This window comes from Triturus cristatus, chromosome 5_2 (assembly GCF_964204655.1).
Source record: "Triturus cristatus chromosome 5_2, aTriCri1.1, whole genome shotgun sequence".
NCBI classification, from domain to species: Eukaryota; Metazoa; Chordata; class Amphibia; order Caudata; family Salamandridae; genus Triturus; species Triturus cristatus.
The window spans coordinates 945,261,582-945,333,670 of record NC_140588.1 but is presented as its reverse complement, the minus strand read 5'-3'; positions in this window follow the sequence as shown (position 1 = coordinate 945,333,670).

Here is a 72,089-nt window from a genome sequence, read left to right as displayed (position 1 = left end):
GCACTGTGCCATGGCTACCAGGGGGCTGAGCCCACTTTTAACTTACTGTAACTCTGTTTTACCCTGAAAAGTTTGTGGTCTTATTGCTTGTCATGGACTCACATCCACCCCATTTACTAACCCACTTATATTATAGATACTTTTCTGTATGTGTGTGCCTAGAGATGTTTTACAAATACAACCAATCTGCTGATGTCCTAAATCACCTTTAGTGGGTAATCCTGGGAGGATATAAACTTAGGAAATGGTAGCACTTTGGGCTTAATTTACTTAATGATGTTTCCCAATTCATTAAAACATGTGGCCCTTGAGCTTGAGCCAAATCAGATCGATTCAGACATACAGGGTATTTACAACCTTTTCCCACTTTTTCAGATGTATGGGAGACAATTTCCACAGATATCATCATAAACCTTCCTGTTGATCTGGAATAAAGTACTGTTATGGTCATAGTATACAGCTTAATCACGATGCTGCATTTTATGCCCTGTTGCTGGATACATCTCCTACTTGTTAGAATTGTTTCTGATGGAGAATCACATTTCACTTCAAAGTTCTGTAAAGTTTGGTGTTTTGGTTTATGTGTCCAAACTCCATTGTCAATAAGTTCCCACCCACAGATGGACGTACAGACAAAGCATCTTAAGCACTTTGCAGTGTTGTTCTGTGGATAATTCAGAATCTTGGTTTCTGTTGCCTATTTCATGCAGTGTCCGTACAGTAATGAAAGTCATTATTACCTATATATGTAACTTGCGGCTCAGGTCTATACCTCCGGTTCAGTACTATTAACAACTGGTAAAACCAATGGCAGCGACCAGGGATATTCAAAGTATGGTCCGGGGGCCACATGCTCCCCCCACTGACCTTTAATTGTGGGCCCCTGACGTCGAGCAGCTCTGGGCTGCTGTTTAATTGACAAATCAGGAACACTCAGAAAGATGTGAAATGGGCATAAATGAAGATTTTCTGGTTCAACATTTTGCAATTATGCCACCACCAGCTGAGTATCTCTTTCCCTCTCATGTTTTACATCAGAAGTTAATGCTTTGACTTTAATTCTTGCTGCATGCGAATAGAGCATTGGTGGCAGACAAAAGTCACGTGACATGGTATGTTGTTCAACCCATGCATCTGTTTCACGTCCCCCTACTCCCACCTTTCATTACCCCGACTCTCACCCTGCTGGCATAAGTGCAGCTCTCGAGCATGCCACAGTCAGTAGCCCCCGGGAAACTTCTTGTGAGTTCCCATGCTATAGTCGGTGCTGCTGGAGCATCTGCCTAGGAAGCGACTGACTGTGCCTGAGGAACTAGGAACCTACGAGGGAACAAAAGCATGCATAATGTATTCACATTTATTGTGACAATGCAAAGTACAATTTATATTTAACATACAGGTTACATCATAAAGAGTGTGGTCTCTCAGCGAATAAGGACGAATATGATCAATGTAAAAGATTATTTCTACAAGTGGGAAAGGAATTGTATTTGGGAATTCAGTGAATTGTAAATGTCATGTTTTTTTTTTTAAATATTGGTATACACGGATCACTGCTTAAGCTCCAATACCTTGGTGTGAGTAATCTTTAGTGGAAGGGCTGTATTGTTTATTCTGTGTATTGACATTATTACTAGGGCATAGCCCCTCTTGAATGTCACCAGTCATCACAGAGGCTATGCAGTGATACTGACATGTGCACCTAGCTCACAAAGCAGTGATAGAAGAACCAAAACGTGGAGGCAGCGTCCTAATACCTTGATTCGAGGGTTGTAACCATTGCCTTGGGTCCCCTCCTTCCAGCCCCGTCTTGGTGCCAGCATTAATCAAATTGTCTCCTCCTTCTTTGACGTGCATAGACATTAGGAATTCGAAAAGTATATTTGCGGGACCTGACCAGGACATCTTTCGGAATTCATTCCTTAGGCACCAACTGCGGGTTGTTCATCGTCAGACTACAATTTGTTTTCGATTTGGCTTCAGCAGGAGCCGGGTTTCCGGGCCGCCAGCAGTGCAGCCTCAAAGCTCCTCTGACGGCAGTCAGCTCCGTCAATGAGATGGACTCAGAGATATGAGCGGTATCACCCTTGACGCCTGAATAACAAACGCGGATACACCATGGAACATTTCCCGGGGATTTGGCTCGGGGACAGGAAAACGAAAAATCTGAACATCAAGCATGAGAGTGGAGTAAGTATATAATCAAAAAGTTTGACTGTGCACTGCAAAACAAAAACACACATCACAATGGGGAAATTAAAATGCCCCTTATCTGAACATTTCAGAAATTTGATTTTTTTCATGAATACTGATTTCAGAAAAGGAATCAGAATGAAGGGAAGATGACTCGTCATCTTTATTGCTCGGGTTACCTACGAGTAAACTTTCTACTATTGTAGGATAATCAACAGCGCATATGCTGACGCGCTTAAAGGGCCGGATAAGGACCATGGAAATGCAAAATGACCAGGTTGCTGTGTCACATTTTAGGTTATCATCAATCTTTATTTCGATCAATTAAGATCATAAAAGACAATTTACAATAAAAGGCACTCTTCCCCATATTTTTAAAAGAAAAAAAAAGAATTTACAAAATCTTATTATAGTATGTGGGTTAGTAAAATTAATAAACAATCATTCTGGTACTTCCAAAATTAAAATTTTTAAATAATTGACTAAAACATAAAACAAGTCTTATAATACAGTTGGTGTTTCTAAGCAAGAAAGCTAACCTTGGAGTCCACAACCATGGGAGGCACAGAGGCTCAGAAACTGGGTTTGTCTGATATACACCGATTTGCAAAGGTGAGGATGGGGATGATAAGCAAGGTTCCACCTGATATTGGAATAACAACCCTATTCGGGCGAAAAAACCAGCCTACCCAATTCAGCATCATTTAATGATCTTATCGGCTTTGAGTTAGTTAAGCTAAAAAGAACTAAACAGCCTATATAATTTTTCTTTCTCGGACTGACCACATCTAACTCAAAAATTTGGCGACTGCTATCACACATCATACATTAGTGTCAGTCAGCAGTATTCTCATTGCAATAGCACTGCTCCTAACGCCCATATTCCTACATAATGGGTGCAGACATTTTTTCCGTGGTGCCTGATAAGCCGGGGCAAACAAATAAAACATGCGAGTAAGTTTCCTCGTACTCCAAACACAACTTACACATACTGTTGTTTCCACTATGCCATTTATGTGTAAATGCATTAACCGGTAATGAGCCTACTCGAAATTGAAAATAGATACGTCTATCCCTAGGTTTGGTGATAACATCCCAGTAGTGCTCATATTGTGGACAAGGCTTAAACTCCAAAAATGTGCCCGTCAGTGATGTTGACTCTGCTATTATTGTTTACCACCATAGATCAATAACACCTTTCCATCTCTTTTTTGGGGGGAATTGTTGGCTCTCAGGCTCGTCCCATAAATGTCGCAGGCCCATATTGACCAGTGTGGTTTTTACATTTTGCAACCACTTAATCTTACGTGATGTATATAAGTCCCATACATCTTTTAGAGCAGCTCTATACTACAATAACTCAGGAGTAGTCTATAGTCTTCGCCAGTAGGCGATTGGACGAAATCTAGCAACCTCATTCAGTCTACTAAGACCTAACTCGTGACAAACTGGCCTTAGTGGAGTGCTCTGTGGTAGGCCAATGACACTTCTCACAAACTTGTTCTGCACTAAAACTTATGGCTTTAAATCATTAAAACTCCATAATTCTGCTCTATATGTTACAGAGGCAATAACTTTCGTATTATAAATTTAGTAGTGGGTACATGGGTTGGGTATGAGAGGACTTAAACTCCTTCAACAGAACACGACCTAACTGACAATGCTTTAGGGCCATAATATCTATCTGGGGGTTCCAATTGAGTTTATTACCCAACGTGATCCCCAGGTAATTAAAAACGTCTGTTTGCTCCAAAAGTTCACCATTTAGGGACACCCAACCCTTAATTACTCTATGTTTATGGAGAACCATGAATTTATTTTTATCTGTGTTGATCACCAACCCACGATTATTACAGAACTCTGGGAGGCAGGCACAAAGTCAGAGAGGATGTAAACCTGCGACTCAGGACATCCGCCACCACATTTTTCAAACCCCGTGCTGAGCCAAAATGGCCTGGAGATGAAGCTCCACCCAACTTGCAAGAGAACAGGTCACAAGATTCAAAGACTGGGTGTGAGTACTGCCCGATGATTAATGTAGGCCACAGTCACATTGTTGGTAGATTTCACAAGAACATTGCAACCCATCAGAGAACCTTGGAATGATGCTGAGAAGGTCCACAATGGCAATGCTGCAGAAAAGAAGGTGAAAGAGACAAAGGGCCAGATGTATGACCGTTTTGCATGTGCAAAATTGGTCGCAAATTGATTTGCGCATGCAAAAATGGGCGTTTCCAATGTACAAAAAGCATTCACAATTTTCCAAAATAATTTGCGAGTAAATACCGACTCGCAACATTAGCGCATGCATTTTGCGTTATCAAAATTGCGAATCGTAATTAGCGACTCACAAAATTGCATGTACTGAGTAGTCGCTAATTGCAACAACGCGCAAAAAGGAATATTTGCGCATGCAATTTACCACTAAGCTGAAACAGGTGGTAATCAGGAACAATCTATAAAAAACTCACCCAGAATGCATCAAAACCTTTCCACAATGGCTGCCCTGTACGTGTTAGCAAGGATGAGGCAGATAACGTCTGCATTGCAGCGGAGGAGCAGACAGGAGAGGATAGTCAGAGTCAGGCTGACATTGTAGGATAAGACAGAAGAGGAGATTTATGAGCAGTACATGCTAAGTAGCAGGGTCATACTAAAGCTCATTGATGCCTTGAAGCCACAACTTGAGAATAAAACCATGCGCAGCACTGCAACACATGTGCAGGTTGTGCTCCCTCCACCTCTTGGCCATTGGTAGTTACCAGGATGTCATTGCAGTGGCTGGTGGTGTGTCTCAGAGTGCGCTTTAATGTTTTTTCCATAATTTCCTAGACTCCATGCTATACCACATACATCAACACATATACATGCCCCGAGAAAATGAGGAATTAGACCAGAAAAAAATGGATTTCTACAGATTAGCAAGGTTCCCACAGGTCATAGCGTGCATAGATGGGACACATGTGCCCATATGTCCACCATCCAGCATTGAATTCATTTTTCGTAACTGAAAAAGCGCACATTCCCTAAATATCAAAGTAGTGTGTGACTCTAAAAGCATCATCACAGATATTGTAGCCAAATACCTCAGAAGCACCCATGATGCATTGATTTTCAGGCACAGTGGTCTATATCAAAGGTTAGAAAGAGGTGACTTTGATGATGGATACCTCCTAGGTAATGTAATAACCTGTCCCCAGACAAACGTTTATTCACTTGCATGTCTATAAGCATTTAACATAATCATAATCATAATCCACATTTGTAAAGCGCGAACAATCACCCATAAGGGTCTCTAGGCGCTGGGGGCCGTAGGGAAGATTAAGCAAGCTATTGCCCAGAGTCACATGGTGCTGGGCTAATCTGCCACCGGCACCGGGGATCGAACCGTGATCCCCAGATTCCGGAGTCAGTCGCCCTGGCCGCCGCGCCACACCTCTTCCCTTCATCAACATCATATATCTCAGAACAGGTGACAAATAAATAAATATATATACACAGCGTATTCGTAAAACCTCCTTTGCTATCTTTAGTTAAAACAATGAGAATAATAGTCTTTTAGGCACGGCAAGTAGTCCTTCGATGGTGGACAGACTGAGTGAGCTACCCCAAGCTTTAAAAACAGCCTGGGTGTTTGCCACAGTTGACCTTTAGGGACTTATCCAACAATGCTGTACGGGTGAAGTAAATAAATTTGGCAAATTGGCCATATGCTTCACAGTATCCAATGTATAAAGATGCTGGACAGCCTCATTTGCTGTGCGCGTGCCCAGTTGGAGGAGAATGGGCTTAAGGTGGATTCGGCGAGCTAGCCGCAGAGCAGGGCAGCAAAGTAGAATATGAGCCAGAGACTCTCGTTTATAATTGCAAAGACGACACTCCGTAATGACCGGCCTTGCTTTCACCGTTGGGTACAGTTCTTTGAAGGGGAGTGTGTGTAGTCTGGCTGCAAGTATCCTATGTAAGGCTAGTCTCCCCACTGGCTGACTGAGATGTTGCTTGAGGCCCGATAGTGTGTGAGGGGAGCTTTGGGTCTCATAAAAGCTCTGGCTGCCAGGGCTTGAATGTCCAACATACGAGAGTGTGATCGTACTTGTGTTTTTTATTATTGTTTTGATGGTAGTATACTTAAATATGCTGTAGTCCCAGTTCTCTATGGCTAATTGCAAGAGTTCTTTAGCAGAGGCGAGACCGGTAGACCAGGGATTGCCAGGTTGTCGGAAGATTTAATTTATAGCAGCCTTCATCGAGTTCTCTGGTGCCGCCGTTGTTAGATAAAAGTATTTCGCCAAGGCCGCCAGATCTTCTAATGTTTGTCGGTTAAGATTGAATTTCAGGCGAATTAAGGTATTCCTGGTGCAGGCTGGTAGGTAAAATATCTTTTTGTAAGCTGTACAATGTATTTTTTCGAAGTCCTTTGCAAATTTACCTGGAAACGCCTGATGAGCGTAATTGAGAGAGGGTAGTAATTTCCCCCTCAGTACTCTTTGAATAGCCGTTGTTGATGGGCCATCCAAGAAGGCATAAAGTTGGCAAAGAGCGTAGATGACCATTTTTCCTTTCTGCTGCATTTTGTGTAGGTGGACCCTTGAGCGACCCGTTTCACAAATCCATGCCCAAAGATAGTTGTATGATTGTACACTGTTCAAAGTTATCGAACCCAACCTCCACTTTGCCACCTTTTTTTTGGGCGGGGGCAAAAGATCACAATCTTGGACTTGGTTGGGTTAGCAATCAGCTTGTTTTTGGTGTTGTACTCTGAAAGAGCTGTCAGCGCTTTTTGAAGGCCGATTTTGGTGTGATCCAAAAGCACCAGGTCATCAGTGTATTGCATCAGTGGGATCTTTGTGTGCCCGATCCTGGGGGTCGCTAAAGTGGCTCCATGCAGAGCGCTGCCCATATATGCCGTGTATAAGTTAAAGAGCATCGGGGCGAGGACGCAGCCCTGTTTTAACCCCCGGTCCGTGGCGATTTTTTCTGTGGTGAACTCACTTGATAGTTTAACTCTCACCCAGGTTCGCGAGTACAGAGATTTGATGGCTTGTAGCAATGACGGGCTAATGTTTCAACTTGCCAATTTCTGCCATAAGATGGTACGATCTACCCCATCGAAAGCTGCTGTATAATCAATGAAGTAGGCAAAAAGCGGCGGGTGTGCAAAGGACCACCACTTGCTGGGCTAGGTATGACAGGGCAATGATGTTATCAATGGTGGAGCCACCGGATTTGAACCTGGTCTGATAAAAGGGCAAGAGGCCTTTGCTGCTAACCCAATCTGCTAGTTCTGCCAAAAGGACGCTTGCATAGGCCTTGCCCTCGATGTCCAATAGGGCAATCATATGATAGTTCCTAGGGTCGTGCTTGGCCCTTTTTTATATATTGGATGCAGCAGCGACCCCCTCCAGGAGTCTGGAACGTCCTCCAAAAGTCTGCACTCAGAGTATAGCTGAGCCAAATTGTCTGCCCAAAAGTCAATGTCCTCCCTGAAGAGGGAGCCAGGCAAGCCATTAGGGCCGGGTGCTCCATTATGTCGTATCTTTTTTAAGATGGTACGAATAACTTGTTTACCTCCGGTGGTAGAGTCATCCAGTGATGCAGTAAGGTTTATTGCAACTTTGCCAAGTTGCTCCCCTTGTATTGTAGTTCTCTCTGAAGGAGCTACATTCGGCTCGTCAGTATAGAGGGTTTTCAAATGGGCTACCCAAGTGCCCGCATAAAGTGGGTTATCTCTATTAGTGGTCCCGTGAATTAGCTTGTTTAAATGTTGCCAGAATTCTTGAGACTTGTTTGGCGCCAGCAGCTCAAAGATCTTCAGCTATTTTGCCTCTGTAAGTGCGCGTTTTGCCTTCCAGACCTGTGGTGAGTGGCTCTTGGCTGATGATTTGAGTTCTTTTTTGGCAGACTTGGACCCGGTTCCCCGATAGGCCCTGCGCTTGGCATTTAATTGTTTAGTGCCTTCCTTGATGGCTGGGAGATATCCCAATTTGTGTGCAGGATTTGCGGTAGTTCTATATGTAATGCTCCCCCGAAGCAAAGAAGCTAGGTCATAAGCAAGTGACCCCCATTCCCCTATAAGGCCCCAGTTGTTAAGGCCAGTCTGCCAGCCTTTCCACGTTGCTTTCCATAAGTCAAACTTGTTTAATTGGGAGCAGGCCCCATTTGATTCTTCTAAGGAGTCTATACTGCTCTTCACCCTTGGTTGTTCCAATTCAGCAGAGAGCGTGGCGAATTTTCACTGTGATGGTTAGCTGCAGAGTTAGGGCAGCGTGGTCACTTTTACTCCGGGGTTGCACTGCGTAGATTGACATATGTGATTGTAATCTCTCGCTGAATAATATGTAGTCTATTGTGGTCTGGTTGTTGTAAGTGGGTGCAAAAAGTTCCCCTGGGTTGACCTTTATAGTTAGAGAGTGAGTTGTTGCCAAATTATATGCCCGCATGAGGGCATTGAATCTCCTGGTGCTCCTGTTGCGGTGACTTTCATGTACATTCAGCCCTATTTCATGCATGTTAAAGTCCCCTAGGATGATAGAGTCCATGGCTGCATACTGTAGAAGCAGAGTTTCAATATGGTTTATCAGCTGAATGACCTTGTCCTTCGTGCCCGGCCCATGGGGATTGTAGTAGACAATAATTAGAAGTATAGGTAATGGGCCGTCAGCCATGTTCAGGCCTTTCAGAATGCCGGCCAGGAAAATGTCCGAGGGGTTCTTTATCTCTGTAAAATGTATTTTCATAAGAGTGGTGGCGCTCTGCAGTATGCACCAGAGACAGTCTGTAAAATAGTGGCAACATGCGCCATGCTGCACAACATGGCCTGCAGGGGTGGAATGCCCATGGATGTGTCTGACACAGATTCTGAGGATGATGACCCGGGACCACCTGCCATACAACAAAGGGATGGTAGCGCTGCAGCAGAGGGGAGAAGGCGCAGGGACCAGATTGCCAACAACTGTTTTTGAAAGGTACGTACACACCAGCTAGACACTCAGCTGTGCAAAAGACAGTACAAATTGTGAAAAGTAGGACATGTCCATCAGTAATCGTAGGAATAAGCCGTAAAATAAAATACAAATTGGGCTTCGTCACCACAAATAATGATATCAAAAGGCACATGAAACCTTTTTGGTGAACACACGGGGCCCGATTCACAGAACTAACTTAAGACAAAATCCTAAACTTACTACAAATTTGGTATTCACAGAAGGCACTTACTCATTTTGGTATTCACAGAAGGCACTTACTCATTTTGGTATTCACAGAAGATAGGAGTCCTAACTTTAGGACTCCTAAATGCCTTCTTTGAATACCGATAGTCTTGAAATTAGGATTTTTCTCAGTTTAGTAGTAGTAAAGTTAGGACTCCTAACTTTAGGACTCCTAAATGCCTTCTGTGAATACCGAAAGTCTTAAAATTAGGATTTTTCTCAATTTAGTAGTAGTAAAGTTAGGACTCCTAACTTTAGGACTCCTAAATGCCTTCTGTGAATACCGAAAGCCTTAAAATTAAGATTATTCTCAGTTTAGTAGTAGTAAAGTTAGGAGTCCTACCTTTAGGACCCCTAAACTGCGAAAAATCCTAATCTTAAGACTTTCGGTATTCACAGAAGGCATTTAGGAGTCCTAAAGTTAGGACTCCTAACTTCTGTGAATACCGAAGTGAGTAAGTGTCTTCTGTGAACACCAAAATGAGTAAGTGCCTTCTGTGAATACGAAAATGGTAGTAAGTTTAGGATTTTGTCTTAAGTTAGTTCTGTGAATCGGGCCCAAAAAGTTCATTTCCTGCCCCTGCGTGTAGCCTGGCCAGAGCTGCCACTACCTGCTTCTGTGCATCACTGGTGTCTCCATGGCTGAAATACTGCTCCAGCTTGACACCTCACTGTCAGTGCCACCAATGCCAACATCCCCAATGATTTGATTGGTCTGCAGTGGATGACGGACCTTGGGACCGCCGCAGGGACTGTTGTTTTCTCCATGAGAGATGCACACAGGTGGAGAGAGGGCCTTGTGTTGTTGTGTCCTGCTGCACAGCAGAGGTGACTCTGTAGTTGTTGCAGCCACAGTAGATGCGACATCGGAAGACCTGTCCCTGACTTGTTTCCCCAAAGTCCTGCCCTTCATCCATCTGCTCTGGCTCTTGGCTATCCGGAGAGTCCTCATCAGTGAAGTCTGCTTCCAATGGTGTGTCTATGTGACCAAAGAGCTGATAGAACATAATAAACAATGTGTTTCACTGTTTTACAATGTTTATCATCTCAAGTCATTCCCTCATTACACTGATTTTGTCACAGACTACATCTCCCATGATGCAACACCAGTGTTGTTTGTTGTTTGTACATGGATGTTTGCTTGTGGTTGATTAGAATGCATGCACAGTGCAGGCGTTAGTGGGTATTCACACATCACATTCAAAGTTTTCATTTATCAGGATCTCTAGATGGCTGGGATGTATCAAGGCTCCCAAAGCCTGCTACAGCTGCCCTCTCCAGGGTAGCTTCCACCAATGCTTCAGCTGGTGTTGGCTCTGCTGAAGTGGATGGTACCCCTTCAGTCTTTTTAGCAGCTTCCAGCCATGCTGCCACCCTCTCCTTTGCCGTGGAGCGAAGATCATACCAGCGATTTTTAATATCACCTATGGAGCGGTGTGCTACCTCTAGGGCATTTACCCTTTGCTGCATACTGCACCACATCTTCCTCTTCTTATTCTCTGCCAAATGGTGTGAGGCTCTGTCGAATAGTTCATGGTGGTGGTTACAGCATTCCTCTATGATGATATCCAGCTCTTTCTCTGAGAACTTCAGCTTTCTAAGCTTCCTCCACCTCTGCTGCTTGCTTGCTTCCTTGTTGCTTCCTTGTTGCTCTCCTTGCTGCTCATGTTTTCTCTCTCAGCAGTGTCTAACAGTGATGCTTCACCTGCACATGTGCTTGATTATTGTTCTGGAGTTGCTTCTTTTTCTTTCAAATCGCTATTTGTGTGTGCCTTATTGGCCTTTTTCATGCACACTCGCAAAATAGCGCATGCAAAATCGCTGTTTCCACGGGACTTGCTATTTGCTTGACAAGAGCAACTCTCAAATAGCAATCATGTTGCCTGTTGTGTTGGTAGGTAGCGAATAGCAACTCGCTATTTGCAATTCGCAATTTGTCACAAATAGCGAGTCGCTATTTTCACAGGTTGTACATCTGGCCCAAAGAGAAGGTGACCGTGGCCCGACCAAGCCAAGTAAGAAATGCAACCCACAACAACTTACAGAGTCCATGAGGCCTCAAACGTGTCCCAACTCCAGCTGCTCCCATGACGCTCCAAAAGCACCCTCAAAGCCCAGCAGAATGGGAAGCTAGGAGACAACCCAATGGAGGTAAGAGCCAGGCAATTGCCTGAGCATACCCCATCATGTCCATCGACAGGAAACAAAACAGGAAGCGCTTTGTGCTGGCTATAGGATTATAACTCCTGGCAGGAGGGTGGGTCATGCATCATCATGCATTTCCTGTTTTGTTTCCTGTCAGTGGAATATACCTCATGAGTAGTTACTGGTCGATGACAATGGGTAGTAGAGGTAATGTCTGTATTAGCTCAACTTTTCTATATGCTTTACTGCAGGTATTGTTTGTGCAACATGAAATGTGGTGCATCAAGGATCAGACCTTGAGTTACTTCACTTCTCCTTACCCTGTGCCACCTTTATGGTGCTACTTCCATCTAATACAAGTACATTTTTGTGCTCAATATAACACAGCTCTAAAGTGTGTCCAAACTCCATTTCCTCACAGCATTTAATGATGCCCACAGTAAGGGCCAAATGACCGAATTACTGGTTGCAAAAAATGCTTGTTCTCAAATTGTGACTCTCCAATTGGTGGCCATCACAGGGATGGTGACCTGCTATGACCAGTGGACCATTAGGCATGTGCAACATTTGTGTAATTTACTTTCATGTGGTTATGTGAAATATCTGCCAAGTTATGTAAAATCAGACTTAATTAGAAAAAATACTAATTTGTGATATTTTGTGATATATTAGTGCAAAACACATTCCTGTGTTAATTTTTTATGCAATAATGCATTTTGCACCTAAAATAGTGCAAAAAACAAAAGCAGCTTCTCGTGTTCTGTGCGTTCAAACTCAAATTACTCAGAATCTGGAGTTTGCAATAAGTTTTTAACTTGAATATTCCTTACTTACTTGAAGTGCCCCAATTGTGTTATTTTGGGAAATATATGGAGCGTTCCTGAAAATGCCTGAAATTAGACAAATTACACTGGCATAATTTACATTTCACGCAGGCCTAAAGATCATCATGTCTGTGATTGTCTTCGACTAAAGTAATCATTTTATTTGCAGTCCCTTTTCCTTAAATAAAATGAAATAGAATAAAAAAAAAAGCTTACCTATTTTTTCAAGTTTGTTTGATAGTTTGCAGTGGCTACCTGAACAAATGCCTATCCTCCAACAAACTTTTTTAACATTCACAAAAAGGAAAGGCTCCTGAGGAGATCTGTTCCCTTCTGCGAATGGTTTACCACCCCAAATTTCAAGTCAGTAACTTTTCAATGGTTTGTGACCTGATTTCACTTGAAAATAATTATGTCTCATACCAATGCGGTAGGTAGAAGGGATACCTACAATACGCCTCTTCCTAATATAGAATAAATAGTGGGACAAAATGGGGTTTACTGACTCCTAAAATGGGATTTGCACATTAAAAAAAAAAATTGTGCAGTCACAAAGTCCAATTCATTGTATTTGTGACTGTAAAAATTCTTTAAACATGTAGCCGTAAATTATTTTCCAATCCGTCACCAAAATGTCTGTTAAAAGTTACATTATCTCTTTATGCCTTCAATATCATATATGTGTAATTTTATTAGAAGAATTGAATTACTTGATCCTGTGATCATAGTGTTTCTGAATACATAAGATTCAATGGACATCAAACCGGCCACCCTGCATCAATAATCAAGTTTTAAGCAATCCCCCAACTACCATTAAAAGGAATTCATTTTTTGTAGGACGCAAAACCCTCAAGACCAATAAAAGCATGTTTCATCATTTGTCCTGCCCTTAATCTATACGAAGTGAATACTTGAACTGAACTGAACAAAGTGGATACTTATCTGGATGGGCTCCTGATGGTAGGAGCTCTTCAAGGAGGTCTTTTCAGCAAAATCCTAGAAGAGGGATCCTACGATTAAAGAGTATAGCACATAATAATACCTGTTGGTCAACCAACTTCACTTTACTAACTTTGCCTCTGATGTCCTTAAAAAAATATGAAAATTGGTGTTCAGGAATTATAATTAGATCTAATATCTACTGGTGAATGTGTTTTGTCTAAAATAGAAAACACCTTATTTGGTCCAATGCCTTCTTCCAGACTTGTGAATTCCTAGTAACACTGTCCCTAACTTCTGAATGAAGCCAATGTAGTGTGAGGTGTAGGGTGTTTAAAACAATGAACTGGTGCAAAGTAATCAAAGTAGCTAGTCAAAAGTGTATACTCCTAGTTACAATGGACTGGTCAGAGATAATCATCTGCAAGAATCATAAGAATACAGCAGTCAATTTAAAAAGGCTAACCATAATACTAGTGATGATCATTCTGCTTGCAGGTAAGAATGCAATAAATGTATATCTGTTGACAATATGATAATATTCATAAATATATAGCCCACACTTCACTCCAGGATGCACCTCACAGACATCACTGTAAAATAATGAGCATCCAACAAAAAAACACTTTTGAGGTAATGAATGTTATCTTATCCTATAAAATCTCAGGGCCTGTATTATCATACTGGTGCACTTTCCATGTTTGCTACATGGCACAACGTAAAACAGGTGCACTGGGGAAAACTAGGAAGGTGCACCCAATTACAGTGAATGCGCTGCCCTTAGGGCAGTCGAGAAGTTGAGCTGCCCTTGGGGCAGCGCACTCAAGTGAAATATGGAGCAGCTGCTTTAAAGCAGTTCCCTGTTTCACTGTGCAGGCCGCAACCCACCAGCACTTTCAAGAGGGGAGAGAGAGCCTCTTGCTGGTGGATGCAGTGAGTGACTACACCCACTTGCAAGGGGATGTCTGGGGGTTACAAGAGACCTTATTCTCTTCCGGAGGGCTGCTTTAGTAGGCACACTAAAACTATGCCATTTTTTGTGGCACAGTTTCAGTTCGCCTCCTTAGGTATGTTTTTCCCTGCACCCATGTGGATGACAGGGCATGGGTGCAGAGTCAAAGTGATTTCCTCATTTGCATAGGGCCACGCCCCAATACAACTGAGGGAACAACCTCTAATGGTAGCACTGGTGCTACATGTGCACCATTGTTATCTTTATTACAGAAGGGGCACAAAGTGGGTACACATACCGATTGTGCTCCCGGGGCATTCGCTGTAATAGGACACCAGGAGTTGGCACCAATGAGGGACGGCTACTCTTCAGTCATCAGACAATAATGAAGAGAAAGAGGAGTGCTTTAATGCTGTGTATTATTACATGCCAATAAAATTTACACCAATACGTACTTCGTCAAGAGGTGGTACTCAACACTGCTCCTAACCAACTAACTTGCTGCCCTCTGAATGGTTATATACGTATGTTTAGAGGGTGTAGACATCTCCTTCATTACTGGGGAGTTTACAACATTATGCAACACAGTGTGTGTGAAATGGTGGGGATAACATCACATGTACCCAGTGATGTAATGCACATGTCTCCAAACATCACTTCTTTAACCAACCAACATTTGTGTGAGTAATTTTACAAGCTGTTATGCATGTTAACACAAAAACCTTTAAATGTCATTGAATGTTTGATGTGTAAAGGGATTGGTTTTGGGAAAAAATATTACAAACAGGCCACATATGTCGCGCTTTCCATGCCTCTTTTAAATATTTGCTACTGTGATGTTTCTTGTATAATAAATAGAGGTTTGCAAAAAAAATAATTTTCTCATTTGTGAAATAAACAAAACATTATGAAACGAGTGCATAACAAGTGGCCGTCCGTGTCATCTTAGATCGACTTCGGCAGTGGGCTTCAGACAATAAAGTTCTATCTGACCTACAGGCCGGGTTTCGCGAGGGTCTGGGCACTATAGAGCAAGCCCTCAATTTATCGCTATTAATTGGTAAATATGTAAACGCAAAGGGGGGGACACTTTATATGGCATACGTTGACCTTTCAGCGGCATTTGACTGTGTCAATCATACTAAGCTGTGGGATATACTAGGAGATATGGGTATTGATACCTCCCTTCTACTATTCTTGCGTGAATTATATTCAGACGCCACAGCTAGAGTCAGATTTGGTGTGGGGGGCGAGCTAACAAAGTCCTTTAGAGTGGAACGAGGGGTAAGGCAGGGTTGTCTCCTGGCACCTTTTTTATTCAATTTGTATACCAATGGCCTGGAAAAAGCCATGGTGTCGGGGTCCCAGGACCTCCCTACCATAAATAAGCGCCCAATACCGATTCTACTCTACGCGGACGACGCAGAAATCCTAGCTCGTACCCCTATGGAGTTGCAGCGTGCCCTTGCAAGATATCATACTTTCATGGCCAACCTTGGTCTAAAGATAAACATCAAAAAGACGTTTGTCATATCTGCAGGGTTAAGGGCGAAGAATATGAAACCCATGTACATTGAAACTCAGAAATTAGAGTGCACATCCACCTATCCCTACTTGGGCGTAGTTTTGACCACAAATCCTCCTGGAAGCCTGCTATCGAATCTAGGCAACTTATTTTTAAGAGGACAACAGCTGCTGTGGTCAATTTCGCAACCAAGTTAGGTAGACGTCCCACCGCTGAACTCCTTGAGATTTATAGAGCAAAATCCGTCTCTAGTGCAATATACGGGGCTGGGGTATGGGGTTTTTTCAAGGTTGAGCAACTACAAAGGGTGGAGAATAGTTTTTTAAGATTCCTCCTTACAGTCCCGCAGGGGACCTCGACCTATGCATGCCACTTGGAAACGGGTTTGACTTACATAACAGATCTGATAAAGATTCAACCACTTCTTTTGTGGCATCGCATATGGTCGACCAATGAAACAACACTCTGCCGGGAATTTATCAAGGATTGTATATCTCTTGACAAAGCCCGAAAGATCAGCTGGATAGCGTATGTAAGTACATTCTTTAGTGACCTTGGCATGTCACAATACTACTCCTCCCCTCCTTGAATTGCAATAATACAGAGGAAGCGCTTTAAAAAGGCATGCCTGGCTCACTTAGAATCTCTTCGACTATCCAGCGAGATCTCTAAACCCATTGTTCAACACTCCCTACAAATTCAAACATCGATGATGGTTCAGCCCTATTTAACTTTTAATTTCTCGGGCTATGAAAGTTTTCTGTTAACTAGGCTTAGATTAAATATTTTCCACCACTTGGTTACTTTCCCCAAGATGAATACCTGGGAAAAATGTCCTCAGCCTTGTCCTTGCGACGACAGTTCCCCCCAATCAACGATCCACATAATTCTATTTTGCAAATTTTACCAAGATATGAGAAAACAGTGGCTCGTTCCAATATTGAAAGTTATGGGTCTACGTAGATGTCGCCCAGCATTTCTCGCCCTTCTGTGTTTAGATGCTGAACCTTATGCTAAATCGATAGCAACTTTCTTGAAATTGGTTGTCAAGCGTAGGCAGAACTTGGAGTAAGAATTGGGTTCCATTTTTTTCGAGATGAACTTGAGGTTTTAGGATCTGCTACCCCTGTAATAGGCCTTTGATATTTCTTGTTTTTAAAAGTATACTATCCTCCTATTGTCGTAGCTTGCAAAATTGGAGTTTAGACTACTTCCCTATTGGAGGAAAATTTTAATCGGCTGCTTATTTTTATAATTGTATTATACTGTGCTTTTATGGATGTTTTCTCAACAACCGAATAAAGCTTGATTAAAGTAAAGAGTGCATAATAATTTAATTAAGAAGAAACTAACAAACCAATAATAACACAACATTCTATACCAACAGAACAAACCAGCACATGGCATGATCTATCAAAAAAATGACTTCTATAATATTAAGTGGTGTAGTTTTTTTTACTTGTTTCATTATATTTGTGCAGCATTTTTGTCTTGCTTTGTTTTTATTGTGTTGCATTGTGATGCTACTGTCATTAGTTTTTTGAAACACCAGATGCAACCCCATCTGTGGCTCACCCAGACAAGCCTCAGTCAGAACACCTGGAGGAATATGTGCAAGGAAATGTTGGAGCGTGGAGCTGTGCCAAAATTGGCAGCGCCGTGCTCCAACATTTCCAAAACAATGCAGCGCACACTTGTGTTTTCCCTAGGCTGGCACCAAAATGAGCTGCCTGGTACCAATGCAGGCACCCTTGCATCAAAGTGGAATGCCCTCAGCAACACCCATTGCATGCCCCTTTCATGCAGATACCTGCATGAAATGGTACCATATTTACAAAGCGGCGTTAATTCACAAAAACAAGAATTGAATTTTCAGTCTTATTTCACATTTTGCCCTTAATGGATACAAGGTTGTTGCTTTGGTAGATATCAATATGTGGGTTCCCTTATGAGCCATGACATAACTAATGATTTCCATGACGGACATTGGCGGCCATGCTCACGAACAATGCAGATCATTTGATTCATTCAAACTTTGCATCTGACAAGTTTGTCTCAGACCTAATATATACACAAGTTGCCTGTCTGATCAGATAGCTAGTTGGTTCCTTCTCTGTGTTGAGGCTCAGCTATAATACTTCTTCTACCTGTTCTAGAGCTGCATTGAAACAGAATGCCTGCGATTAACACAATTATTTTCCACAGATATTACACCAGAAACCTCTGACAAATGATGAGCTGTGAAATCTTCAGTTGCCTCTGCCTTAGACAATTTAGGCTCTCTCAGGACGACGGACGTTCATCGAATCAGCATAGTTTTAACCAATAAAATTAACTAAATGACTACAGAAGAGAACACTGTCTCACCCACAGAGGAAGTCTCTACATTAATGGAAACATAGTGACAGCACAGATACATTTTAGCAAAAAAACGGTTGCTCCAAGTGATGAAACTGGCATTGCAGACCTTTGCCATTTGGCATGTTGGAGTCACAATTTTTTGACATAAGGTGGGAGAAATGGAGAAGCGCTACCTCAATGTAACATGCACAAACACACAGATGAAGAAGCTTGAGATGTAGGCAGATCCTGGCATACCTGGACAGGCAGCAGATACAGATAGCATTACTGCAGGAGACACACCTGGCTCCGAGCGCGACTTCTACTTTTGCATGCAAATGGGCGGGTCTCCGCCAGTTCTCCTCTTACTCCTCCTATTCGCGAGGGACAGCAATACTAGTCAAAAAGCACTTTCGGTTTCAACAAGCAGGAGTCCTCACGGATACGCAAGGTAGATATGTTATCGTGTGGGGCAGATTAGGCACGGATTCCGTGACAATAGCAAACTGCTATGGTCCTAATACAGATAGTCCCGAGTTCTTCGCAGATCTCTGGAGTAAAATATTGACCATAGGCTCCACCCACATCATATGGGGAGGGGACTTTAATGTAGCACTATATCCACGCCAGGACCGGTCCAATGCGGCGATACACCATGATACAAAAGCTAGAGCGGTGTTACATGGTATTTTGGAGGAGGGTGGTCTCATAGACAGCTGGCGGCACCTACACCCGCAGGGAAGGGAGGGCACGCACTACACGTCCTATAGCGGAAACTGGGCGAGATTGGACTATTGTTTTCTGTCCAGGGGGCTTGGACCCGGCGTCCAACAGGTGACACACTTGGCTAGAACATTTTCAGACCATTGCCCGGTCAAGGTAGCGCTCACCCCACCAGGATATACTTGTCCAAGGCCCCGATGGAGATTGCAACCCACAGTATTGCTAGACACAGTGTTTCATGCAGAATTGCAGGAAGAAATCCATGATTTTTTTGCCAGGAATAAGGGGTCAGTGGACAGTGTCGAGGTGATATGGGAGGCCTTCAAGGTGACGGTCAGAGGGATTTGCATGTCAAAGAGTTTTGGGGTGTTGCGTGACATACAGCGTGCGCTCGGACGACTGGAAAGGGAATTGAAGGAATTGGAGAGAACAATGGAGCGGGGGGAGGAGAGGCAGGCGCATAGTGCATTCCGGAACAAGCTGACGGAATACGAAGCGGAGGCACAACGTGAGTTGAATTTCCGTGGGCGCTACTGGACAGCCCGTAAATATGGGGAGGGGGAACGCCCCGGGAAGGTACTAGCGGAGATAACGCGGCATTCTCGCTTCAACACCTACATACTAGAGGTACAAAGCCAAGAGGGAGTCACCCAAAGGGACACGTTAGATATTCTGGAGACATTCACTTCGCACTATAGTACACTATACACATCCCAAAGGCAAGGGGAACTCGGACTGGAGGAATTTTTAGGAGAGGTGGCACTCGGATGGTTAGGAGATGCACAGCGAGAATTCTTATGTCATCCATTTGAATTGGATGAAGTAAGGGAGGCTATCATGCAATTAGCTAATGGAAAGGCGCCGGGGTCGGATGGGCTACCGGCGGAGTTCTACAAAGCTTATATAGACATCATGGCACCGGTCCTAAAAGAGGTGTATGAGGAGTCCATGGAGAGGGGACTGTTGCCTCCTTCCATGAGAGAGGCGACGGTCACATCCCTGCTAAAACTGGGAAAGCCCCCTGATTCGTGTGACTCATACCGACCATTGTCGCTCATAAACTGCGATGCCAAGATACTGGCCAAAGTACTGGCTAATCGTTTGTCCCTGCTGATGGAGAAGCTTGTACTACCAGACCAGTCGGGGTTTGTCCCGGGCAGGTCGACCTCACACAATCTCAGGACGATCTTCTCATTAATGCAAACAGTAGATCCTGATTTACCCCTGGCCGCGGTCTTCCTTGACGCCACAAAGGCGTTCGATTCAGTGGAGTGGGATTACTTGTTTGGAGTTTTGTGGAGGATGGGATTTCTGCCCCTATACATGTCATGGCTTCAATTGCTGTACCATCAACCCACAGCCCGAATCTTGATAAATGGCCATCTGTCCCCCCGGGTCTCTATCTCCAGGGGCACTCGTCAGGGGTGCCCATTGTCGCCTTTGCTGTTCGTTCTTGCGGTTGAGCCTCTGGCAGCGCGGCTGAGGCAGGTTCATAATGATAAGGCTTTCCGCTGCTGTATGCGACAAATATTAATATCATTATATGCAGATGATATAACGTTATACATAAGGGACCCACAAACCAACATAAATCCCATACTACGGGAGTTCATACGTTTTGGACAGCTCTCTGGGGTGGGGATTAACTGGGGAAAATACCAGGTGTTTCTGCTCACACAAGCGGTGACCCCCTTCCCATTGGACTTCCCACTGGAATGGTGTCAGGAGGACTTGCGATATCTCGGAATCTGTATAACTAGAGATAAAGAAGAAACTATAAGGGCAAACTACGGTACAGCTGTGGAGCGCCTGAAGGGCAATATTACACGCTGGATGGTGCTGCCCTTGTCCATGGCGGGCCGAGTGTCGCTCATTAAGATGGTGGTACTCCCGCAGTTCCTGTACCTGTTCCTCAACATCCCCTATCATCCCGGGCGATTCTTTTTTGCCACACTGCGCTCGGAGCTAACGCGATTGATATGGGGAGGTAAGCAGCCACGGTTGAAATGGTCCATATTAACGAGACCATATGAACAGGGAGGATTTGATGTCCCTGACTTTGAGATTTACTTCCTCAGCGCCCAGGCGCACTATGCATATTATTGGGTGCATCCTCCACGGTACATGCCGCAAATAGCGGTAGAAGACTGGCTCGCTAATCCGATACCCCTTAACGGGATCATCTACGGCCCATTACGTGCCTTAACACCACAATTCACCACTGTCACGGGCACAGTCTCAGCCTGGCACCGGATTAAAACCCTACTGAATGTGCCTTTCATCTATTCTCCTGAGCTGCCACTTGTATATCATTCTAATCTGACGTTGTTGCAGGAAACGGGGTTCCGGGATCTATGTAGTAAAGCACGGATTAGAACATGGGGAGACCTCTTTCGTGAGGGAACCTTCCTTACGTTGGATCGATTTCTTCCAGCAGAGGATCGCACGTCACTAGATGTTTTCTTATATATGCGACTACGACAGGGAATGAGGTCACTCCTCCCGGAGTTCCCACAGGCGCCTGTGAGGCTGGAGCCATTGCATCAGATGCTACGGTCTAAGGATGGCAAACATCTGGTGTCCGGGTTATACACCGGGATATGAGCGCTGAGGGCGGGAACAGATGATCGGTCTAGATTGCGCTGGGAGAGGGACGTGAGAGAAGACATCACTGTTGAACAATGGAGATATTGCTGTATGCAGACGGAACAGATATCAGCTAGTAGCCGGTTCCGTATGATTCACTATAAATTCCTACACCAGCTATATTACACACCGGTCAAGAAGGCCCGCTTTCAATTGACAGACAATGATCATTGTGAGAGATGTGGGATGCCAGGGGCGGGATTCCTACACCTAGCATGGGAATGTGCGAAAATAGAAGAATATTGGGAACAAGTGTTTGTGGCGCTGGAAGAAATGACAGGCATTCAGCTAGTGCGACACCCCGTGGTAGCGCTTATGGGTTACACGGCGCAGATACCAAAACAGTGCAGGAAGTTCGTTGCTATATTGCTGTTACTGGCGAAGCGTAAGATTGCTTGCAGATGGGGCAGGGGCAGAGCCCCGAAATTCAAAGAATGGCTAGCTGACATAACGTATTGTCAAGAACAAAGTGCCATGTACGCCGAACTGCTGCCACGCACGTCTCAACCCCGAGACATATGGGGACCGCTGGCAGGATACCTGCTCTCACATAGCAATGAGGAAACAACAGCAGTGGAAGAGATAGCTGAGAAGGGAGTAGGGCAAGATGGTAGACATGTATAACTCAGTAAGACAGTGGGTGGATAGAGGGATTTGTCAAGGTGATGAGCGCCCATGGTATAATGGAGACTCTGGAAGGAATATAAGTGTCCTGATATATGTATTGCCCCTAACGGATGTATACAGAATGCTTAGAATAGGTTACCTGTCATTAGATGCCCTGGGTATAACGTGGTTGCACACAATGAACCTGTGCTGATAACCACAAGAATTGTATTGTATTTTGCATGTGCAGATTTATAACTGATGTAGTATGACCTCTGACTGCATAATGTTACGCCATTATGTATAAACTTCAAATCATAAATAAAGTTTAAAAAAAAAAAAGTGCGCAGAGACCATGAAGTGGTGCCAGTAATAATCAAGTTAATGGATCAGTCAGAAAGATGCATTAAGCAAACATAGCCTTTAATTCTCAAGATTATGGTTATCCCAAAATACCTTTACCTCTTCTTCAGTATACTCATACAGCTAACCAGAGCATTATTCTCCAAATTGAAATCAAAACTATTTCGATTAATTTGGGGAGTTACTCAGCCATGCTTGAGGTGGAATGTCCTAATGCTGCTCTATGATAAGGGGTGCCTTTCTCTACCTAGCTTGGGACTGTACTTTGCACAGCACAGGTTTATTTAGCCTTTTTGATTCCACCCAGTTTACCAGGTGCCTCATCTGGTCATTAAGGCAGATAAGGGTAATCAACGAACTGTATTTGCAATCCATCTGGAAAAGCCCATCACGTGTACAGAAATCCACCAAACAGGCCTAGTATGAGATGGGTCAGAAGGCTTGGCATGGCCGTAACTAATCCCCTGCACCCTGGATACTGGTAGTGTGGCTGTACACAGAAAGAGCAGATATTATCAAGTAATACACACAGATAAATATGTTTTAAATTTCCACAACAGATGCATTACTTGTATGTTATGCTGCAAAAATGCAACTCTAAACTTGAATCCCAGATGCAGCAGATGCCACAATCCTCATGCAAACCTTGCTTAAAACTGCCCATATGTCCAATGCTTCTGGACAGAGGTATCAGTTAAGTTACAATTTTGGAAGTTACACAGCATGATATTTCATTTACTTCAATCCAGGGGCTGTTTCATGTATACGTCACACTCTCCCTGTTTGCGTCACTGCGCACCTTTCAAAAGGTGCATCGGGCGCAGACGAGGACATTGTGCTGTATTACAAAGAATGCGCTGCCTCGAGGGCAGCCGCGAACGTGTGCGGCCCGCGGGACAGCGCATTTAAGTTAAATAGGGAGAGGCTGCTTCAAAGCCGCTCCGTGTTTCACTGTGCATGCAGAAAGCCACCTGCACTTTAAAGATGGATTAGAGATTCCCTTGCCCGCCGGTGCAGTCAACAACTGCGCCCACGTGTAGGGGGATGTCTGGGGCAGGGGTTCATGGGCCCCCCTTCTTCCCTCCAAAGGGCTGCCTTTGGGAGGCACACCAAAAGTGCACTACCTCTTGTTGGAGCACTTTTACTGCACCTCCTAAGTGCATGTTTGCCTCTGCACCCATGTTTCTAATACAAAAAGAACAATTGATGGATGGAATGCTGAACAATGTCAAACACTCACCCACACTACAGAGATCTGGGCCTAAATCCATCGTTTTTTTGCTCACCACGCCACCCCAATTTGTACCCACCATATGTAAATTAGCCTTGAGCCTGCTCCCCAGGGGAACAGTCCAGCCTGAAAGGCCAGGTCCTCCCTGGACCTGAAGCAAGCATCCTGAGACCGGTTTTGGGTATCACCTCTCATCAGCCAGGATAGCCTGAATCCAGTGGCATGGCAAACATAGGCCTAAATCCATGCCACTGGAGTCAAGCTAGCTACATGCCCTTTGCGACCTCGGGGCACAATGTATATAACACGACCCCGGGGATTGTTGGGATTTGTGCTAATTATACCGAAAAGGATTAGGAAACTTAATGTCATGATGCTGTTAAAGGCATAATGTAGAGTGGCAATGTAGTCTGGAGCGGCCTACACCTAAAACCAAAGATTTCTAAAGATTTTACTACATGCAATGAACAAGCAGAGAATTGCGCCACTCTACAACTGACCTCTGTGAGACCCAAAGACATCTGGTGTCCACTGAGGACTTGTTTGAACAATGCAGAAGTGAATGCTGTATGAGAGATGGACGTAGAATGCAATGATATGCAAATTATGTTTAATACAGGATACAATATAGTGGTTTGTTTGGCATTACTTGTTATTTGACTGTGTATTACAGGAGTTGAGATGTCTCACCAATGTATCTATGTTTTGCTTTATTGCAATGACAAACATATACACAAGTTGTTAATGCAAGAAATTAATGGATGCGCTTAAGGGGGTGGGGGAGTATGTTGTTAATCCTGTAACTATGTAATGATAAGTTATTTTGCTATTACATCTGCAAGATTGGTGATTGCTTGAGCATGACTTTAGAAGAAGGATCCAGAAGGAGGCTCCAGATTCCTTATCCTGGTGTCAGGAACTTGTGTTCATTTGTGGGTTGAAAATCTGCGGCTATATACAATCATCCTAGGCATTGTAAGCTAAGAAAAATCTGGGAGCCGGTCAGGCTGGGACTTCTGGGTCTCCCACCTGGTTACGATCTGGAAATATGAAAGAATAGGGTCATCTAGTATTTTAATTCATTCTTAAGTTTCTTTTATGATTAATAAACTGTGCTGTTCTATTTCACTTACGACGGTTTAACGCTACGATACTTGCGTTCCATTTGAAAAGATGCTCCCTGGATGAGTATTTTGCTACATTCTAATTGCTCTAAATCACACATCTTTCCAAAAAAAAAATCAATAAACAAAAAAAACAATGTCATGAGAAAAAAAAAAAAAAAAAAAAAAAAGAAGCTTGAGATGTATTATTAAGTCTAATAGCTGATAACGCTTAAGGATTTTTCATCAATCCAGATTCAAACATAAAGGCACGGCAACATGCTGGATTTAACATTTTAATTTTAAGAGAAACTTTGATATTTACATTTTCAATACTGCTTTCTAAGTTCAAAAGGATACTATGGATAAGTTCACAACTCCATTCCTAAAATCGATGACCCACTGTAAATTAACAACTTCGCAAATGAAGATGCCAACACATCATCCCACGCTCGGTCATCCCACATTACTAACATAATGCTTCATACAAAACTGTTAAAAGAGACATATGATTATACCAATCATACTGTTAAAGGCGTGTGCTGAAGCTGCGGCATAGGCAAAGGCTGCTGACATGGAAGCAAATCCCGCAAAATACAAGTAGAAAAATAGAAAATTAAAAGCAGGAGTGGTAACACACTGTTAATGATGTGTTCAAACTATTCCAAACAATGACATTTGGCCAGTGATTGGTCAAAAAGTCGAATATAACAAGCAACATTTTTCACAAGTATATGTAACGCAAAGGACATGCTTAATAAAAAAATAAAAAAAGACCAATGATTTTGAAAATAAAAAATCAAACAGGTTATATATGTTACATGGAAGGTGATCAAAGTATATCAAAAGAAATATCACTAATTCACACCATAAATGAGCAACTTTACATGATGACTGAAAGTAAACCGAAAAGAAACATGCTGAACAAAAGTAATTTATTGTACAGAAAATATACAAAAAAACATCTGCAACCACTCTGTTTTCAGCCTGTACATCACTGCTGCCTCCTGGAACAGGGAGCATCCAAGCACCTAGTAGGATAATAAGGTAATCCCTGTAGTGATTTCAAGAAAGAGACATGAAACTTCAAAGTAGCAAATGCTTATCGACAGGTACAACCTAACAGTATGCTCACAGGCATAGTGTCACACTGACTAAACCTTTAATGTGGGTTTAAATAAGAACATTCTATGAAACCTACCCAACGGCAAGCGATCAATATGGCAGTTCCACTCCTTGATCGTCAACCAAGCAATCAGGCTCACAATGGAGATGCTGCTAGACTTCATCTGTGAGCTTGCCTCTGGCCTCACATTCAAGTCCAAAATGCAACTGCTTTTTGATGGGGAGGGATTCATACCTTTGACCAGCACAGCTGCACGGAACACAAATGTGGGAGAGTGCAGCAGAAAATACCCTCTTGGAAGTAACTTGACACATAAACATTACCATGGGATTGGCACGTTAAGCTGATCTCTGTACCTTACCACAGGCCCCGTCTGAGTCACTGAGGAAGAATTATGGATTGCCTCTCTGGATTTCAAAGAGAGTCACCTCATTTCATCTTTGGAACCCATTGGGGACTTTTGGGCCTCTACACCTCTCTGCAGGGACTCGCCCACATTTTTCGGCTTTCAACCTATACTTTTTGCTGAATTAATTCTTGTTGGCCATAGGACTCATTGCACTTTACCACTGCTAACCAGTGCTAAAGTGCTTGTGCTTTCACCTCTAAACAAGATTTGATTGGCATATACTTAATTGGTTTATTTAATGTATTTGTATGTCACTTGTAGAGTGGTATACCATGCACCCAGGGTTGTATCTGGAAGGACTTATTTTCTGCCGGGAGCCTGCCTTGAAAGCTGAGAGGCCAACCCTGCTGTTGAGCCTTGCATCTTCACCTACACCTGGAATTTCCAAAAGTGACTTCAAGGGCTAGTTTTCTGGCTGCCTATTCAGAGCCACAGAGATATAAAAGACTTCCATCATCTTGACCCTCCGGTGTGGTGGTAAAGGTGCCCAGATGGGCGAAACCATAAACTGAAGCCTTAGACAAATGTTGCCCCAAAACTGTTCTGAGAACCACGAGGAGACCAGGACCAAGCTGCTCGCCTATCCGCTTGAGGTGCATCGATGGCTGGATTGATGTATGTGTGCAAGGTCATCCAACAACAACACTCCGTGCTGAAATTTACGTTCTTAGAACTTTTCCTTTAAGAGTTTTTCTGAGTCTGAATGTAAGTGCTGACTGGGCCCAATCTACTTGTTTTCAAATCAATCTATTTCATGGTCGGCCTTAACTTTTGACTTTGACCCGATCTCTTGGGAATAGAAGTCCATGGCTGGTGCTTTAATATTTTAGGCTCACGTTTTCAATAAAAATGGAAAAAAAACATTAGTCCAGTTCTATTTGGTCGAATTTATGTCATTTTCTGTGTCAAATAATTTATTAAAATGTACTCTACTTTTCTAAATTGGTTTGGGATTTTTCTTGTGTTATATTTTCACTTTATTACCCTCTGTGAGCTGCATAAATACTTAACACTTTGCCTCCGAGCTAAGCCTGTCTGCTTTTTTAGCCATTCTATCCAGGGATAAGCACATGTTAATTTAGTGATTTTTAGTTTTTCACCCTGCAAGGGATTGTGGCTGTTGCTTGACCAGGACTCTCTAGGACACCATAGTTGACCAACAAACCAATTTCTCACAGAAGACATATTGGAAGTATCGAGGTGAACAATACCAGTGCCCACACATTGTGAAAAGAGTTATTCTTGTACAATAATAAATATTCACTGAAAATGAAAAACCTTTTTTTTTATTTGTGAGCTGGTAGCCTTACTAAGCATTTAATAAAACCATCTCTTCTGTAAACTGTCAATATACACTGGCTCTTATTCAGTGAAACTGTAAGATGTAACCTGCTTGAGTGCATTATGTAACTTATTTTTAAAGTGCTCTGACACCCTTTGAGTCTTGTTTGTGCTATGAAACTTTAAAAATAAATTAATTAGTACAACGCTTAGAAATGGCATAAGGGTGTTAAAATGTTAAGAAAAGCTCACTAAAATGCTACGAATATTTCACTGATCATAATATGCCTATGTAGTCTTATTTTTATATTGTCTAGTGCATATTTTATGCACTAGAATGGATATTGTAAAGATAAACATTTTAATATACACATCCATGTTTCTTAGTGCCCCCTTCAAGGATTTTGTTCACAAACTAAAGACTATTTGGGTTGTCATTGTATCCCTGAAGCTCAAAGGGACTGATAGTAACATGAACACCACTACCTGAACAAGATTGCTCAAAAGATCTGTGTCAGGTCTGCAGTCCAACTGATTTTCCTAATTCAAATTTGGTGCATTAAACTAAAGCCTTACATCAGGGGTTTACAGAGCCTACCCCTACAGGGTGCACCTTTTAATTGTGAGGGTTATAAAAAGGTATGCAGTATATGGACACTGAACATAAGAAAATGACTCCATGTTGGGTACAGTCCAATGGAATAGGTGAATTGTGCTAATATAATTCAGTCATGCCCTATCTCAAGGACTTTGAGACTTTTGCAAGACGACCCATGGATCAAAAAATAAATCTCGATTAGAACTTATTGCTGCAGAAGCTAGTAAGAAGTGTCTACCTCAAGCTAAACTGAAAAGTCAAGAAGGTCGTGAGTTGATTATTGCTCATGCCCAAAAAGCTAAAGGAAGCTTGAAAATCAGGCACCTTATCCTGAACAATTTATTGTCTGTGACTCAAGGTAAAAATCAATGGTCAATGCTCAATCTGAAGACAAAGGGCCTGATTCTCAAAAGTAAATTTACTCTAATTTTACTCCAATAGTGTTATTACATGCATTTTCCAAATTGAACTATTTGAGGACTATGTTCCAACAGTATAACTTACACTCAGGGGCCGATTACAATGCGGTCAGAAAAGGCTCCGACCATCGGCCAGAACTTTTCCGACCGCATTGTAATATGCCTGTCAGATACATTTCCGACCGCCTCATTACAATGGAGGCAGTCGGAAAGGAATCCGAACGGTCATTTTGGCTGGCTTTTGATGTGGAATGTGGCCAGAAATCCCAAGGGCGGCTCTTTCCGACCTTGGGATTACGATTTCGGGTTTCAGCAGCCTTTCCGTGCTGGCATTTCCTATTCAGAAAGGCTGTCGGAACTCGAATTTGGGGTCCTCCAGCAGGGCCACCTTGGGTGCACAGCCTGTGGTTGGAGGACGAGGGGGCACCTATAGTGCTCCCCTATGGATCCCTGCACCCTGTTACAGACAACTTAAGGTGCCTGCCACAGAGTGCAGGGATGAACTGCACCTCCCATTTCACAACAGGTTTCGGTTGCATCCTAATGGGCCGGTCGGGACTGCCGACTAGGTGTCGGTAAGTCCCATGACCGAGACAGTGTCAGGCCCCTTAGCGTTTTTGAATAGCAAAAAGTAGTCAACTTACTCTAAAGTATAAATTACTTAAAAGCGTATTGCCTCTATGCCCCTCACTTTCGAGAAGATGTGTGAGGCACACTCCTGTTGTAATTTTACACTCTGATTTTGTGAATAGCTAAAAAGTAGTTAACTTATTCAAAAGTGTAACGTATTCAACAGTGTAAGTTAACTTCGTGAATCAGGCCTAAAATAGTATTAGAAACATATTGCATTTAAAAAGCTTTTCTAAAAACACCTAATTTTCACTAGAAAATGTTAATAAATCAGGCCAAGTTGGGACACACCCTTGAAGGAAGAACTGGATAGTTGGAAATTACAGACACAAATTCACAAAGCACAGCAATTCATTGACCAGCTTTTATTCAATTTCCTCATTAACTAATATAAAAAGTATTTAAATGTTAGACATTTCATTTAAAAAACAATACATTTAAATAAGGGGGATTCCAAATTCTAGCTTTTAAATTGACATGACTAACATTTGTAATGAAAGAAAGGGACAATAGGATGATATGCTTGGTAGCAGGGGAGGCTAAAGGCTTTAGAATCAGGAGGCAAAGGATAGAGAGAACATTGTTTTGGTTATAGTCATTCACAGCCTTACAATAAGTAATTGTAGGCTGGTGTCAGGAGCCGAAGTCCTTGATGGAAGTTGTGAGCAAAGCAAACACCAGGCCCCAGGGTCAGACATCTTGCCAGTACATTTCCATTCACTCTCAGGGACTGCATAGTCACAGTTGTGCTTTTTGAGCTGGCTGGGAAGATGGAGGACAGGGCATGATGAGAGTTGAAGTCTGTGCAAATACGCCTCCTCCCACATAGCGCAACCAGCCCACCTGGAACTATCCTTTCCTCACAGCGAGTGGAAAAGTACTGGCAAGATGGCCGACACTGGGGAATGGTGTGAGGAGCACAAAGCCTTGACTGGAGTTGGGGTCAAAACAAACAGCAGGCACCAATATCAGACATTGTGAATGTACACTATGATCATTGTCAAGACATCACTCTTCCTCAGGGCCTGGTTGGGCTGCCTAGGAGGAGGATTGTCTGCACTGACTACATCTACCATCAGGCCATGTCCTTCACACACCTTCCCACCAAGCTCAAACAGCAAACCTGGGACCATGCTCCCCCTGATGGTGAGTAGAAATGTACTGGCAAGATGGCGATCACTGGCGACTGGTGTGAGGAGCACAAGGCCTTGACGGGAGTTGTGTTCAAAGCAAACACCAGGCCCCAGTTTCAGCCATCTTACCAGTACATTTCCATTCACTCCCAGGGTCTGAATAGTCACAGGTGTGCTGTTTGGGCGGGCTGGGAAGGTGTGTGTAGGACAGGGCATGATGTGAGTTAAAGTCTGTTCAAATACCCCTACTCCCACCCAGCCCAACAAGCCCCCCAGGAACCATGGTTACCTGATAGTGAATGGCAATGTACTGACAAAATGGATGACACTGGGGACTGGTGTTCAGGACCACTAGGGCCTGCTGTGAGTTGTGGACAAATAGGCACCAGTCATCAATGTCAGACATCTTGCAAGTACATTCCCTCTCACTGTCAGGGAAGCTGAGTGACAGGTAGGATTCTGGTTCTGGGTGGGAAAGTGTGTGTGGCACAAGGCCTGAAGGTAGTTCGGGCTGGACTGTTCCCATCAGGCACAGGGTCAGACTGATTTGCATATGGCCATATCTGAACTGGGGTGGCGGAGTGAGCTAAAGAATGATGATGGATTAAACCCAGATCAGTTGACTGGGGGTGAGTGCTTGCAATGTTCAACACTCTGTCCATCATCCCCTTTGGTTTTGCTTTGTTCGCCCTAAGTTGGCAGGGTATGCCCAGATGTGGGTCCCTTGCTCACTTTGCCACTGGATTCAAGCTAGCCTGGCTGATGACGGCTGATTAGCCAGACACTGGTCCAAGGATGCTTGTTTCCAGTCCAGGGAAGACATGGCTTGGCAGTTCAGGCTTGACTGTTCCCATCAGGCACAGGGTCAGACTGATTTGCATATGGCCATGTCTGAACTGGGGTGGCGGAGTGAGCTAAAGAATGATGATGGCTTAAACCCAGATCAGTTCACTGGGGGTGAGTGCTTGCAATGTTCAACACTCCGTCCATCATCCCCTTTGGTTTTGCTTTGTTCGCCCTAAGTTGGCAGGGTATGCCCAGATGTGGGTCCCTTGCTCACTTTGCCACTGGATTCAAGCTAGCCTGGCTGATGACGGCTGATTAGCCAGAAACATGTCCCAGGATGCTTGTTTCCGGTCCAGGGAAGACATGGCTTGGCAGTTCGGGTTGGACTGTTCCCATCAGGCACAGGGTCAGACTGATTTGCATATAGCCATGTCTGAACTGGGGTGGCGGAGTGAGCTAAAGAATGATGATGATTAAACCCAGATCGTTTGACTGGGGGTGAGTGCTTGCAATGTTCAACACTCCGTCCATCATCCCCTTTGGTTTTGCTTTGTTTGCCCTAAGTTGGCAGGGTATGCCCAGATGTGGGTACCTTACTCACTTAGCCACTGGACTCAAGCTAGCCTGGCCGATGACAGCTGATTAGCCAGAAACCAGTCCCAGGATGCTTGTTTCCGGTCCATGGAAGACATGGCTTGGCAGTTCGGGCTGAACTGTTCCCATCAGGCACAGGGGCAGACTGATTTGCATATGGTCATGTCTGAACTGGGTTGGCGGAGTGAGCTAAAGAATGATGATGGATTAAACCCAGATCAGTTGACTGGGGGTGAGTGCTTGCAATGTTCAACACTCTGTCCATCATCCCCTTTGGTTTTGCTTTGAAGGTAGTTTTAGCCATTGCAAATACTCATCCTTACACCCAGGCCAGAGAAGTTCTCAGATGCTATGCTTACCTCACAGTGAGGGGAAGTGTACTGACAAGGTGGCTGACACTGCTGCATGGTGTTGAAATTGAAGCCAACTCCCATTAACACCCTGTACACAAAACACCATGCAACAGCGTCAGCCATCTTTTCAGTTCACTGTCAGGTAGCCATAGGCACAGATTACCTTGTTTTACTGGATGGGGCTAGGAGTGTTTGCTCTGACCACATCTCCGATCAGGCTCTGTCCTAAATAAACCTTCCTACACATCCCAACTACCTTACCGGAGACTTTGCTTTCCTTACAGAGAGTGGCAATAGGCTGCCAATATGGCTCACACAGCTGTATGGTGTCTGGAGCAGAAGGCACTGATGGCTGTTGCAGCTAAGTCAAACAACAGGCACCAGTGTCAGACAGCTTCAATGTAAAGTTCTACTCACTGGCAGGTAAGCATGGTTCATGGTGGACTATTTGGGCTGGGTGGGAGGAGGAGTGTTAGCCCCGACTACATTGTGCTACTCACAGCTATTCCCATGTGTATATTGAGATGAGAACAAAAAGCACCTCACTCACAACAATCAAAACAATATCTGAAGAAATACCAGACTGTGAGTGTGTAGGTAGCCACACCAATGTGACTGCTAAAGACATGCACTAAGCTTGGCATACAGGCCTAAAAAATAACTACATTGGGAGAGAAATAGCATGTGCGTCACTGTGAAAGTACAGAGGTGGAAAACACCAACGCACCTGTATCATTCACATGGTGTCAAAAACCAGTCAATGTCTTTGGAAATGTAATGTGAACTAAACACATCATGCACATGCATGCACAGAGCTGGACATGCTCATCAATCCCCATCTTGTCCAAATTAAATTTTTCTCCAAAAACATATGCCAGCATCATGGCTGAAGGAAGCCAATCTATATACATGAACTCATCATTAAGTTCAGTAGCCTATGTAATGGGTATGATTTGAGGGGCTGTGGATATTCCCATCATTCATTGTGTCTTTCATGTACCCACAGGGCAAGCTTGGAACACCTCTGGAACAAACCAGAAGAGCCAGACTCAGACTCTGGTCGACCCTGAGCTCTCCAGCGTTGAGGTCTCGCAACCATCTTCGGACGACAATGAACTACCTGGCCCATAAGGTGTGGGTCAGCCCACAGCACCAGCAGCAGTAACATCAGCATCTTCTGCAACCACTACCACCTCAGCTGACAACACCCAGCTAACCCCTCCCCTCACGGAAAAACCAGCCCGAGCCACTACTGACAGCACAGCAACACAGGGCACTCTGGAGTTGGCGGACATCAACACCACTGTCAATGAGGAAGGAGGATCAGTGTTGACTGTGCCAGCACCAACTGGTCCTGCTCGGGTGGGTAGGGGTGGTGAGAGGGGCCGTGAGGACCTGCACCATCATACAGCTGGGACTGCTGATGAAGATCCCCCACACCTATCCAGAATCCACCACGCATATGAGGGTTGCACCTGTGATTTTGGCCAGGTAGTTGGGATCCTCAGGACCATGCAACAGCAGCAGGCAGCCCACTATGAGAAAATGGACATGCACAGGAACAAAATGTATGACCTGACTGCGGTGTACATGGACATTCTCACCTGCCTCCGCCAGATTGCCACCAAAATGTCTACACCTCTCTGTGTGCCTACAACATCTGGTGTATCAACATCTGCACCAGCCACAGGATATGGACTCTGGTGCAGAGCCCCCTGCACCACTGTGCCTACACCTGAGGGCCCCCCCAAATGTGGGAAGAGGCATCCAAAGAAGCATCCTTGAGAGACCGAAGGCTACACATCACCCCCAGGAAGTGACAACCTGCTCCTGATATCCTCCATTGTATGCCAACCATTCACTTTGTTGACTGGCATTGACCTGTCCCACATTGGCTGGGGGGTCTAAGTTGGACTTTGGACTCAAATAACTGTGGATTCACTTCTGAAGACTTCATCTACAAACAATACCAACTCCTATCTGCACTTTCTTTTGTAAGTTTTGTTGAGCACTCCCCCATTCTGTTAATTTTTATAATTATGTTATGCACTAAAAGACATCACTTTGCACAAAATACTTGCTCATGTCATGACTTTGAAATGCAAATGTACAGAATGAAATGACACACAAAATTTTACAAAGAAGAAAGTGTCACCAACATTGGATAATAAATCACTGCAGAAATGTTAACTGGCTTGGGAGGAAATGGAACCTGTCACAGCATGATAGATAGACACAAGCAGGTTATCATACAACCCATAGTACATGGTACTGATTCAGTTTAAGTCTACTGCCTGCAAAGATATCACCATTTGCATGCAGAAACAACAATCATTGTCAGCAAACCAGATAATCATGGAATATGTTTTCTTTCAGAATAACCTTTGGATGTGTGCAAACACACAAGTCACACCTCAATGAGGAGCACCGTTTTTTTCTACTGATACAACCTTGCACCTTAACCCAAACTCAAAACACATCTCACAGTAACAAAATGCTCACAAGTAAAAAGAAATGACCATCGGTTCAAAAGGAAATGCGTTCCAGGGATTTCCACAAATGTTCAGTGTTGGAGTATGGCACAGTATCATGGGTCTTGTGAGGTCACAACTCTGCAGTTCACATGGCAAAGTACCCTGGTAAGTAGAAACATTGAACAGAGTCAGAAACTCAAGAATTATGTTGCTTAATGTTGCTGGCTCAGCTCAAGCATACAAATGTCAGTCTGAACACAAGCTAGTATTTGGTGTAGCATTGTACATGTCACCTTTAAAATTTGATTAAGCAAATCAGTACAAACCTCATGTTAATTAACAGGCACTCACCAATTTGGTTTTGACCCCTCTTATTGAATACTTACATTCAGGTGAAGAAGTTGTGGATAAGTAGTTTTTGAAAATCCCCAACAGCATCCTCACCTCTGGCATCATGTCCCAAGTCTGGATTCTCCCTTGCTGGCTGCTGCTGGTCTCTGTCATCCAGTACCAGTGGAATTTCCTTCCAGATGGCACGGTTGTGGAGCATTCATGTCGCTATGGTAATCTTGCACACCTCCAAGGGGATATATTGTTGTGCTCCTCCTGTCTGATCCAGACACCAGAACATTGTTTCCAGGAGACCAAATGTACACTCAACCACTCACCTGGTACGACTCTGTGCCTCATTGAACTGCACTTGTACAGGGGTGAATGAGTTGCACAAATGGGTCAGCAACCAGGGACGGTTGAGGTATCCCGAGTCACCTACATAGAACACAGAAAAAAGTTCAGTTGTCTGACAACAGAGAACTATCTGACATGCAATCAATACTCACTACAACATACACATAAAACATTGCCTACCAACAATCCAGGCAGGGTCACGTTGCAGCTGAGAAATAATGTGGGGGATGCCGCTATTCCTCAGGATGTAGGGATTGTGCACAGAGTCAGGGAAACGTGCCCAGACGTCGGGGATCGACATGTCCGCCAAACACTACCTGGACATTGATGGAGTGGTTCCTGTTGCAGTAGACCTGTGCGTTGGCCTGTGGTGGTACCAAAGCAAAATGTGTTCCATCAATTGCGTGTGGTACATGTCCTAAGGCATATAATTCACCCTTCATGTCAGACAAGTCGCCTGGTGTGGAGCACTTGATGTACTGTTCCAGGCAACAGAGCAATGCCTCTAACACATCACGCATGACATGGCTGAACATTGTCTGTGAGATTCCACCAGATGTTGTCACAGTATACTGGAAAGAACCAGTGGCAAAGAAATGTATGGCAGCCATAGCCTTCACCTTGGGGGTCAGTGCAGTCGGATATATGCGACCAGGCATCAATTCTGGTGGCAACTGATCAGCCAACTGTCCAATTAATGCCCTGGTAAAACAGTATTTATGAATTTGGTCACTGTCCTCCATGGTGTGCAGGTGTGGGAAGGGCCTGTAGACTGATGGTTGTCTGCGATACCTACGTGTAAAGTGTAAACACAATTAATGGCAGATACAAATATACAAGACAACATGCATCATTAAAAACAGATCATGATATATGAGCACAAAATATAGTATACAGCATTTGTAATACATGTTGAAATTTACTTGGTTGATTTCAGAGACATATCACAGCATTATAACCAGATCTGTCACCACAGTATGGTCACACAGCAATATGAGTGCCATAGTGACACATTCACTACAGTCCGTCACTCTTCATGTCACTCAAGCATCACATACTAAACAATTCAACACAAAATAGGCTGAGATATAGGTTTGTGAGAACAATTACATGCTTAAAATGTACCCACATAAGGATCAAGAATTGCCAGATATGTGGGACACCACATGCATACAGCATCCCACTCTGAAAATGTGCTCACTACTGTCAATGATGGACACTGTCATGTTGTCAGGTCAGCACCACACATACAGTTACATACACAAACCATTAAATATGTTGGAGTTCCTTATATGATGCCTTCTTACACTTGAGTCTAGGACAACAAAGATACACTGGTAAATCACACAACAAACACATCCTTTGTTTGGGTGCATATTGTCATGGTCTACTCATTCAAATGCAAATGCTTTAACCATGAATCACACAAAAATTCTTTATAGTCAGAAATCACACTGATTGCACATGGGGTCGCAGACTCACCTAATGCCATGAACATGTTAAAATATGGACGTGTATATCCCCATGAATTCATTGGCACTGTGACCAAGTCTAGAAGGGTATATGGAAAACTAATGAAAATTGTCAGTATGAGCCACAAATTCAGTCTGCCATGTGCCCCTCAAAGTTAGCTCCTCATGGGTGTGTGAGCTATGTATATTATGATCCATTTCAGCTTGAAAACTCTAACTACACACATGTAATGCTGAAAACATACATAAATCACAGAAGTGTCTGCCATGCTGACTGATCATTCAAAGGACGCGGTAGCCGCATCCGAACCGATTCGGTCACAGCCATTGGATATTGGTTGTTATGGTGACAGACGCGGGTTAGTATTCAAAGGACGCTGTAGCTGCATCCAAACTGATTTGGTCACAGCCGTTGGATGTTGGTTGTTATGGTGACAGATGCGCATTTCGATTAATCTCATCATCGCGTGGAAACCGACTCGGTAACCTCCCATCACCAATGTATCAAGCTCACTTGCGGTCCGATGAGTTTTTGAACATCGCGGTAGGCGTGTCCTTTACAGCAATGTAATGCATTAGACTGATCCGGATAACGCGACCGACGTGAACCTATCACTTTTTCTACATGGATTTGAGACCGTCCCTGTTGTTTAGAGATAAGTCTGTCTGTTCCCTAGAGACTTAACTTGCATGCACTAGATACATCATTCCTGCACCTTCCCAGCTCTCTGCTGCTGTGTCCACATCTTCTGGGAGCTACTATGGCACATACAGTGGACAGGGACCCAGCTTTCAGCGAGGAGGCTAACCAGGCCCTGTTGGACACACTCCTGCCACTGTACAGCTAGCTCTGTGGCAAACCAGAGGAGCAGGTGAGTGGTGATCACACTGCATTTGCATTGGACATGTGCAATCACCATTTTATACTACCAATAAGAATCTCATTGGCAAGCATATAAAATGTTATCTGTAGGTTTAAAAGTGTGTAGGTAACTGTTCTGTAGAGGTTTGTGCACCGGGGTGAACATCTTATCACTTTTCTCATGGGACGGAGTCATCATTGAATTTAGGACAACTGCACAGAATGCCATATGCCTAGCCCTTAACTAATGTATGAACTGTTCTCAGTGTGGTTTCCACAAATATGTGAAGCATGTTGTTATTGGATCAAATAAGTGTGAAGAGGCCATGCTATGCATCCCTGCAGCAGGTGACATCAAGATTGAGGCATTGGTGAGTTTTGCTTGTCCATTGTGCCACTGCTAGGTCCTAGCCGTGCTGCTCAGTGTTCTAAAATGTATCCCATGGGCCAATTACAGGTATGCTAACTCTGGTCATCTGTCACACTGACCTGTCACATAATTGTGTGTAAGATTCCATTCTCTCCATTCAAAGGAGTGAGTCCATGTGTCTGACACTGTTACAGTGACAATACATGCCATTCACTGACAAACACAGGTGGTCACTGGTTCAAACATGGCTGAACATGTGAGGTCTGATGTTAGATACACATTCACAACAAATGTCATGTGTGTATCTGCTGTTGACTATATATACTTGGGGCATTGTAAACCATGTGTATGATGCACCACTGTCAGCCTGAGAGGTATAAAGTATGCATCATATTGAAGTGAATCATCAAAATTAAATGGGAAAGAAGAGCAATCTAAGCTGTGGAAAGTGTGCAATATGTCTAATGGAAGTGAGGGACATTCGGACTTGGGCCGTACAAATGGGGACCTCTACACTCTAGACAGGATTGGTGTTGACTGGACTCATAAAGAATGGAGGTTCAGTACTGATAGTCTGTAAAGGCAGTGCACCCAGACGGGCCATTGGCATGGTGTTCCACCAGAACCATTGTGAAGATGCAGTCACCTGACTTGGAAGTGTGTTGATCATTGTTCACATCTGAAAATGGTGAGCTGTTTACTATGTGCACAACATTCTGATTCATCCTTGTGACACTACATAGATGATACAAGACAGTAGGCCACTTGCCTCTCACCTTAGCTATGCTTACTACCTTGGTGAATCCTCAATCAGAGTCAGATGTGTGACCTGACAGTGGAGGACCTAGGTTACAGGACAAATGAGCACAATCACTGTTACCTGTGTGATATGACTCATGCAATGAGCACGCAAGCTTAAAGTTGGACAAGGATGCCATTTGATCTATGACATTAGAGCCAACGATTCCCAATTTGATTTCAAGGGATTGCAGAATGGATACCATGTTTCAATTCAATTGTGTGAATCCTATTCCCATTGGGAGCTCTATACTCCCTTGCAGGAGATGAGGCAGGTATGTGAGGACACGAGACTGTTAGTTGCAAAAGACAATACATCACCTGCTACATAGTGAAGTAGTCGGCATTGTGGTTGTGACAATTTATGTTGATACACCCAATGTTGAAGATAACCACATGTGTGAGTGGACAATGGTTAACTTGCAGAATGACAAGTGCCCTTTATGTAAATGTATGAAAAGTCGATAGCACTAGTCAAAATGATGTATTTGTTTGAACTGCGAGGATTTGTGATGTTACCTATGTGTCAAGTACATACAGATGAGTTATGTGAATCTTTTTCATTTTTGTTCACTGCATCAGCAATCGCCAGTGCAATAGTTGAAGGGGGAGCAGTTGGCCAGTCTGGGTCCAGTGCCGATTCGGACATGGAGTCATCCACTGGCGGGGAGGATGAGGGGAGGTCTGCACCTCCATCTGCAGCATCCTAAGACCAGCCAGGCTCCAGTGATGACTCCCATGTGGTGGTGGAGGACACAGGAAATGATTCCTCAACATCGGAGTCCACCGCCACCACCACTCCCATCTCCATCCTCCCTACTGCTCCCAGGCACAGTGTCCGTGGCTGGTCCTATGGCAGGGGAACCATCTCCTTTGCACCAGGCACCCCATGCCACTGTCTCCCCTGCTGCCCTCAGGGTGGAGGCGGTTGACATCCTGAGGCAGATCTCTGTGGGGCAGACATCAGTGCTGAATGTCCTCCATACACATACCACTCTTTTGACACAAATGGTGTCATTCATGCAGGGTATTCAATCAGACATATCTGCCCACAAAGATCCAATCAGGCACTGGCCTCCACACTGACGGCTGAAGTGTCCCAGCTCCAACATTCCCTCCCCCTCCTACCTCTTTCCCATCCACTGTCCCAACTACCGTCCCTAACCCAATCACATGCACACACACACACCCACCCACCTCAACAGCCACAAGCAGCACATAGACACAAAGGGAACCCACACACAAGCAGACTAAGTACACAGACAGCACACCCACCACCAGGGACATACCACCAGATGACACATATACATCCACAAACACTCTGCAGACCTCAGAACCTTCTGCCTCAATAACACCTGCCCCTGCCTTTGCTGTTCCCCACTCTGCTCAGAGAGTCTTCCTCTGTGACATTGGCCTCTTCCCTGCCGACCCATCCAAACCCCATCCCATAAAGAAGAGGCAACCCACCCCCTGACACATAAATCTGCTGACCCCGCCTTGAAGGAGAAAAGTTCAACCCCCCTAAATCACATCATTCTCCCAAGCCCAAACCTGCTCCCCCAACCTAGACTACCCCAGCCAAGCCCCGTATCTCCCACCAAAACAAAACACTCCCAAATAAGTCCCTCCCCATCCCGGTATATGCAATTCATGATTATATCATCCCCGAGATCGTTAAACCAAGCCACCCTCCATCAAGCAGTCCCAGTACAAATGCCCCCATCACAGGCTGAGCCTGCCACTGCAGTGGACCCACCGCCCCCTCAATTGGACACAACCACAGCAGTTGACCCAACCACCCCTCCAGAAACCGTCTCTCCCAAAACCCAAATCAGTCCTCTCTTTTTGTGTCCCTTTGGTGCCTGGCATGCTCCCTAGATGCCCCTCCCAGGAGAGGTGACCCCTTGCAGTTTCATTGCAGGCAAGAGTCGATTGGCAGGATGTTTGAACTCATTGCACATATGGACAAATATGGACTGGCCATTGGCCTTGTTTTGATTTTAACATGCAGAATAAAACATGTCTCAAGTTTTTTACTGCTGATTTCTGTGTCCCTCAAATTGGGTATAAGTCAACTGTAATTCATGTACAATTAGTAGAGTAAGTATACAATTATGTCAGTATGTCATGGATTCCATGTGGTCCATGGAGTATGCGACTTTTTACAGTATGTATTCAAGATTTTCTTGTATACATTTGCTGGGTGTCATCATCCACATCAGTTTTAGCTATGAGGGTGAGATGATGGTCATGCTTTCAGATGTCAACATAGTGCATGTATTTCAAACTGCAATAATTCAGGATGAGCATGCTGAATATGTTTGTGATGTGCAGAACGTCACCGGTCTCATCATTACACCTGGGTGCATATGGAGTTTGACTACGTGGTGGTGACTTTGGACACACCCATGTACACAAGGTAATGGTACAATAGTTGCATGTGGCTTGTATGTGGTTGACCCATGTCTGTGTCTTCTTGAGATCTGGTAGACCAGTGGCAATGACAACCTTGCCACAGATGGCAGGGCACTGTGGGCAATTTCCCTTCATGTCTGTGTATTCATCTGATACTTTCCCTGAGCCCATGGTGAGTGTAAGGTGAGCAGTATTCAGACAGTCTTCAGACCCTGTTGCCTCCTAGGACTTATCTTTCTGCCGATATTTCTGTTCGTCAAGGTTTTTGTGGTCTTAATTGTCCTGTGCCGTCTCACTCATATGTGAGTTAGGCCATCCTGCTTTGGTCTGGCTACATCATGTTGATGTTGTGTTTTGTCTGTCCAAACTCGAATTTCATTTTACTGCCACACATCATTCGTAGTTGAGCATACGGTTTGAGTGTAGGTTGTACATGGATGACCCTCAATAGTTGATATGCTAAATCTTTCCCTTCAGAAATGCAAAGTCCCTGCCACATGGAAGTCAGCAATAGTTAAACCGCTGCTAAAGAAACCAAATCTGGATGTAGCTTCACCAGAGAATTTTCGTCCAATAACATTGCTCCGATTTAATAGCAACATTTTGGAGAGGCATGTTAATAAAATGTTGTTACAATTCCTGGAAGATCATCTCCAGCTACACCCCACACAGATGGGATTCCGCCCACAGCATAGTACGTAATCGGCCCTACTAGCGGTAACTGAAGAATTAAAGATGACTCTTGATCAGGGGGGATCTGCTGCAATACTTTTGCTGGATCTCAGTGCAGCGTTCGATGCGGTGGATTATGAATTGTTGGCACACAGACTAGGTGAAACAGGCATTAAGGGCACAGCATTGGAATGGTTAAAATCCTTCCTGGAGGAGAGGTCCTTTCAAGTCAAGACTTGAAACCTCTGATGTGCGGAGTACCACAGGGCTCGTCACTAAGCCCCACGCTGTTTAATGTTTATATGCAGCCGTAGGCTGATATAGTACAGGAAAGTGGTATCTCAGTTACTTCATATGCCGATGACACCCAGTTGGTGGTTTCATTGGACTCCAGGACCAACAGGGAGTCAGGTCAGCTAGCCCCTTGTCTGGAACAAGTAGTTAAATGGATGACAGGGAGCTGTCTGAAATTAAACGGGGATGAGACCGAAAAAATGGTCCTCTGTAATATAGGGATACCTAGGCCCCTAGTAAGCTGGCCCAGATGCTTGGGGCCTGCCCCAGCTCCCAGTTCGGCCATTAAGAATCTTGGGTTTGGTTGGATCAGGAACTGATCATGGAGACCCAAGCACAGAAGGTGGCAGGCACGTGCTTTGGGCTATTAAGAATGCTTTGTAAGATCCTCATGCTTATCCCGGCACAGTTAATGAAAATGGTCATACATTCCTTGGTCACCTCACGACTGGATTACAGGAACACGCTCTTCTTAGGCTCACCCAAATATGTTATTAGGACGTTATAGGTAGTTCAGAATGCAGCGGTCAGGCTCCTGTGTCAAATCCCAATGAAAGAATCAGTTTTGGCTCACCGCAGAAACTTACACTGGCTTCCGATCGAGGCCAGAATTAGGTTTAAAGCACTTTGCCTAACCCACAGAGCTATAAACAACAAAGGGTCCAGCAAGATTAGTAAGCTGGTGTGCCTACATCTTCCCAACAGATGCCTGAGGTCAGGTTCAGAGCGCCTGCTAAAAACCACCAGAATAAAAAGGGCCATAAGGGGGGGGGGGGAGCTTTTTCCCACCTGGAGCCTCAGCTGTGGAACTCACTCCCACGGGAGATTAGATTTACATCCTCAGAGGCAACATTTAGAAAAAAAAATAAAACATGGTTGTTTACCGAGGTCAAATAAGTACCTTTTCTCTTGCTGTCATTTCATGAGTCCACTGCCTAGCGTTGGGAAGCCTTTGGGTAGCTATGCACTCTATAAATCTTCTTAACATTAACATTAACTGACAATGGTGTCGTTTAGAGGAATGCTTGATGCTGTTCCAGATCACACAGAGCTGAACCAGGGGTGCTGGCATGTCTGTTGGATTGCCCTGTGCTACATATCGTAAGCCAAGTGGATAGTGAGTGCACAGACGTGTTGTGGGTCTGTCTGCCATGCAGATGCCACTGAAACCAGTGTCAAATCCTTGCTCTTAATTGCTACACAGGGAAGTATGTGCAATTTAGGTTGTGAGGCCTAGCTGCAGGTGTGTTTAGCAAGGTTTATGTTCCATGCGCTAAGTTCATGGGCAGTTCTTGTGTAAGAGATGTGAATTAGCCACATTGTTCTACTGTGAGGGGTTTTACATACCGGTTTGTGAATCAGAGTATGCAAGCTCGTTACACTGGTTTAATCCTGCACAAGGTATGGTAGGAATAGGTAGATGTGATAGGGGTATATCCAGCTAGGCAAGGTCGGATTATGGTAGGTGATGAGAGCTGTAGTCTGTGGCACAATTGTGAGATATGACTGGAACAGTGCATTTACAATGTGTGAGGCTTGTTGTTAATGTACATAAGTCAATGAGGTTATTGGGCATCAAAGTCATATGTGGATGTGACAGGACCACAGTGAGACAAGGTTATACTAGTCATATGTGACAACGTGGATAAGTGTATATAAAGGGTATACAAAAGTTGTGTAAATTAGGGTGCTGAACGTTGAAATGTGAGGTGTTGTATAGTTGATGTATGTTGTTTTTGCATCTGTGTGTGCATGTGCTTTAGAAATGACAACCTGTAGACCTTAAGCAGAGTAGCGTGGGTTTGTGGTGATATGTAAATGAATGAGGACATATCCATTGAGCAATGTAAGGGTCTTGTTGTGAGATGTGGTAATGTGTAAAGTGTGCATGTCACAGTGGGTGGTGATGCTGCACGTTGTGATACGAGTACAGTCCAAGACATTACTGAGGGTGCAACTGGTGATGAGCGTAATCCTTTTGACATGTTACTTTTTACGTCAGCTGAGGAGGTGATGAGTACAGTACATTGTGTGCATGTCATGTATATCAGAGTTGCTGTGTACATAGTGATGAAGAGTGGTGCTGTGCATGTAGGTGTGGATGTGAGAAGGGCAGCGCCAGTGTGAGATTGTGAGAATCGGGTTTGAACAGTTTGAGTACAAGGCTGTATCTTGCGATGCAGACTTGTTTTTTCATCTAGCTGCACCAGAGGGGGCTTATGACGTGCTTGTATTTATGATAGTTTTGAAAGTTGAGCATGTACTTTGAAGTGGATGTGAGAGGGGTCATTCCTACACATGTAGAGTTCATGCAGGCTATGAGGTAATGTTGATATGTATATTTTGTGTATGTAAGTATTCAAAAACAGTTGCCTCAGTAAATATGAAGATGTGGAATATGTTGTCTGCAGCTTGCAGTCTGCCAATGGATGTTCATGACTGATTGTTTTAAAGACCCCTTTGAGTACAGTGTCATATGCAAGACCTATTGGCATCATCAGAAAAGTTGGCTCCACCTAGCCTCGCCTTGTCTGAATTGTGTGTTGGCATATGTGGCATTTCACTCTTTGTAGGTAATTGTCCTCAGTTATTGGTCCTTCTTGCACTTGGAAACTGCTCTGGGATGGATGTGGTGATTGCTAAATTTGCATTGTCATGATTGCGAAACATTGGATGGCAGTCCATTCCTTAGCGGGGTACAGCCTCATCATTGTTCAAGTCATGTATGTGTGTTGTTGTGACATCTAGGGTAAGACTACTCCAAAACGCTTGCCAGTATAGTACACATGCATGTTTATTGGTGGCATTCTGACTTTGAATGTCCGAGGTATGGGGACACCAACGGAGATGAAGTCATTGTGATGATATCTCTGTTTGTGCTGAGGAAAACACATTGCACTGTAAGCAAACACACATTTGACCCTGGAACAGTACACCCAGTTCCATAAGTGATTGCATTCTCTAAATTTTGGTACCTCTGATCTGGTTTTGCAAGGGTAGCCCTTGTGTGTATGAGGGTTCCCATTGTGCCCAATAAATACTGCCCGAGGGCCTAATGGTAATATGTGTTTGATGAAGGTCTCCTTGATGATTCCATAGATTGTTGAGTATTTCAGTGGCAAATGTGGACAACACTGACTCCATTCTGCACAGGTCTTTCATCCTCACAAGATGTACCCATATCCCCTAGCTTGAGGATGACTATGTCAATTGTGTTGGTGAGCCACAGATTGAGCAATGCCCCCCAGCATCATCACATGTGCTGGCAGATTATCGTACACAATGAGCTGTGCACTGGACACACCAACATTGTTTGTGGATCCTACGTCCAGAGACTCATGCATACTCCTACTACTGTGCAGGACACAATCTGCTCGCTCAAAATGGTATTATTATTTTGCGGAACACACTACAGCCTAAGGGGCTAGATGCTGAATTGCTGTGAATGACATTCTTCAAAGATGACCGTAGATGCATACAGATTGGGAATTGTGTGCAGTGGCACCAGTACACACATGATGACTGTATCCTACATTGTTGTTGCCCCATGCTTCTTTCAAATCCAAGATGGATTTTATATACAAATATTTCCATGATGACTGTGACACAACCAATTCTGTATTTGGAGACACTGAAATCAGTACTGAGTGGCTCGGTCTGTGGACATGTGTGTTGTCTGGTCCAATATCCTCTGGGCTTTACTGTACATAGACACATCACAATGTCATACTATTGTGATTACATTGTAGTTCTGTTGCCGTGTGATGTTTCAGTGTGTGTTGTGGTGGAGTCATGCATTCACTTTGTGATACATACATATGTGTGGTTATGGCAATTCATGTTCCACCATCAAATGTGTGTTTCCCCTAGTATTTAGCATGGTAACTGTACCTACCTGATGATGAAATTCCCTCATTGTACATACACGACTTCCTATGGACCCATGTTCGGATTGGGATCACAATGATGCTCAAGCCCTCTGAAAGTAATTGGCAAACAATCTGCAATCTTCTCTTTTATTCTTGCCTCTGTACTTTTACCTGGCAAGGTTTTTTTTCAAACAAGGAAAACTACTACAAGGGGGTGGTGTGCAGGTCAGACTGTCCAGATGTGGCTTGACTCCCTGCAAAGCCCCTACATACAACGCAACCTCCCTGCACCTGCCATGACCTGAAAGTGATGGTCATATGGGGGGAATGAGACTACCTCTGTAAAGGCATGTAAGTCAGTACACCAAGATGAGTATGCTCCAAAGGCTGTCCCCCAGCCTCAATTTATAGCACAGATGGTGAGCCGAGAAAATCCTGGCACCACATTGCAGTTGCGTGGTGGGGACTGTGTAAGTGAGTCAGTCTCTTGGTGTGCCTTATGTAGGCCCCAGAACCGTGGCCCACAGTTGACCCTGGTGCACCAGCCCATCAACCAATGCCCAATTGCCCGCAGGGCCAATCCGAGGGTATGCGGAACACGTTTTGATTGGACTCAACACACAGAGGGCTCTTTGGTCTTCGGCCCTCTGTTGTGTGTGTCAGCCCAGGCTGATACAGCTTCCCCACACACACATACAGTCCTTAAGCTGCTGTAGATGGCTGGTCTGTCTTGTTTGCGCATCAGTCCCCCAGTATTTCACAGGTTTTTAACGGACCATTTAGTAGATGATACGTCTTTGTTTGTTTTTTAATGTTTCCAAGAGCACTTGCATCTCCACTCTGCCCATTACTCAAAGTTGCCAGTTACTTTGGCTGCAATAGTATGGGAATACATTTAATGGAAAATGACTTTTGTGTTTTGCTATTTAGACATTCCTGCAGTATGTACTCCATCTGTAGGTATTGAGGCACTTTGCATGTGCATGATTTACATTGTTCCCATACACATTAGTGGCGGTATTTGCCCCCCAAACCCCAGATTTGCATCTACATTAGTGGCGGTTTTTCCCCCCAAACTCCAGATCCAGATTTGCTTCTACATTACTGGGGGTTTTGCCCCCCAAACCCCAGATTTGCATCTACATTACTGGGGGGTTTGCCCACCAAACCCCAGTTTTGCAACTACATTACTGGGGGTTTTACCCTCCAAACCTAAGTTTTGCATCTGCATTACTGGAGGTATTTGCCCCACAACCCACAATTTGACTCAACATTGCTGGAGGTATTTTCTACTCAAACCCCAGATTGGGTCATCATTGATGGAGGTATATGCCACCCAAACCCCAGATTGGCTCAACATAGCTAGTAGGGGGTATCTGTCCCCCAAACCCCAGATAAGTTCAACATTGCTGATGTTATTTGCTACCCAAACCCCGGATTGGTTCAACATAACTGGTGGCATTTGCCACCCAAACCCCAGATTGGCTCAACATTGCTAGGGGTATTTGCCCCGCAACCCACTATTTGCCTCAACATTGTTGGGGGTATTTGCCACCCAAACCCAAGATTGGCTCAACATTGCTGGAGGGATTTGCCCCTCAAACTGCAAATTGGCTCAACATAGCTGGGGGAGTCAATAGAGCCAGGATACCCTTTGGGCGACAGTGCGCTTTACAAGTGCTTAATACAATACAATACAATTAGCCCCACAACCCATAAATTTCCTATACATTGCTGGGGGTATTTGCCCCACAATCCCCAATGTGCCTGTACATTGCTGGGGTATTTGCAACCAAACCCCAGATTTGCATCTACATTGCTGGGGGTATTTTCCCCACAACCCACAATTTGCCTCAACATTTTTGGGGGTATTTGCCACCCAAACCCCAGATTGGCTTAACATTGCTGGGGGTATTTGCCCCACAAACCACAATTTGCCTCAACATTGCTGGGGGAATTTGCCCCACAATCCACAATTTAAATAAATAAATAAAGGCATTTGTAGAGCACGCAGCTACCCAAAATGAAGTGTCCCGGCGCTATTACAGACAGTAGGCAGGATGAGGGGCCGTGCAGAACTAGTCATGCCGACTAAAAAGCCAGGTTTTCAGGGACTTTCTGAGCTCCTGTTTGGACTGCATCGTGCGAAGGTGCAAGGGGAGTTTGTTCCAGCATTTGGTGGTACCCACCTCGAATGTTCTGCCACCCATTCTAGCTTTCGCAAAACGGGGTATGAAAAGAAAAATTTGTTATTAGAATTTAAAGATCCGGTTTGTTTACCTATACATTGCTGGGGGAATTTGCCCCCAACCCCAGTTTTGACTGGATTGCTGGGAGTGTTAGACCTCCAACTTCCAATTTTAGCTGGACATTGGTGGGAGTATTAGCCCCCCAGCTCCCCCTTTGTGTCTGCATTGCTGGAACTATTTCCCCCACCCCAATTGCCTCTACATTGCTGCAAGTATTCCCCCACCCCAAATTTAACTGTACTTTCGTCCCTGCTTTCTTTTGCATTGTCTTGAGTGGGGTAGTTACTTTATTCTATATGGGTAGTTGTCTAACTTACCGTCTGCGTAAACCTCCTCGGTTGGTGCTGTAGTATTGCTCATAGTTGTAGAGTATATGGATGACAAGTGTGATGGGATACATGTCTGCAACGTCTCCTTCACAGGATTGGTATTGTTGCGCGATTCAGAGCTGAAATCCTCCCCTTCCGGATGCTCTGACGTGTTGGTTGTTATGTTATGTTAAAATAATTTTGTAGAGCGCACAGCTACCCAACTAGGGTTTCCCAGCGCGTTGTGGCAACCGATTCGGCACACAGGAAGGACAGATCAAACTTGAGCATTCCGAATCGGACTAGGAAATGCCTCCGGATGACTCCATTCTGCATATCCAGAGGCTTTTCGTTCGGAAGACGGAATCGGAGTCACCAAGTCATTTGGTAAGTAGAGGATTTTGGGCATCATACTTCCTCGTTTGTAGGAACCTGATCCCAATTCGAGTCGGTTGGAAGATCCAACTCCGCACTCTCTGGGATGGCCTTCCTAAGGACATCGAAATCTGGCCGTAAGTCTGAAGGCAAAAAGCTTGACATTGAGAAGACGCCAAATGTATCCGACTGGGTATTCCCTGGGAGGGAAATCAGAATTTCCTCTGCTCTGACCTTTTCCCTCTGCTGCCTTACTCTGCTGAAGGATTTTGACGTGCAAAACAATTACTAAGTCCCTAAGTAAAACCTCTAACTGGGCCAAATCTGGTTGATATATCCAATCTGGGCTCCAATGCGGTCGGCCTCACCTGGTTCCTAGGTCCCAACCCATTCTGACCATTTACAATCATTAGTCTATTGCACTTTTGGGTGCTATTTTCACTTAAATCTTTTTAAAAATCATATTTCCAGTTCCCCTTATTGGATTTTTAGCGTCATTTTGTTAATTAAATATAACTATATTTTATAAATTGGAGTGTGATTTTTATTGTGTTGATTTTTGTCTTTGTAACTGTTTTGGCATCCCTAAATGCTTTTAAATGCTTAACAAATTTCCTCTATTTTGCACTAGTCTGCTATGTGTCATAGCTACGAAGAGTTGAGCTCAAGTTTAAATTACTGAAACCTTTAACTGGACCTAAAATTATAGTGCCTTTATGACTTTTGGAGGACCTCAAGCCACCCCAACTAATAAACTGCTTTCTCGCAATGGGATTTCTGAAGACATTTCATTTTAAAATTGGTATTTCTCTGGCTATTGCTCTCCGAGGCATTTTATTTCCTTTTCTCTGGTGCCCTGCAACATTCCTAACTTCCAAGTCCCTTTTTTAAGCAAAACTTCTAACTTCAATGCTCTTGGTGACTTTCATATCTAGGCTGATTTATGAAAAAAATGAGACACCAGGACCCTATTTAAGATTTGCCGAACTTAGAACTCTCCAAATTAGTCACAAAACCCAATGAGAAAGCAGGAAACACAAAATTGATGTCTTTTTATGGCTCTTAACCTTCTACCTGCAAAACTCTTCCCTTGTGTACATGGAATATGTAACAATCTACTTTCTCTGATCCATTCCAAATAAACCAGCCTCCTTGCTGAGGTATTCCAAATATTTTAGAATTCAATCAATTTTATTAGCAGAAAACATAGGAAGACATTACATTGCATTGTTGCCTACAACCCAAAGAGCCGGCTGCATTGAGGTCATTAAGGAGGGAGAGAACCAGTGAAGTACAGCAAATCTGTATAGGTTAAGTACACAGCAAGCCGCCTACAACTCATCCTGGGCCGACCGCACCAACAAGGGGAAAAGAGCAGTCAAGGTCATGCATATATCAATATTAAAGGAGACCTGCTGAGTGCGATGCATATTGTTCCCATACCAAGACCTAGACCCGGTATAGCAAGTCCACGGCCATTGTGTCTGCCATTTTCATAACAAGAAAACAAGAACACAACCAAAAAAGAACATTTAGAGGTCTGCAGTAATACGACCTAAACCAAATCCCCCTCCCTCCCACACCCTCTCCAGGTGATCCATGATTTACTGATATGGGTTTGGATGTAGCCATGCGTGGAGGCCACTAGCAAGACACGCCCCTGAGGGGCCATCAGACCCTACCCTCCTCCTATTGGTCTGGTATCAATTTCAAAATACGTAAGTAAGCATGACATGCCACCTCCCGGAACTCAATAGAGAGAATTGAAATAAACGGGGCCCATTTCTTTGCATAATCGGATTTATCCCCCAAGGTGGCCATGGACAACCTTTCCATACCTAAAAGAGACCACAGCTGGTGAAGCCATTGAGTGCGGTCCGGAATCCTATCTGTTTTCCAACCCGTTAAGAGCACTCGGTGAGCGACATTTAATGCCAGGGTGATCTGCCTACCTTTGAGAGAACATAGGGGAAAATCCAATGCGTTGGGCAAATCCAATATGGTGTACACAGGTAACCTGGGAATAGTGGTGTCAAAGGCCTTGTCTATCTCATTGAGGATTCTTTCTTAATACCTTGTACGTTTTGGGCAGTTCCACAGCAAATGAAGGAGGGTACCAGGGCTCCCACACCTCTGCAAGCAGAGACCATCGTACTTTGAGTTCCATTTGGTTAAACGAGCCGGTGTATAATACCAATATGATATAATGTGATATGGTGTTTCTGTGTGACCCATGGAAAGTGCAGTGTGGTGATTCCTGTAAAACATATCCTCCCACTCCTTGTCTGATGATGTACACCCAATTTCCACCTCCCACTGCCACTGTCCAGCAGTTCAATTCCTGCGAATACCCTGAGAGAGGATCGAGTAGATTTCCGAAATGAGTTTGTGGTCATCCTTTTTCAGAAAGAGACATTTTTCGAAGGGGAGCATTGGCTTTCTCAACAAAGGGCGTATATGAGAGCCCACCACCCAGTGCAGCATTTGTATGTGGAGGAAGTGGTCCGAAGGGGAGAGGTTATAATCAGCTGCGAGCTGATCAAAGGGAATATAGCCCTCAAGGTCAAACAGATGACCTAGATGCTTGCAACCACCCATCACCCAGCACGAACCTGCCCCCTTTACCATACCTGGAGGGAAATCAGGTTTCGTGAAAATGGTGGACATAGGTGAGGGAAACATTGTGAGGTTCGCTGATGATGACACCCTGTCCCAGACCAGCATGGTAGGTAGTGTGACCGGGGATGATTATAGCCCCCATGAACGCGAAGCCCTAGGCAGCCACTCCTCCCTCTAGATATGGCACCCAGCAACAGTCTGATCCATAAATACCCAATGTTTCTCCGTCATCGGTCGGTTCCATTCTACCAGGTAGCGTAGTAGAGATGCCTGAAAATATCGAGAATTATTCGGCAGTACAAGGCCACTCTCCTTTTCGGGCTCTGCAGCAGTGTCTTCTGTAACCTAGGAGAAACTGGGCCCCAGATGAAGCGCTCTATCTCTTTTTGAATACTATGGAGTATGCACAGAGGTGGCAGCAGGGAAAGCGTTTGGAAAATGTAAAGAGCCCGTGGTAGGACATTCATCTTAACAGCGGCAAGTCTACTGAGCCACGACAGGGGCAGGCGCTGCCAGTGGGATAAATCCTTGCGAATGCCAGAAAGTAATGTGGAGTAGTTTGCCTCCGATGTTATATTAAGGCTCTTGTGAAGGACCAGCCCCAGGTAAGTTATGCCCTTTGCTACCCAGTTGAAGTCAAAATGTGCGCGCAAGGTGTCCACCATTGACTGAGCAGTTGTCAGGTTTAGTATTTGTGATTTCTGCAGATTCATTTTAAATCCAAAGACCCGACCGAAGGCCCTCAGATCCGCAACCATAGCCGGCAGAGAAGTCAAGGGATGAGCAACCCTGACTAGTCCCTCTTTCGACTGCAAAACCATCAGAGCGTACCCCGTTTACCTTGACCACAGCACTTGGATTGCTATATATACTCGCTATCCTTCTGCAAAACCGTATACCCAATCCAAAGCATTCCAGGGTGGCAAACATGTACAGCCAGTGTACCCCGTCGAATCCTTTTCAGCATCGACAGCCAAAAACAGTGCTTCCTCCCTGGTATGCTCCACTTTATCAATGAAATGGCAGATCCACTTCCTGGCCGCCATTTTGGTGGTAGCGCAGGGAGCAGTCTAGTGTCTGCTTCCCTTACGCTACTAAAGTGGGGCATGGTGCAAACGCTCAGCGGCGAAAACTCCTGAGGCTTGAGCCGGGAGCCAGTCGCTTGTGCTAGTTAGTACCGATAGCTGGCAGGGTCTGAAGAGTGATTGCATTTTTACTACTTGTTTTAAAATACGCTTCTAATTTGCTTATTTTGGAATTGCACTGTATTTCCACAAGAACTACTATTTTTATTGTAAACGCATCCGTTTGCTCAGCACTCACCTTCTGTAAAGGCTTGTCCCTCGTTCCTCGCTTCCCGGTACCTTTTTCACCCGCCCGGCCGCCATTTTGGTGGTAGCACAGGGAGCAGTCTAGTGTCTGCTTCCCTTACGCTACTAAAGTGGGGCATGGTGCAAACGCGCAGTGGACGCGCGCAGCGGGCGCGCCGGCGGCGCGCCGAAGGCGCGCCAAAGGCAAGCCCGTCTGCGCCCGTCCGTGCCCAGACGGGACCTAGGGCCAATCCCCCTTCTTCTGGCTCTATGACCCACAGACTCACTTACTCCCGCTCTGGTTTGTATAGCCTCCGACTGCCACCTGGTAATCATTGCTCTCGTTTATGCTGTTATGACGCCCCTTTGGTCTGCCCTTCATGTAATCTGGCTCTTACATCCCTTCCCTCGGAGCTGTGTATCGCCTCTAACCCCTTTTGGAATGCCACTTTTCCTTCAGTGACAGCACGCCCTTCTGATCTCCTTCCTGACCTTAGTTTCATTAACTTAAATTGCAGATCTCTGCCTAAACACAAGAGGGACATATTTGACCTCCTTACCTCGTCAAGTCCGTCGGCCTTGTTTCTGACAGAAACCTGGCTTAATGACTGCTCTGGGCCTGACATTGCCACAGCCCTCCCCGATGAATACACCTTTGTGGGACGTAACAGAACTCTTAGAGATGGAGGTGGCATTGCCATTATCTATAAGAGGTGCTACTCCTGCAAGTGGGAAGACCTTGATATCCCCAATTGTGAAGCAGGCAGTTTTAAATTGTTATTATCCCCCAACTTTACATTTTCCGGTGCCCTCTTGTATCATCCTCCGGGCGCGGCTGGCGTTTGGGCATTTGCTCCCCTTTTGTTGGAATCTAACAACTTCCTGCTGCCGGCCCAACTCATAAAGGCGGTAATCTTCTAGATCCAATTTTTTCTAATTTGGACACTGTAACCTGCCTACCCCCCAGACCCATTATTTGGTCTGATCATTTCATTGTAGAGTTCCACATTAAGACAGCAGGTGTAACCTGCCCCTCTGGTAACCCACAATCCCTTAGAATCCGTAGAAATTGGCAAAGACTTAACTTGGAGCACCTAAATAATTCCCTCGAAAATACCTTACCACCACTTTCTAACATTTCTACGGACGATGCTGGGACGATTAGCACCTGGCTCGCTGCTGCAATTGATCTCTGCCTCCCAGCACGCAAATGTAAACATTTTCTGCACCCCCCTGCCCCTTGGTTCAATGAACAATTAAAAATGGAGAAGTCCCGCTGCAAAAGACTGGAGCGTATTTGGAGATCAAACTATTCTCCCACAGATAAAGCAAGCTATAAACTAGCACTACACAAATATCATGCTCTTTGAAATACTGCTAGAGCCAATCATGTTAACAACACGATACTAAAAGCTCACAATCGTCCCAAAGCTCTTTTTAAGGCAGTTCAGGAACTATCGGGTATGGCTTGTGCTCCCAAAGCCCCCTGCTTGGATAACACTCAATGCAATTCCCTGGCGGACTTCTTCACGCAGAAAATGGACAGCATTTACGCTGGTCTCGGAGCCTCACTATCTGCCTCATACAGCCCACTAAGACAGACTCATGTCCAACTATCCCTTCAGGATGACTCGGTGCGGCCCTCATTTCCCCTCTTAGATAAGTGGGAACTCATCTCTATGCCCGTCTTCCAGAAACTGCTGGCAGAGATTAAATCCGGCTCCCCCTTGGATCCCATGCCCCCACAGATTCTCCGTACCCTAGCCTCCGCCCCACTTGACTGTATCTTGGCTCTCCTGAATGCTTTTCTCACTGAGGCCATTGTCCCCAACGTCTGGAAGCATGCGATGGTTGTCCCGCTCCTGAAAAAAGCTAATGCTGACATCTGCAACCCAGCCAATTTTCGACCCATCTCCCTACTACCCGGCCTCTCGAAAGTGCTGGAGAAGCATGTTAATCATCTTCTCACCACTCACATTGAGTCAGTGAACATTCTTCACTCTTCCCAATCAGGTTTTCGGGCGGGCTTTTCTACTGAGTCCACCCTTCTGGGAGTCACGGAGACAATCAGACGACAGGTAGATAGAGGAGAGACGGTGGCACTCATCCTTTTGGATTTGAGTGCCGCCTTTGACACCGTCTCTCATTCCATCCTTCTTTCTGCCTTGAGGTCTGTTGGGATCTGTGGCTACGCACTTGCTTGGATCTCTAATTTTCTTTCTGACCGCACTTTTCAGGTTTTTTCCCCCTCTTCGGTGTCCACTGTCCACAACGCCCCGTATGGTGTTCCCCAGGGCTCTATTCTTAGTCCTTTGTTCTTTAACCTCTATGTTAGACCCCTTGCTTCTCTTGCTGAACAGGCTGGACTATCTATTTTTTCATATGCAGACGACACTCAAATCATCTTTTCTCTCTCTTCTAATCAGCACTCCCCTTCCTCCTCTCTTCGTTCTGGGCTCACTCATATTGCCAACTGGATGCTGACTAACAAACTGAAGCTGAATGGCTACAAAACAGAGCTGCTCCTGTTCGGGCCTGACTCCGCTCTCTGGGGCCCACAACATTGGCCTCAGCAAATGGGACCATTACCGGTCCCAGCAACAACAGCACGCAACCTCGGGGTCCTTTTTGACAATCAGCTATCTATGAAGCAACATGTGGTTAAAGTCTCAGCCACCATCATCAGGTGGTTGAGGAAGATCACTTGGATGCTTCCCCTTGACACCCAGAAGTCAGTGATCCAGGCCTTAGTGACATCGCGGCTGGACTATGGTAATGTCCTACTCCTGGGTGCCTGCAAAGAGGTCTCCCGCAAGCTTCAAGTGGTCCAGAATATGGCTGCCCGCTTACTCTGCAATCTGCCTAGAACTACTTCCGTTTCCTCTTCCCTGCGCAGCCTGCACTGGCTACGTATAGAATCTAGATCCAAATTCAAAGCTTTATGTTTCATGCACCGCATCAGAGCTGGAAAATCCCCTCACTATTTATCCACTTTAGTCCACCAATACTGTCCTTCCCGCACTCTCAGATCCTCCTCTCAATGCAGATTCTCCGTTCCCCGTTTTAAGCGTGCTAGAGTGGGTGGGCGCTCTTTTTCCTACTTGGCGCCCTCGCTCTGGAATTCGCTTCCCATCCCTTTGCGGTCTGAAACCTGTTATCTCAAGTTCCGCAAAGGAGTTAAAACATGGCTGTTCTCTTTGTAATCTACTCCTTGCACCCATGTCTGCTCTTTACTTCTGTGCCCACAGCGCCGGGAAACCCACGGGTAGCTGCGCGCTTAACAAATTCAGATATAATAATAATATTAATATTGACCCTGCATTGTCGGGTCAGGGTGAAACTTGCCTCGACCGAGTCCACCAAGCCGGACTTCAGAGGATTCAATCTATGGGCCAGAATACCAGAAAAAAGCTTGGCATCAACCTTTAATAATGTTATCGGGTGGTACTAGCTACATTACAAAGGGTCCTTCTCGGGCTTGGGTATGACTGTAATCGAGGCTTGGAGCATCGGATCCGTGAGGGTGCCAGTATCCATGAACGAATTAAACAGCCGAGTAAGCAGGGGGGCTAACTCATTGCAGAAGGTCTTATAGAAGAGCGCTCTGAATCCGTCTGGGCCTAGCGCCTTCATATCAAATATTTTAAGAGGCACTGGGAAGTTTTTTTCGTGGGGGAGCACCAAACCCATAATTCTTATAGTGGGTACAAAGATAGACAATAGTAGTCCAGTCCATTTGCCCTTTCATTTCCTGTTATTGCAAATCAGTTAGGCACTGTGATGTTGTCAATAACTTGCTATGGCCTCTGGCCACTATCGTCTACTAGTACTGTGTACAAACAAGATTTTTAGGAAGTTCGGTGAGGAAGACCATATAGCAGAGAGGCCATGATAATGAGTATATTTTGTATATGAAGGAAAAATTACTGCCAGGAAGCTAACTTCTTTCTCAAACATCTGCTATCTCCTCTTATAGTAAACAAACCACACATTTGGTACGGGCCAAATATGGATTGAGTATAAAATAGATTTCACTTTAGGGCTTTGTATAATTCTTTCAACACTAGGGTTTGGTGGTTGCCCATGGCCAGTTACACAGTCTCAAGAACCAACAAGTATTGAGAGGGTCACAGGGAAATTTAAAGACCAGCACGGACACAATCCCTATTAACTCAATATATATCAACAAAGATCCGTGGGTCTTGACAAAATAAAAAGAAAGAAAAGGCCAATGTTTCGGTCAACCAGCCAAATGTTCGAAAGAAATGTTCAGAAAAAAGTCCTAACAAAGAGGACGGAGTCCCATCACCCACCGAAGTGGCATGCTTCATCATCTGGGGCCTCCTCTTAACCGCACCTAGTGCCAGTTAAGGAGCTACAACTCCTGGCAGATGTCAACAGGAGGAGCTCGCGGATGTTTTGATATGTATCAGGAGGACTAAATCTCCAAAAGGACAAGGAAGCTGCCTAACGTGTAGTAAAGTGTATTATAATAAAGAAGTGAGAAGTGTGGTGAACCAATAAAATTAACTACCCAGAGAAAATCAATTTTAATCAGTATCTCCGAGTGTTAACATAAAAGACATGATAGCGTATGCTCGATATGTACGAGAATGCGTTAATATCATGGGACGGTCAACATGTTTCAGCCAGCTAGAATCAACAAGTATAATCGTGGCTTTCTTCAGGACCAATGTGTAACACTACTGCAATACAAGTGAATATAGAGTGAATAAATCACAGGAACGATACAACCAACTCATGTACCTGTGTGTGAATTTACAATTCTGCAGGGAGAATCACTCATCACCTGTCAGGAGAAGCAAACATAAAGAACTAATCACGAACACTGAAGAAAGTCATAACAATACTAAACAACTACTACCTACCTTCGCCACGTTTTCACAAATCCCTTTATATAAACATGACTGGACTGGTTGATTGGTGCTGGGCCGGGTGCAGAGGGAACAGTTCAGCCCTTTGTCGTGCATTTTTAAGGTCCTCGATGTCAGGAGCAGGCAATTTGGATAGGCGATCGCAAAACAGCTGGGCCAGTTAGAAAGTGGGTCTTGGGTGTCTCAATGTGACTGAACAGGTGCTTGCTTCTGGTGCTTTGGGAGTCTGGAGTGGACTGTTTTACCTTGTATTTACCATTGGGGCTCTGTACCCCGGATATTGGTACGCTGTGGCTCAGGTAGGTCCTGGGCCTTCCATACTTGGTGGAGAGGCAGATCTGACCCTCCAATACTGCTGCACCTCTTCTTGCTTTCGTGCTGCATTGAGGTCATCGGGGAGCACCAAGTCAACAAACTGGACTTCACTGAATCAGTATCTGCGGTGAGCAGGGGAGTGATACCTTCACTCCAAGGGAGCTTCTCGACAATTTCTCGAAGGCTGGAGGTGCTCTAGGGTTCTTGGAGTCCGTTCAGCATTCAGTACAACACAGAAGCAGCAATTGCCAAGTCCTTCATGCAGCTGGAAGGGGTTGGCACCTTTTGTTTATGCAGGCGGGCTTCTGTTCTCATTTGTAAGGTCTTCTTTTGTCCTGGTCTTCTTTGGTCCGATGAATCTGAGGTTCAGGTCTCCGGGTGCCACCTAAATGCTGAATTTAGGGGCATTACAAGGAGAGACAGATAGAAGCCAATGGGCTCCTTGCCTTTAGGGTGTCTACACCCTCTAGTGACCACGTCCTGTGGGAAGAGGCACTACCCTAGTCCTGATTGGAGGTTTTCTCACCATTTATGCTGGTGGAATTTCGGGAGAGAGGTTCACCTCGCCTGCCCCACCCTAGGGGTGATGCAGGCTGAGGGGGGCCCTCCTCCTCATCTAATTTTCTCATCTTTCCTCCTGCCAAAGAGGAGCAGGAAAGGGGGCTTGGTCTTCCTCACTATCTGGAAGTTCCTGGGTTGGATTTCAAAGGTGGCATTGCCTTTGAAACATCCCGCTTGGGAAGGCCATCCTGTCCTGGAGGAGGTGTGAAACATGCCTGGTGGTGGCAGGCTGGTGAAAACCGTCCAGAGACGCTACCTGTGTGGATTTATTAAAACATCCAACACTGGCATCAGTGAGGATTTATTAAGACCAAATGTTTGGTACCAAACATCTTGAAAATCAGTGAAGCCATCATGGAGCTAGGAAACTCATGATGACAAGTATCCAGCCCACGGACACTTTATGGCTTCCCTGTTCATTTACAACATCACAAAATGATCTGGACATTGCAGGGACAGTCAGGACATAGTGCACCCTGCCTGTGGCTAAAGGCCTGAAGTAGGGATGACTTACCTATAAATTATGCGGTGTATGGGTGGCATGGCACACAAGGCATATTGACTCTTCAGATTTTTGCTGCAACAAGACCGGGACCAAAAAGGGAAGTGACTCCCCTCAAAACCAAACTTTTTTGTAATTGATAATTTTGGAGACGCCACAGTACGTTTTGGACCATTTCTAGTCACATGCATTAGGCCTACCTACAAAAGTGAGATAACAGTTTTATCGGGAGAATTCAGAAAATTCTGGATGGGTGGAAGATTGTGACTCCCCGCAGATTCCAGATCTTTCAATCACAGAAATGTGAGAAAAATATTTTTTTACAAAGTTTCTGGTTTGCAAGGGATTCTGGGTAACAGAAACTGGTGAGAGCCACACAAGTCACCACATCCTGAGTTTCCCTGGATGTCTAGTTTTTTAAAATGTACAGGTTTACTTGGTTCCCCTAAGAGCCGGGTGAGCTAGGGTCCAAAATCCACAGCTTGACACATTGCAAAAAAAGGGTCAGTTTAGTGGAAAAATGTGATATGTCCATGTTCCATTTTGGTTTGTTTCCTGTCCCGGACACTAGGACTACCCCCCAAGTGAGGTATCATTTTTATTGGGAGACTTGGGGGAATGCTGGGTGGGTAGAAGTTTGAGGCTACCCGCAGATTCCAGAACTTTCCATCATAGAATTTGAGGAACATGTATTTTTTTATAAAGTTTGAGGTTTGCAAGGCATTCTGGGTAACGAAACCTGTCCCCGATTCTAGATTCCCATTGGTGTCTAGTTTTAAAAAATGTACAGGTTTTCTAGGTTTTGCCTAGTTATCGGATGACTTTGGGTCTAAAATCCACAGCTAGTGTTGTCAAAAAAGGGTCAATTTTTACTGGAAAAAATTTGGTGTTCACATTGCATTTTGGGCAATTTCCTATCGCGAGCACTAGGCCTACCCACACAAGTGTGGTACCATTTTTATCGGGAGACTTGGGGAAATGCTGGGTGAGTAGAAGTATGTGGCTCTCTGCAGATTCCATACATTCCATCACAAAAATGTGAGGAAAATGTGTTTTGTTTTACAAGGTTTGAAGTTTACAAGGGATTCCGGGTAACAGAACCTGATGAGAGCCACACAAGTCATCCCATCCTGGATTTCCCTGGTGTTCTAGGTTTTAAAAATGCACAGGTTTGCTAGGCTCCCCTACGTGCCAGCTGAGCTAGGGATGGAAATTCACAGCTAGGCACATTGCAAAAAAGGGTCAGATTTCACTGGAAATATGTGATGTGTCCACTTTGAGTTTTGGGTTGATTCCTGTCTCTGGAACTAAGCCTACACACACAAGTGATGTACCATTTCTATTGGGAGTCATGGGAAAATGCTGGCTTGGCTAAAGTTGTGGCTTTCCGCAGTTGCAAGAACTTTCCATCACAGAAATGTGGAGAAAATGTTTGTTTTTTTGTGCAAAGTTTGAGGTTTGAAAGGGATTCTGGGTAACCTAACCTAGTAAAATCCACACAAGTCACCCCATCCTGGATGCCCCTGGGTGTCTAGTTTTGAAAAATGCACATGTTTGCTAGGTTTCCCTAGGTGCCAGCTGAGCTAGGGTCCAAAATCCACAGCTAGATACATTGGGGAAAAAATCTGAATTCATTGGAAAAATGTGATGTGTCCAAGTTGCATTTTGGGCTGTTTCCTGTCCCGGGCACTAGACCTACCCACACAAGTGAGGTACCATTTTTATCAGTAGATTTAGGAGAACACAAATAAGCAGAACAAGTGTTATTACCAAATTACTTTTGATGCATTTCTGCCTTTCAAATGTAAGACAGAGTGTAAAAAAGAAATCATTTTGAAAAATGCCCTCTTTTCCACATGCTAGTATGGATACCCACAAATGACCACTGCTTCTAAATGTCACATGTGCTCCCATTTCGGGAATACATAGGTTTCCTTCATACCTATTTTTCACTTTTTATATTTTACCAAATGAATTGCAGTATACCTGGTACACAGTGAAAACCCATTGCAAAGAGCAGCTCAGTTATTCGCTCTGGATAACTTTGGTTATTAGTGAAGCTAGGAGTCCTATATATCCTGCAACCAGAAAGGTCGAGCAGATGTAACAGTATATTGCTATATTCAATCTTTTTTATTTCAACTTTTACTTTCTATAGGATAATCTTGAAGGATCCACACAAATCCAGGATCCATTTTTGGTTGCACACCCATTCCTACCACTAACTGGAAAAGCACAACAAATAGGAAAAATAGGCTATGTCCCACTAAAATGGCAAAACAGTGTGGCAAATTTTGGTTTTCTGACAAACGTCTGCCTGTTGCTGAAAGCTGGGAAGATGGTTATTTCAGCATCACAAACCCTACATTGATACAATTTGCAGGGAAAAAAAACACTTTTTCCCTTTTTATCCCCCTAAAAACAAAATCTATCAATATTTTGGCTAGTTTTTCAGTCCTCTCCTGGGTAATCCACTAACACTGGGTACCTTTCGAGTTACCAGGATGTTGGACGAAAAGGATGCAAATATGGTGTGAATACTTTATGTGGACAAAAAGTTACAGGGGCCTAAGAGCGAAGTACCCCAAAATAGCCCAAAAAATGCTCAGCACCAGGGGGAAAAGACTTAGTAGCCAAGTAGTTAGACAATGGACAAATGTAAAGCTGTGCAGAGTGGCTATACCGTCATGGACCTTGGGCATTGTTCTCCTATTGATCTGACTGAACAGCTGTTGCTTCATCAAGAGGGCAGGCGATTAATTAATATTTCTGGTTGGGATGTAGGGTGGATCTAGGTTCTGCAAGTGTTTGGGCCTTTTTCCCAGGGTAAAATATATCTTGATTCATATATAGAGATGCCCAATGGATGTCAATTTACCAAAACACCAGGGATATCGGAGGTGACATCACACATCATTTGACCTTTACTTTCTCTCCTCCACTTACACATACACACACATTCACACATAAACACGCTCTCATACAACATACATTTTTTTACATACCTCTGCTGCCAAGGAGGGTCATCTTTCTGCTAATTGTACTGAAATTTTTATTACACTAATATTGAATGATATAACATTAATCACTGATAATGAAATACAATATTTACAGAAAACAAAGGAAGTGTAGTCTCAAACAACATCCATAAGGTCAAGTTACCACTGTGTTCCTGGCACTGTTTTTGCCACCTCTGAGGCCAGGTGTCACAAAGGCAGCATGACCAGATTCTGAACTTCACCTTAAAGATAATTTTTACGGGCCTGATTCACAGAACTAACTTAAGACAAAATCCTAAACTTACTACCATTTTCGTATTCACAAAAGGCACTTACTCATTTTGGTATTCACAGAAGACACTTACTCACTTCGGTATTCACAGAAGTTAGGAGTCCTAACTTTAGGACTCCTAAATGCCTTCTTTGAATCGCTGTTGGGGGCATTAGTATCTTGGAGCCTCGCCATACCGGGAGGAGCTGTTCGCTGGAATCGCCGCCGCTGATAAGGGTGAGAGAGGCCGTGGGACGGACTACAGTTCCCAGGAGCCCGTGCTGCCTGCCCGCACCTGAGCCGCGGCCCGCCTTCCCGCCCACAAACACTGAAAACTGCTCGCGGAACCCGCTGGCGCGGGTCCCGCATCGCTGTTGGGGGCATTAGTATCTTGGAGCCTCGCCATACCGGGAGGAGCTGTTTGCTGGAATCGCCGCCGCTGCTAAGGGTGAGAGAGGCCGTGGGACGGACTACAGTTCCCAGGAGCCCGTGCTGCCTGCCCGCACCTGAGCCGCGGCCCGCCTTCCCGCCCACAAACACTGAAAACTGCTTGCGGAACCCGCTGGCGCGGGTCCCGCATCGCTGTTGGGGGCATTAGTATCTTGGAGCCTCGCCATACCGGGAGGAGCTGTTCGCTGGAATCGCCGCCGCTGCTAAGGGTGAGAGAGGCCGTGGGACGGACTACAGTTCCCAGGAGCCCGTGCTGCCTGCCCGCACCTGAGCCGCGGCCCGCCTTCCCGCCCACAAACACTGAAAACTGCTCGCGGATCCCGCTGGCGCGGGTCCCGCATCGCTGTTGGGGGCATTAGTATCTTGGAGCCTCGCCATACCGGGAGGAGCTGTTCGCTGGAATCGCCGCCGCTGCTAAGGGTGAGAGAGGCCGTGGGACGGACTACAGTTCCCAGGAGCCCGTGCTGCCTGCCCGCACCTGAGCCGCGGCCCGCCTTCCCGCCTATTGGTCCCTGCCCCCCTTTTAATATTACTGGATACCGCAGCGCGGGATGCGCCGCGGGACGCCCAGGACGAAGCCCGGATAAAGGGCGGACAGTCTGAGACAGTCCGGGACAGGAGGGGGTAGGAGGGGGCCGCTTACTGGTCTACTGTTTGTTATTAATCTGTTTTTCTTTTGTTGGTGGACCCGACTAGTCATTACCGCTGTAAGGATTGGTCAATAAGGTTTATGGTGGTATTACGTGATTATTGAACTGGGATAGGCAATTACACACAGAGAAAGTTATTAGTCTGTTGCTTTTTGTGGAGATAGTTGTTGTGAGTATTTGGTACCGGCCTGGCTCAGCCATAATGCCTAAAGCTAAGCCAGCAGCTGTGTCCACAACTATGGATAACTATCTGGTCAAGATGGTTGATAAAATCAACCATGAACGTAGGAAGTCTTTAGGACGGTCGGGGTCACTATGCACGAGTCCCCCTCCGTTTAACCGTTTGGCCCCCCAGTCTAGTACTAATCAAGATGTTAGTACATCTTCAGATCCAATGGATTGTTCGATTCAGGGTGCTCCAGCGGATATTATAAGCATGGTTAGTGGTACACCCGGGCCTTCTAAAGACCCGGAATCTGGCCAAGCTGCTACACCTGATCCACTAACCCCCAGCTTGACGGCCTCTAGGCGACAAAGATTATCACGCACATGTAGGAATAACAGCAAAACTATCCAGCCTAAACGAGGGGGGAATCGCCCCACTAAGAGAACTGACCCTTTACTGCCCAATATTCAACGAGTTCAATCAGTGTTATTGGATGGTACTAAGATCACTCTAGATAACGAACAACTTGATTTTCTAATTAATGCTATAGATGTCAAGTTTGATTTATTGGTTAAACCCCTTTTGACTAAACTTGCTACAATCACAGAGTAAGTAGCCAGATTGGGAGGATTATTGGACTCACTTGTTAAGGCTGGTATAGGAGGCAAAACTAATGTTAATGAACAAGGGCCTGTTGAGATACTCTCAATTACTCCTAACTCAGTTCCATTAACGGCTGGGAGTAGAAATTCTAATTTTAGTTCTGGGAATGTCTGTGAAATTCCATCTGCTGTCTCCAATACTCCCCCCCAGCGGTCGGGTTACATTAAACCACCCTTTAATTCAGTATCAGGGAAGCTGATGGGTCCCGATGCAAATATTAACAGTTCTAGCAGCCCTCAACCGGATCTGCCACCGACATGTGCACCTTTTGTGGCCGTCTTGACTAATGTTCCCCCTGTTAGAGGGCCCGGTAGTAACCATGGTTATGGTGAATCCCACTCGTCATTAAAGAATAAGACTGTGGATTGGCTTCACCGACAGTGTGGCTTCCCTGTAGTCTTATCAAGGGATATTTTAAGTACTAGAAGAACCAACTGGGTTGGCAAATCCCGTAAGACTTGTGAGGGAGACTGTATTGTCATTAATTTTCGAAACCCACAACTTACCTCCACTGTGTTAATTAAAGCCGCATCTCTTTCTACAGGTGACCAAGGTATCTCTTTACGCCCCCTTGGGTACTTTTATAGAGACCTCGTTACCCAATCTGATGCTGAGCGCCACCGGTGGCGGCCTAGAGATCTGAACTTGTGTGTCCCCCCCGCTATCCCCACGTTCAATAGATTTCAGCCCCTGAGTGGGCTTGATTGTAATGATTGACTGGTATCCCCTTTAGCTGATATAGGGAATGAGGACGTTCCCCTGGGAAAGAGGAGGCATAGTACGGTTGCTGGGGTACCTGATTCTGCGGAGTCAATTAACATTACTGGTATTTGTGTTAGCCATATTGATTCCCCAGTGGATTGTGAACACGAAAGACCAGTCATTGATGATAGGGATTGAACTGCACTAAATAAGCTCACCCTACCAGCTAACTGTGGCCCCTGCTCAATTGCCTGTTGGAATGTTGCGGGACGTTTACATAAGGATGCCTGTTTAGGTTGGTTTGATTTTATTAACCTTTTTAACATAATATGTTTCCAGGAAACCTGGAGTCTGGACCCCATTAATTATAATGGTTTTGTTTCTTACCAACTGCCGGCTGTGGCTTCCAGTTCGGGAAGAGCTAAGGGTGGGCTTTTGACATTGATCTCAGTGGATGTACCACTCACTGTAAAGAAACATGTTTTGATTGGGGCCCATTCCCAGATTCTATGGCTTTGTCAGGAGCAGGATAGAAATATCCTTTTAATAAATTTTTATAATAATGTATTCGATAATACTAGGCAACAGGTAGTGTTTGCTTTAGAGTCTGCTTTGGCAAATATTGTAACGGGAAACAACATTGTTTTCGATTTTATTTGGTTAGGGGATTTTAATACTTTTGCTTGCCCATCTTCCGCACATAGGGTCTGTGGTTTCGTAAATTGTTGGGGGGAGGGCGTCCCTCATTTTCCCCATAATCCCTATGGTGATTCATTAAACAAAATCCTGATGACTTACGACATGGAGATGCTGGGAAATATGAGAGGCACCTCTGGTGAAACCCTCCCTACTTTTACGGGCCAAAATGCTAACACTGTTATTGATTTTATATGTATTTCTTCTAGCCTTAACCCATGGTGTACAGTCCCTTTGGTAGTTGATAACCTAATTAGTGATCATAACTGCCTGACCAGGGAGGTTGTCCTCTGGAAGGCCAAACACGGCCCAAAACCAAATGTAGTAGTTAATATTGAACCATATCGACCCAACGGAATCAGAATCAGGTGGAAGGGGGATAAGGCAGATCTTCTGTCCAACTCCATTATTACTAATTGTGTAAATGAAATTGTTGCTATCCTAGAGAGCAGAGAACTGACTGAGGTAATCTTGCCCAAGTTTATTAACATTAATCTTAGTATAGAAGCTAAACTTACCAACCCTCTTAAGGGTAACTTATGCCGGCAAAGGGGGCGGTTCGACCATGCTAGTACCATCGCCCTTAAGGGTCTTAAAGAGGCTCTGGCAGCCAAACAAAGGGATACAATCCTGATTAGGCAGCTTAGAGCTACCTATCGGGCTGCAGTTTCCAACAGAAAGGCCGAACTAAGACAAGAGGCATGGGACAAGTTAGATCAGGCTGCTGAAACTTCAGATTCCTCCTTATTTTGGGCAACAGTCAACTGCCCCTTTCTAAAGAACGAGGAGATGCCTGTACTGTCGGCAAACGTCAGTGCGGAAAGTTGGGTCTCTCACTTTTCCTTGATCTTTGAGTCGGCTAAACCTTTGGATGTAGGGGGTGGGGATTGGCCAACCATTCCCTTAGATATATCCTCTTCCGAGGTTCAGGATTGCATCTCTGCTAGTAAAGGAGGGAAGGCCCAGGGGCCCGATGGGGTGCCCATAGATGTGTGTAAAAAAGAACCAGAGATATGGGGCCCGTTATTAACCAAAGTATTTAACGCAGCTGTTTGTTACGGTGTCCCGCATACCTGGGAGGAATCTATTATCATCCCCATTTATAAGAAGGGGGAGAGGAGGGATGCTAAGAACTACCGTCTAATCTCCCTTCTAGATTCCTCCGTGAAAATCATGAGTCGGGTGCTTCTTGTCAGATTAGAAGAATGGGCCGAATCGAATAACATTTTGACAAATTCCCAATTTGGTTTTAGGAAGGGACGAGGGACAGTAGAACAGTGTCTCAACCTAGAACTACTTATAGGGAAATATACTATGGCCAAGAAAGGTTCCCTTTTTCTCTGCTTTGCAGATTTAAGCAGTGCCTTCGATATGGTAAACCATAAGATCCTATGGGAGAAATTACTCGAAATGGGGGCACCGGAGGGCATTGTTTATTTCCTGGCCAGGTTATATGCTAATCTTAGCTTAAGTGTTCGATATGGCCCTGGGGGGGAGTGCACCCCAAAGTTTCCTATTAGGCGCGGTATCAGACAGGGGTGTGTGCTCGCCCCCCTACTTTTCACACTTTTTATTAATGAGGTCGACTCTGTTTTAAAGACTGTTGTGGCAGACGCACCAAAAATTCTTGACTTTCACGTCCCAGTTTTACTTTATGCGGACGATGCCGTTCTTCTTTCTAGGACCCCTATCGGTTTACAACGCCTAATGGACAGGTTTTCTCTGTTCATTAAGGAAAGGAAGCTGATGATCAATAAATCAAAAACATTCGTTATGGAATGTGGCAAGGGCCGTAAAAAACCGCATTCTTTTTTTATTGAAGGGCATAAGGTCCAAACGGTAGACACTTTTAACTACCTAGGTATTACCTTCTCCAAGGTCCATTGAAATCACCCATGTTAGGGCTAGAATGGCGAAATGTGCCCACAGGGTGTTTACGTTCGCTTCCAAAATCGGGGATATGCGGCTTAGAGATATGCTGAAAATCTACCAGATGAGGTGTCTTTCAATTGCTCTTTATGGAGCGGGTGTTTGGGGGCACGTCTTGACCGGCAGTCTACAAGTGGAGGAAAATCTCTTCCTAAAAAGATTATTATGTTTGCCCATCTCAGCTTCTACGGATTTGGTGCATAGGGAATTTGGAATCCATCACCTTTCGGATTCTGTCGCCCTTAGACCTCTTCTGTTGTGGCGTGCAATTTGGTTAAAGGAAGAGACCTCCTTAAACAGAGCCATCATTAAGGATTGTTTTACCATTGATAACCATCTAAAGATTCCATGGGTTAATTTTGTTACGAGTAGTTTTTTGGAGATTTATGGTCTTAACTTATTTGAGGATAGTTATGCTGCCTCTAGTTTGACCAAAAGTGAGATGAAATCTGTTTTTATGTTCCAAAAGTCTGAGCGACGTGAGAGGGCCAGTAGCAACCTAACTACTTGTATGCTCTACGGAAGTTGTTGTGACTCAATAGGTTACCAACCGTATCTGAGCTTTGTAACCAGACCCTCCCACCGGTTCGTTCTGACTAGACTACGTTTTGGGATTGTCCACCATTTGGTGGCGTTCCCAAGTATCAAAAAACATCCGATTGGTCCTTGCCCTTGTGATAACATTACCGCACAAAGCACCATGCACTTTTTGCTGTTTTGCCCACTCTACGGCAATTTTCGTTTAGCTTTTTTAAAACCTGTTTTTAAGAAATATGGAGTTAGGATAGTTAAAGACACTATGAAATTGTTATTTAACCCCCCACCTGATGTCTGCTTTTTTACTGCTACATTTCTTCTCCAAGCCATTAAGGCAAGGCCTAGTATTATTTTTTAATTGTTATTCAACTGTATTTAAATCACTTGTTTGATCAAGTAGCATAGAGGTTGTTTTTTAGGGTTCATCATTCTTGTTTGTATTCAAATGGAGTTTTACAATGTAATGTATGTGCTTTTATGGACTTTGTGTTAAGCTCCGAATAAAGCTTTATGAAATGAAATGCCTTCTGTGAATACCGAAAGTCTTAAAATTAGAATTTTTGTCAGTTTAGGAGTCCCAAAGTTAGGACTTCTAACTTTACTACTACTAAACTGAGAAAAATCCTAGTTTTAAGGCTTTCGGTATTCACAGAAGGCATTTAGGAGTCCTAAAGTTAGGACTCCTAGCTTCTGTGAATACCAAAATGAGTAAGTGCCTTCTGTGAATACCAAAATGGTAGTAAGTTTAGGATTTTGTCTTAAGTTAGTTCTGTGAATCGGGCCCTACGTGTTTATGTTTATCATAAAAAACTGGTGGATATCGCTATACCATAGCACAAATGAAAAAAAGTATACACAGAGATGTCAGTATCAGTGTAAATTCAGTCCTCAAAATGTAGGGCAAATGACTAATCTACATAATGCATGGAACATTGCAGAATTTGTAGACATACACTACGGGGAAAAAACTGGATATTCGATTTTTTGTTCTCAAATAAAAAAAGCTGTTGATTTAGTACTAAATTGGATTCTGTCTATTGCACACGCCCCTGAGTGGAATGAAGTCTGTTCTGCATGCATATCAGAGTGCAGTCAGTGTAACCTTGGGTTAGGCAGGCTCCATATAAACGGAGACAGAATGTCTGCAGTTCTGCTTGTTGCGGTTATAAGGACAGGCAGAGAGCACTTACAGATCACTTCTTCCAATAACTGTTAACATTTACCCTTCACAGTGTTAGACAAACCATGAGAACCGCGTAAACAAAACCGTGTTGAGCTTATTAAAAATCAGGCTGAAAGACAGCTATGGATTTATCATGTTTGAATTTCAGACATTGCCAAGTTCGTGGTGAAAACCGTGGTTAGCTTGGCTGGAACTTTGTGAGCATTTCTTAAAGCTTGAAATGAAGCCTAGACCGCATCACTGGCTGGGACTTCTCAGCATTGCGCAGTTATCTGTAAATGGGGAAGTGAAGTAAATACCTCATATCTGTTCATCTGCGCATACTCCGCTCTGGCAGCTATGACGCGTCTTTTTTTTGTTTTTTTTACCTTCGAATTTGGTAGTGAAATCAAAGTAAAAACAGCTTTTTTGAAGAGTAACTCGATCTAACAAAACTAAAATATCAGGTGGTACCAGGGTAGTATCCCATACATGCCAACATTTTAGAAGAGGAAAGTGAAAGAATAAAAAGAAAAATAATAATAATCATGAGAAGGTATTTCCCCCTCTGACTTCTATTGAAGCAGAGGTAATTTCAGGCTGGGGCCTCCCACCTGAATCGGGTCTATTAGCATGTATGGTATCCATAAACGGTGCAGCAGGTGCAGTGGCGCCGGGGCCTAGGGGTTTCAGGGGCCCAGTGCACACCAATTTAAGCTGGGTTATAGTGGCAATCAATGGGATGGGTGACCCTGGTTGCTTTCTCGCATCAGTGTCCTGGTACCCTTGCTCAGCCACCGGTGTCCCGCATTGTTCCAGACAGACAGCTCACTACAGGTCAAATAATAATGCTTTTATCCGGAGTCACTGTGTTAGGACCATACTCAGTGAATGTTGGCATCTGTAGCGTTCTATGAATAAGCTGGACCACACGTGTGCTTCTGGTGGTGGTCAGCAACATGCCTTCCACGCCCAGCGCCCTGGGCTCTTTATTATCTCCCGGGCGTGCCTTCCGTCGGGACGTAGGGCGCGCCCACAGTGCATACGCTCAGGGGGAGGTTTCGAGACCCCTCGCCTGGGACCCCTGTAACAAATGGTCGGGCCCGACTCAGGCAACACTACAGCATCCACGGGGTTTATCTACCTCAGCAGGTGCCGTGGCATCGGGGCACAGGGCCACAAGGGGTCTTCTACTCCCCAAAACAGCAGTGTTTTTTGAAATATCAAACCAGGGTACGAGGGGTTCAATTTCCTTGCCTGCCTTTGGGGCCACAGGGCTCTTGTTATGCCACTGGTCACCGAGTAGGAATTGCTAGGGCAGCATCCCTCTGAACTTACTCACCAATAGAGGGTAACCCATGTTCTTGGGGATCCTTACCCATAACTAGAATCCTTTCTCCTTTACTCGTCTTGGACGCTGCTGTCTACTGCAGCTGCATTTCTGAGGCTCCAAGGAGGTCAGGCCAGGTGTCTGTTGTCAGACAGTTTTACAGGCTAGTGATTAGTGCTGTACATAGTTCATGGTTTAAACAGTGTTATATTGAAAAACACAAACCCACAAAGAGAAACAAACAACTAAAGTATGCATACCCCCGAATTTTGAAACACAAAAAATGCCTTATTTTGGCTGACTCCGGCCTGAACTTTCCTCTGCTCCAATAGGAGTTAATGGGAGAAATACAGCCTCCCGAGTATTGCTTTTAAAATCTCCCACTTTACTCTTTTAAAATGTTGGCATGTATGTGCATGTAAAAATACTTTACCAAAGCCCAGTGTGCGTTAAACATAGGGTATCGGCATGCTATGAAAGGAAATATGTCATTGTGCACTTACAAAATACCCGTAACTATCCTGTCTAATGTGAGTCTTGGCCTGGAAGTGAGCACAGTCTGAAATTTCATCCATCAACTGGTGGAAAAAGGTTGAACGGTATGGGTCAGTCTGCCTCCATGGGAGGGGCTGGGCAGCCTAAACATAGGTGCTGTTCTGTTTCCAGACAGAACATCCGCTCTTTTGTGCAGGCTGCCTTAAGAGTGGATTCTGCTCTACAAACAGGCTAAAACAAAATAAAACAAAATGCAGGTTTGGACAATTTTGATTTTTCAACCAAGTGTAGAAGCAGCAGATATAACACAAACACGGCATCTTCATAATACTGCCGCCTCTTCAATTTGACATAGTTAAGCCACCCTGAATTACCAGAGAATAAAACTATTATCCTCTGAGGTGTCTACATACATTGGGACTTTGCTAACTCGATAATTCTGTTCTCCTATCTTGTTTTAAGGTAGGTGTTTTTTCGATACGAAGTCCACCCTTTCTGCACAAAGTTAGAACTCAACATTAAATGAGCATCGTAAAATGTACATTCGGCTTGATTCTATTCCCGAAGAAATGTTTGTTTCATAGGGCAACATGGAGAATTGTGATGACTTCGAAGCACATATTTATGGGATCATTTAGGCTTTGCCCAAAGTCCAAAAACGATGGAAATAGAGTTTGATTGATTGAGGTGTTTGGTAAAGTATGCTGCTGACAAAAACACATCAGTTGTTAGGGTTTTTCAAACACTCAAAACTCCTTTCTTTAAAAGGGGCTAAAGGAGGGGGCATTCCAAAGTGTAGGCCTAGGATAGAAAAAGAGTGACGTCCTGCCCTTGAATAGATGAATTTTAGGAATCTGTAAAAGGT